The sequence below is a fragment of the Coregonus lavaretus genome (genome assembly GCF_964263955.1).
Source record: "Coregonus lavaretus genome assembly, chromosome: 10".
Lineage (NCBI taxonomy): Eukaryota > Metazoa > Chordata > Actinopteri > Salmoniformes > Salmonidae > Coregonus > Coregonus lavaretus.
In genome coordinates this window covers 34,236,077-34,308,165 of record NC_139997.1, presented here as the reverse complement: position 1 = coordinate 34,308,165, position 72,089 = coordinate 34,236,077, and the positions used below count along the sequence as shown (strand labels likewise).

General features: G+C 42.8%; 2 protein-coding genes and 1 pseudogene across 4 annotated transcripts; all 3 read right to left on the bottom strand.

Annotated features, from left to right (window-relative positions):
• Window positions 1-23,974: 23,974 nt before the first annotated feature.
• LOC311135973 (transmembrane protease serine 2-like) lies at window positions 23,975-39,664 on the bottom strand. The gene is made up of 15 exons (XM_084170017.1): window positions 39,578-39,664; window positions 37,834-37,977; window positions 37,653-37,708; window positions 34,689-34,905; window positions 31,830-31,922; window positions 31,393-31,509; window positions 31,061-31,190; window positions 30,798-30,911; window positions 30,562-30,602; window positions 27,847-28,015; window positions 26,566-26,738; window positions 26,228-26,323; window positions 25,969-26,111; window positions 25,536-25,688; window positions 23,975-25,250 (listed from the first exon to the last, which is right to left on the bottom strand). Exons 3-15 carry the CDS (start codon window positions 37,665-37,667, stop codon window positions 25,242-25,244), a joined length of 1,470 nt encoding a protein of 489 aa, XP_084026143.1. The 5' UTR covers window positions 37,668-37,708; window positions 37,834-37,977; window positions 39,578-39,664; the 3' UTR covers window positions 23,975-25,241.
• Window positions 39,665-42,203: 2,539 nt separating this feature from the next.
• On the bottom strand, window positions 42,204-45,865 carry LOC311135584 (acetyl-CoA acetyltransferase, mitochondrial-like; annotated as a pseudogene). Its single transcript has 6 exons — window positions 45,782-45,865; window positions 45,578-45,678; window positions 44,866-45,086; window positions 42,908-42,972; window positions 42,489-42,646; window positions 42,204-42,327 (listed from the first exon to the last, which is right to left on the bottom strand). The product of its transcript is annotated as an acetyl-CoA acetyltransferase, mitochondrial-like (transcript).
• Window positions 45,866-50,891: 5,026 nt separating this feature from the next.
• LOC311135942 (collagenase 3-like) lies at window positions 50,892-59,164 on the bottom strand. 2 transcript variants are annotated; one of them, XM_084169982.1, is made up of 11 exons: window positions 59,002-59,164; window positions 58,248-58,507; window positions 56,093-56,241; window positions 55,842-55,967; window positions 55,560-55,721; window positions 55,007-55,208; window positions 54,333-54,463; window positions 53,867-54,026; window positions 53,632-53,735; window positions 53,395-53,532; window positions 51,170-51,354 (listed from the first exon to the last, which is right to left on the bottom strand). In XM_084169982.1, exons 1-10 carry the CDS (start codon window positions 59,125-59,127, stop codon window positions 53,429-53,431), a joined length of 1,524 nt encoding a protein of 507 aa, XP_084026108.1. In that variant the 5' UTR covers window positions 59,128-59,164; the 3' UTR covers window positions 51,170-51,354; window positions 53,395-53,428. The 2 variants fall into 2 exon arrangements, with proteins under 2 accessions (XP_084026107.1, XP_084026108.1); XM_084169981.1 differs by having other exon boundaries at window positions 50,892-53,532.
• Window positions 59,165-72,089: the final 12,925 nt, after the last annotated feature.

The window sequence follows — 72,089 nt, the reverse complement described above, 5'->3', positions numbered from 1 at the left end:
TTATTTAATTTGCTCTTTTGCACCCCATTATCTCTATTTGCACATAATCTCTTGCACATCTAGCATTCCAGTGTTAATACTATTGTAATTATTCTGCACTATAGCCTATTTATTGCCTTACCTCCATAACTTGCTACATTTGCACACACTGTATATATATTTTCTGTTGTATCTCTGACTTTATGTTTTTTTTTTTTTTTTTTTTTTTTAATTTTTTTTTTTTTTTTTTTTTTTACCCCATATGTAACTCTGTGTTGTTTTTTGTTGCACTACTTTGCTTTGTCTTGGCCAGGTCACAGTTGTAAATGAGAACCTGTTCTCAACTGGTTTTACCTGGTTAAATAAAGGTGAAATAAAAATAAATAAAAATAAATAGGGCTCGGCTCGGAGGTGCCGGAGGGTGGAATGGACGGACCCCACTCGGGACGTCCACGGGTGGCCAGCAGAGTTTCTCTCCCTGTAGATTTTGTGGTGACGTAGTGTCCCCATGAGTGACAGAACACTGAGCCAATCACGGCGCAACTAGAGAACATTACCAACCCCTACGCTCTGTATTTTCCGCTGGCTGCCCCACCACCACAGAAAGTACCGTTCTAGGCTGAAACACATGCATTTTGGACCATGTTTGTATGTGGCTTTATTAACTCAATTATTTTTTTTACATTGTTTGCAAACTGATATGTGAAACGTACATTATTAATTATGTGACACATACAGTATTAATGCCAAAATAACACGCAAAACAGGCTACAATCAAAAATATATATTTTTATTTTTTTGTTTTATTTTAGCTAAACAGGTGGGGCTCAAAACAGGTGTGGCTCTGCCTCACCTGCCCTGAATGACGGGTTGCCACTCTGCGTGCACCATATGATGATTGAGATGTGAACGAGAGCCTTGTAGAATCATGACTCTTTCGAGTTTTCAATTCATCATTCGCCGGCAAGGGGTCCTGCGTGCTCTGGGCATTACTGATTAAAATAAACAAAATTAATTAAAAATATATATATTTTGACTGAACGGGTCGAAAAGATCATTCAATAAAAAGAGCCGAACTTCCCAACACTACACATCAGGTCTGAAAGCAGAGGTGTCATGCCCATAGAAGGCACAAGGGCACGTGCCCTCTCAGATGTCCTGTTTTAGACATTTTCAGATGCTACATTACCTACTAAACTTCATTTTTAAGCCCACGATTTATCATAATTTCTTATAAAAAGATCTGTCAGCGGAAGTTGACAGGAAGTTTCACCCTCATTCATTTTCAACGAGGGCACGCAGAGAAATGTGCGGGGGATTGTGGGAAGGTGAGCTGCGTGAACCCTGCTAGCATAGCTGTAGAAAAGGTTGAGCTCTGCTCTACTTTATGCAAATTTCAAGCGAAGTGAAGCATTGGAGCGAAGCGTTGTCAAGTGGAGGCGCCGCCTTTGGTCAAAACCCACTGACAGAGGGCTGTTTCGACATTGCAGCCGACAGTGCAGGCGACTGCCGACTGATCTACAAAGAACCTTGCATCACAAATAACTACTCATTATTATTTGTAGATCAGTCAGTCAGTCACAACTAACTGATGATACATTATGGTTTTGATCCTCTCGAACACGGTCAGAGTGTAAGAGAGACATAGACAGCTTTTGATTTGATTTTAGTTGCCAGGGATGGGCAGGACTCGCAGGAGGTATACTACATGACCAAAAGCATGTGGACACCTGCTTGTCGAACATCTCATTCCAAAATCATGGGCATTAATATGGAGTTGGTCCCCCCTTTGCTGTTATAACAGCCTCCACTCTTCTGGGAAGGCTTTCTACTAGATGTTGGAACATTGCTGCGGGGACTTGCTTACATTCAGCCACAAGAGCATTAGTGAGGTTGTGCACTGATGTTGGCCAATTAGGCCTGGCTCGCAGTCGGCATTCCAATTCATCCCAAAGGTGTTCGATGGGGTTGACGTCAGGTCTCTGTGCAGGCCAGTCAAGTTCTTCCACACTGATCTCGGCAAACCATTTCTGTATGGACCTCGCTTTGTGCACGGAGGCATTGTCATGCTGAAACGAGAAAGGGCCTTCCCCAAACTGTTGCCACAAATTTGGAAGCACAGAATTGTCTAGAATGTCATTGTATGCTGTAGCATTAATATTTCCCTTCACTGGAACTAAGAGGCCTAGCCCGAACCATGAAAAATAGCCACGGACCATTATTCCTCCTCCACCAAACTTTACAGTTGGCACTATGCATTCAGGCAGGTAGCATTCTCCTGGCAGCCGCCAAACCATCGGACTGCCAGATGGTGAAGTGGTCTCTGACAGAGAATGCGTTTCCACTGCTCCAGAGCTTTACACCACTCCAGCCGATGCTTGGCATTGCGCATGGTGATCTCAGGCTTGTGTGCAGCTGCTCGGCTATGGAAACCCATTTCATGAAGCACCCAACTAACAGTTTTTGTGCTGACGATGCTTCCAGAGGCAGTTTGGAACTCGGTAGTGAGTGTTGCAACCGAGGACAGACGATTTTTACGCGCTACTCGCTTCAGCACTCTGTGGTCCCTCTCTGTGAGCTTGTGTGGCCTACTACTTCGCAGCTGAGCCGTTGTTTCTCCTAGACGTTTCCACTTCACAATAAAAGTATTTCAGTTGACCTTGGTTAGCTCTAACTTGTGACGGTGCCACGTTGAAAGTCACTAAGCTCTTCAGTAAGGCATTTCTACTGCCAATGTTTGTCGATGGAGATTACATGGTTGTGTGCTCGATTTTATACACCTGTCAGCAACGGGTGTGGCTGAAATAGCCGAATCTACTCATTTTAAGGGGTGTCCACATACTTTAGTATATATACAGTAGTGTATGTTTGGGAATGAATTTGATAAAGTTATGTAGCCTACTGATTCCTTCTTCTATGAATTTGGCTTTAGCTACCCAGCTAGATAGGTTCCCAATCTCTAACTAGGTGATTACTTCTAGGATTACAAAATAATTATTTAGAACACCTTTGTTTTCTCAATGACATTCAAATCAGCAAAGGTGCAAATTAAAGTTTGTTCCGTCTGAGGGAGTCTGACCACAAGTCAGAGACCACTATGACACCAAATGCGTTTGATGGATCGCTGGAAAATAACAGGAATCGGCTTTTGCAGGCTACAGTTCAATTGTTGTCTTCCAATGGTGCGACTGCTGTCGGCATACAAAGATTAGCCAATACATCCAATTTCAATAAAAGCTTGAAGATAAGGACGACAGCAGTGGTGTATCCTACGGGCGAGTGTAATATATATTGCTATACCACCGGATAGGTGGGGCAAGTACTGGATTGAGCAGAGTAGCATGATGCTGCCACCACATTTGTTTGATCGGTATGGAGGTCAGGACACACCACCACTCTACACAGATATAGCAAACAATTATCTGTATTAAATACACCATTTCATAAGACAGCGTGCATGAAATGTTAGGCTAACCGACTAAATTCCTGCAGTCTCTGTAACCCAATCAGGAGGGCTGCAATGACCCCAAAGAAGGTGTAAGTGCTATTCAGTGCTATTAAGTGCAATAACGCGCTAAAAAGTGACACTACACACACTAGTGAGATATACGGTTAAGGAGAACTGAACCTGGGCATAATAGCAATGATATAATATAACTAACCCAAGATAGTTAATCTGTGTTGTTTACAGTGGGAGCAAATGAAGCACAGCGGGCAGAACAAGCAAGGAGGTGGGCAAAGCTATGCAAGAGCTAGCGAGATCCTATTGGCGCGTTGTAGCATGTATTTGCATATTTCCATAAGGGAATGCCTCCTCTGTGAAGTGCGTGTGCACAAATTCGACCTTGCACTCCTAAACAATGCAATGTTTTTAAAATCAAGTTTATAAAACGTAGTGCACTGTGTTCGTAACAGATTCTAGTTTTAGGAACAGAAACATTTATTGAGATCAGATGTTTCATTTACAGTGAGGGAAAAAGGTATTTGATCCCCTGCTGATTTTGTACGTTTGCCCACTGACAAAGAAATGATCAGTCTATAATTTTAATGATAGGTTTATTTGAACAGTGAGAGACAGAATAACAACAAAAAAATCCAGAAAAACGCATGTCAAAAATGTTATAAATTGATTTGCATTTTAATGAGGGAAATAAGTATTTGACCCCCTCTCAATCAGAAAGATTTCTGGCTCCCAGGTGTCTTTTATACAGGTAACGAGGTGAGATTAGGAGCACACTCTTAAAGGGAGTGCTCCTAATCTCAGTTTGTTACCTGTATAAAATACACCTGTCCACAGAAGCAATCAATCAATCAGATTCCAAACTCTCCACCATGGCCAAGACCAAAGAGCTCTCCAAGGATGTCAGGGACAAGATTGTAGACCTACACAAGGCTGGAATGGGCTACAAGACCATCGCCAAGCAGCTTGGTAAGAAGGTGGCAACAGTTGGTGCGATTATTCGCAAATGGAAGAAACACAAAAGAACTGTCAATCTTCCTCGGCCTGGGGCTCCATGCAAGATCTCACCTGGTGGAGTTGCAATGATCATGAGAACGGTGAGGAATCAGCCCAGAACTACACGGGAGGATCTTGTCAATGATCTCAAGGCAGCTGGGACCATAGTCACCAAGAAAACAATTGGTAACACACTACGCCGTGAAGGACTGAAATCCTGCAGTGCCCGCAAAGTCCCCCTGCTCAAGAAAGCACATATACAGGCCCGTCTGAAGTTTGCCAATGAACATCTGAATGATTCAGAGGAGAACTGGGTGAAAGTGTTGTGGTCAGATGAGACCAAAATTGAGCTCTTTGGCATCAACTCAACTCGCCATGTTTGGAGGAGGAGGAATGCTGTCTATGACCCCAAGAACACCATCCCCACCGTCAAACATGGAGGTGGAAACATTATGCTTTGGGGGTGTTTTTCTGCTAAGGGGACAGGACAACTTCACTGCATCAAAGGGACGATGGACGGGGCTATGTACCGTCAAATCTTGGGTGAGAACCTCCTTCCCTCAGCTCGGGATGGGTATTCCAGCATGACAATGACCCAAAACACACGGCCAAGGCAACAAAGGAGTGGCTCAAGAAGAAGCACATTAAGGTCCTGGAGTGGCCTAGCCAGTCTCCAGACCTTAATCCCATAGAAAATCTGTGGAGGGCGCTGAAGGTTCGAATTGCCAAACGTCAGCCTCGAAACCTTAATGACTTGGAGAAGATCTGCAAAGAGGAGTGGAACAAAATCCCTCCTGAGATGTGTGCAAACCTGGTGGCCAACTACAAGAAACGTCTGACCTCTGTGATTGCCAACAAGGGTTTTGCCACCAAGTACTAAGTCATGTTTTGCAGAGGGGTCAAATACTTATTTCCCTCATTAAAATGCAAATCAATTTATAACATTTTTGACATGCGTTTTTCTGGATTCTTTGTTTGTTATTCTGTCTCTCACTGTTCAAATAAACCTACCATTAAAATTATAGACTGATCATGTCGTTGTCAGTGGGCAAACGTAAAAAATCAGCAGGGGATCAAATACTTTTTTCCCTCACTGTATGAGAGAATTGGCAGAATGTCGGCTCAGTTTCATCTAGTTCCATCCTCTCCCACTACCCGCGACTGGACTTCCCCTCACTACCATATTTGGTGGTGAGAAAACGTTCTAAACGGATGCTTCAGCTTTATAGCCCCTGTGACGTGTCTGGGTTACCCCTTCTGTCTGTGATAATAGCCTACACACGGTCCAGAGACCCACACCTGATAATAAAGTAATCAAACCCCGACTGAGCTACGCAGTCTGCAATCCTCGTTCTGTTCGCCCCACATAACCCACGCTGTATTTTAAAAACTATACATTTTAACTATTTAACAAGACTAGGCAAACAAAAGAGAACATAAACATAACATTGAACATTTAAATTATTCTACTCAAAGCAATGAGCTCAATCAGTCCTCCATGACAACAAAATCATAAACAACAGAGAGGCTAATAAATCCTTAATTTTGGGGTTATGCTCAAGTAAAACAATTTGGCTAATCTATTTCCATATTTCCAAGTCCTATTCTCGAAGATCAAGGGGTATTCAATTAATTGCAATGACTGGAAATCTGACAGACTTTAAATATAAAGATATAGACCAATTGTATTATTATCTGTATTGAAGTGGAAAGCAATGGGTTAGAATAAGCCTACATAACCCATAAAGTAAAATGCAACATCCATTTATGGCCAGGTATGTAAACTCTAACATTGATTTGTCCTGCCATAGTTTAATTGGTAATATTCCCTTTTCTTCTTCTAATGCCTCAGAAGGGGAAAGTAACCAATAAACTCCTAAGACATTAAAGTTCTTAAATGGGCAATCTGCAGTTGCTACATCCATTTTTGGACTTATAAATGAGTGATATGTACCCATTGATTCTTGACTAATATTATTTATAAATGCCTCATGGGCTTAGTTCAACTTTCGTACCCAATCAGAACCCAAAATATAAGCTTGTTTTACTCCAATGTTAGTAAATAAAGCAAACGTCAACAAACACTTCATAGCATAAAAAACATGGTTAAAACTATACTTTTTATATCATGGGTGGTCAGTCTTTGCATCCATAGCTGTGTCTTTGAATTTGAGAGTGGTTACATTCCCCCACTTTATACTGAAACAGTAGTTGGGGGAATGCTTTGTTATTGTTATTCAACTGCTGATTGCCGCTTTAAAGGATCAATGTGCATCATTAATTAAAATGACAATTGAACAGGTAACGAGATATGCTTAGATAACCTATGCAGAAAAATATACATGTTCTTGCCATAGAATTAGGCATAATGAGTATTTCTCTAGATTGCAGGTGTTTGCAGGTGTAGGAAAGATGCAAAATTCTCCAACTTCCAGAGAATGTTGGAAGTTGTATTGTTTTGTATTAGTACAAACAATACAACAACAAAATGTATGTTTGTGTTAAAGTGGGTCTGTGTGTGCGTTGTGTTTGTGTGTGTGTCCCCTCACAGTCCCCACCGTTCCACGAAATGTTGTTTAATCTGGAGATGGAAGGGAGTTCCATGCGATAATGGCTCTGTATAATACTGTGCGTTGCCTTGAATTCGAGAAGCTTCCATTGAAGAACACTCTGTGGGTTCTATTGGATAAAGTTTCTAAAATGTATAGTTTTTAAAATACGGCGTGGGTTATGTGGGGCGAACAGAACGGGGATTGCAGACTGCGTAGCACAGTCGAGGTTCTATTATTTTTTATAACAGTCATACCCCTACCCATCTTCACAACAACTTTGTCAATATGACTTGACCATGATAATTGACCATCCAATGTTATACCTAGGAGTTTCACTTCCTCAACTTGCTCATTGGTCACACCCTTTATACACAACTCCAGCTGAGGTTTAAGTCTTAGAGAATGTTTTGAAAGAAATACAATGCTTTTAGTTTTAGATGTAGTTCATAATTAATCACCCATTCTGAAACTGATTGTAACTCCTTTTTTAGAATTTCAGTGAGCTCACTGGATTTGGGTGCTGACGTGTAGATTGTGGAATCATCCACATACATAGTCATTCTAGCTTTGTGTAAGACCAGTGGCAAATCATTTGTAAAAATAGAGAAGAGTAATGGCCCAAGGAAACTGCCCTGAGGGGCACCGCACGGTACATATCTGATGTTAGAGAAGTTTCCATTGAAGAACACTCTGTGGGTCCTATTGGATAAATAACTCTCCAACCATGTGATGGCAGGTGATGTAAGTGAGTTTCTTCAATAACAATTTATGACCAATAACATCAAAGGCTGCACTGAAATCTAACAATACAGCTCCAACTATCATCTTATTATCCATTTTAACCAATCTGTCATCAGAGTCAGTGCAGTACACGTTGAGTGCCCCTCTCTATATGCATGCTGAAAGTCAGTACTTAACTTGTTCTCTGAAAAATAGCATTGTATTTGGTCAAACACAATTCTCTCAATCAGTTTACTAAAAACAGGCAGCAAACTGATTGGGCGGTTGTTAGAGCCAGCAAAGGGTGCTTTACTATTTTTAGGCAGTGGAAATACTTTAGCTTCCTTCCACACCTGTGGGGACACACACTCCTTTAGGCTTGGTTAAAGATATAGCAAATAGGGGTAGCAATACAGTCTGCTTGTCACGTTGTATAATGATAGGAAGACAGGTGCAGGAATACGTATTAGGGGTTTTATTTCTCCACCCAACACAAGGTACGTCATAAAAAAAGACGGGGACGAAGCCCAAAACAAACACGTATATATATATATATATATATATATATATATATATATATATATATATAACACAGGGCTGTAACCCAAACAAAAAAGTGAGGTGTAAACCTCTAAATACATACACCGGACGAGACCCGTAATAACAAGAGCACAATACACGATACTCACAAAACCAACGGACATGGGACAATAATCGACAAGGACAATGGGGAACAGAGGGCACATATATACACATACTAATCAGGGGGAATGGGAACCAGGTGTTCGTAATGAGACAAGACAGTCCGGGGTTGGTGGTAATGATCCAGGTCAGTGACGCCTAGAAGGCCGGTGACGTAGACCTCCGGAGCTGGTGAACGGAATGAGCAGCAGTACCGGGGGGATCCGTGACACTGCTACTATTCTCAACAGTTTCCCATCAATATTGTCTATACCTGGTGGCTTATCATTATTGATGGATAACAATAGTTTTTCCACGTCTCCTACACAAACTTGACCTTAATTCAAAACAGCAATTGTTCTCTTTCATTATTAGATATTTTATACAAAAATATTATGGTTCACTTTTTTCACTCATTTCAGTTTTTCCACTTTACTAGTGAAATAGTCATTGAAATGATTGGCAATATCAATGGACGATGGAGATTAATTGGGTTTTCTGCCCATGATATCATTTAAGGTACTCCAAAGCCCTCATATCCCTCTTCTCATTGCATCTGTTCGGTTGAGGCTTGGCAAGGGCAGGGTGGTGGAGTTCTCCTTTTGTCTTTCTTGACTTGATTTGATTAAAACAAAAAACAAAAATTAAAGAATAGCATTTCATAAAATAGAGGGGGAGGGGTTGGGAAGAGGGAATGAACCCGTTTTTTATGATATGGGTTTAGGTTTAAGTGGTAGGGTTGGGTTGGGATTAGGATACAAACCCAGTTTAGGGTAAGGGGTTTGGGTTGGGGGAGGAGGTAAATAACTTTATTAAAATAGAAAGTGGGGGGATGGAAAAACTTGCTCTTCAGGATACTGGGGAAGGGGGTGCTTTTTGATTGTGAGTGGTTGTGGTTGTTGTTGTTGTAATGAGCTTTGTTTCCTTTGTCCAACAGGAGCGGGCAGAGAGGATTACGTACAGGTTTGGTCCTCATCAGAACAGGTAAGTATTAATGTTTAAAGGCCATACAAGGTCAGTATGTTTTTAAAAAGCCATGCATGTTTAGGAAGTCTATTCCAGGATAGACTTTGTCAGGGGTTAAAAAGGGGTATGTCCGTTTCCATTTAAAATGACCTAAAAACAGCCTTAGGCATACTTTTCCTCCATAGGAAAGTAAAAATGTTTAAAATGGATGTGAGCAAGTAAATGTCAACCTCCACCTTATTTAAAATGATGGTTAAATTGTTGGTTAAAATATAAACTTTCAGTGCAGGTAAAATGGTTGTCAATGGTTAAAAGGGGTGGCCTCCAGTGCAATGCACCACACCATAACAGGTGAGTTAAAAGGATGTTAGGATGGTTTTAAAGTTATTTGGGGGTTAAAACCATGTGTTAAAAATATTGATTGATGAGACTATATAACTCATCTTGTCACGACTTCCTCCGAAGCTGCCTCCTCTCCTTGTTCAGGCAGGCTTCGACGTTCGTCGTCACCGGCCTTCTAGTCACTGCCGCTCCTCATCTCATCTTGATGCAGGAGAGGACATTCGGCTGCACGCTGTCGTAGTGGTGGTGGATGCGTCCGAGGTAGGGATAGCTGTTGGCTGTTGTTAGAGCCCTGACTGTGTGGAGGCACTGGCTCGAGGGGGCGAAACACCCTTTCCTCGTCTGGACGGACCACCGTAACCTGGAGTACATCCGGGCAGCGAGGAGGCTGAAGGCCAGGCCAGGTGGGCCGTATTCTTTACCCGGTTTGATTTTACACTGTCTTACATCCCGGGTACGAAGAACGTGAATGCAGACACACTGTCATGGCTGTACGATACAGAGGAGAGGCCCATAGACAACACCCCCATACTCCCGGCCTCCTGCATTGTGGCGCCGGTAGTGTGAGCGATGGACACGGACATAGAGCGGGCGCTACAAACAGAGCTATCTCCACCTCAGTGCCCAGCTGGGCTGCAGTACGTGCCGTCTCTTGTCCGTGACCATCTGATCTATTGGGCACACACGTCCCCCTCCTCTGGTCACCCAGGTATCGGCCGTACAGTGCGCTGCCTGACCGAAAAATACTGGTGGCTTACCTTGGCTAAGGACGTGAGGGTGTATGTCTCCTCCTGCTCGGTGTGCGCCCAGAGTAATGCACCTAGGCACCTCCCAGCGGGTAATTTACATCCCTTACCAATTCCACAATGGCCATGGTCCCACTTGTGTATTGACTTTCTTGTTGATCTTCCACTCTCTCAGAGTAACACCACCATCCTGGTCATTGTGGACCGCTTTTCAAAAGCCTGCCGCCTCCTTCCTCTGCCCGGTCTCCCCACGGCCCTGCAGACTGCGGAGGCCATGTTTACTAACGTCTTCCGGCACTACGGGGTACCAGAGGATATAGTGTCTGACCAGGGTCCCCAGTTTACATCCAGGGTCTGGAAGGCGTTCATGGAACGTCTGGGGGTCTCGGTCAGCTTGACCTCTGGGTTTCACCCCGAGTATAATGGGCAGGTGGAACGGGTGAATCAAGATGTGGGTAGGTTCCTGCGGTCCTACTGCCAGGACCGGCCAGGGGAGTGCTCGGTGTTCTTGCCATGGGCCGAATATGCCCAGAACTCTCTCCGCCACTCCTCCACTAACCTATCGCCATTTCAATGTATTTTAGGTTATCAGCCGGTTGTGGCACCATGGTATCAGAGCCAGACCAAAGCTCCTGCAGTGGATGACTGGTTTCGGTGCGCGCAGGAGATATGGAATGCTGCTCACGTCCATCTCCAGCGCGCCGTGCATTGCCAGAAGGCCAACGCTGACCACCACCGCAGTGAGGCCCCGGTCTTTGTACCGGGTGATCGGGTCTGCCTCTCGACCTGGAATCTGCCACTCCGCCTGCCCTGCCGGAAGCTGAGCCCGCGGTTTGTGGGTCTGTTCAAAGTCCTGAGGAGAATAAACGAGGTTACCTATAGGTTACTACTCCCTCCAGATTATCGTATTAACCCCTCATTCCATGTGTCTCTCCTCAGGCCGGTGGTGGCTGGTCCGCTCCAGGAGTCTGAGGTGCAAGAGGTCCCTCCGCCCCCTCTGGACATCAAGGGGGCCCGGCGTACTCCGTCCGTTCCATCCTGGATTCGAGGCGTCGGGTGGGGGGCCTTCAGTACCTCGTGGAGTGGGAGGGGTACGGTCTGGAGGAGCGGAGCTGGGTCCTGGTGAGGGATATCCTCGATCCCTCCCTGTTGCGGGATTTCCACCGTCGCCATCCGGCTCTCCCTGCTCCGCGTCCTCCTGGGTGTCCCCGAGGCCAGTGTCGGCGCACTGCTGTAGCTGCGCGTCAAGGGGGGGCGGTACTGTCACGACTTCCTCCGAAGCTGCCCCATTTCCTTGTTCGGGCAGGCTTCGGCGTTCGTCGTCACCGGCCTTCTAGCCACTGCCGCTCCTCATCTCATCATTCCATTTGTTTTGTCTTGTTTATTACACACACCTGGTTCATATCCCCTCATCAGTACCTTTATAAGTGTTTCCTCTGCCCCCTTGTCTTTGTGTGTGATTGTTTATTGTGGAGGTTAGATTAGCTCGGTGGAGTTCCTTGTATTTTGTCTCGCAGGGATTTTTCCCCGTGTGCCTTGTTGTTTCCCAGTTTGCCTGTTTTACACACTGGAGTGTTTGACGCATTGCTGCGTACCACTGTGTTTTCGGAATAAACCCTTTTGTTCTGTGATTTACCCTCCTGCTCCTGACTCCTTCAAAATCACTCACCACAAATCTAAACTGGAACAACCATTTCAGTAACGGGTACAATAAGTCCAACTGCTAACATATTGGATTAGAAGAAGAACGATATTTACATGGCTCAAAGAGAAGCAATATTATATCTATTGTATACAGGAAACTCATTCAACAATTCGAGAGGAAGTTGCGTGGAAAAAGGAATGGTGGGGGGGGGAATATACTTCTCCCATGGGCAAAGAAATTCAAAAGGGGTGATGATATTAATTAATAGTAATTTCGATCCGAATGTGCAAATTGTCCAAATAGATACGCAAGGTAGATGGATTATTTTAAATATGTTATTGGACCATAAACAGATATGGCTCATGAACCTTTACGGACCAAATAATGATGATCCACACTTCTTTGACAATATATATAATAAATTATCAACCCTGCAAGCAATTCAGGACAATGTTATTATGGTGGGGGATTATAATACTGTTTTAAATAGCTCAATGGACCGTAAAGGAAATCACACCACAAACAATCACCCACATGCTCTTAAGGAAATTGTGAATGTCATGGATACATTAGAACTAGTAGATATATGGAGGTTTAAATATACTGATCTAGTGAGATATACAGTGGGGGAAAAAAGTATTTAGTCAGCCACCAATTGTGCAAGTTCTCCCACTTAAAAACATGAGAGAGGCCTGTAATTTTCATCATAGGTACATGTCAACTATGACAGACAAAATGAAAAGAAAACAAATCCAGAAAATCACATTGTAGGATTTTTTATGAATTTATTTGCAAATTATGGTGGAAAATAAGTATTTGGTCAATAACAAACGTTTCTCAATACTTTGTTATATACCCTTTGTTGGCAATGACACAGGTCAAACGTTTTCTGTAAGTCTTCACAAGGTTTTCACACACTGTTGCTGGTATTTTGGCCCATTCCTCCATGCAGATCTCCTCTAGAGCAGTGATGTTTTGGGGCTGTCGCTGGGCAACACAGACTTTCAACTCCCTCCAAAGATGTTCTATGGGGTTGAGATCTGGAGACTGGCTAGGCCACTCCAGGACCTTGAAATGCTTCTTACGAAGCCACTCCTTTGTTGCCCGGGCGGTGTGTTTGGGATCATTGTCATGCTGAAAGACCCAGACACGTTTCATCTTCAATGCCCTTGCTGATGGAAGGAGGTTTTCACTCAAAATCTCACGATACATGGCCCCATTCATTCTTTCCTTTACACGGATCAGTCGTCCTGGTCCCTTTGCAGAAAAACAGCCCCAAAGCATGATGTTTCCACCCCCATGCTTCACAATAGGTATGGTGTTCTTTGGATGCAACTCAGCATTCTTTGTCCTCCAAACACGACGAGTTGAGTTTTTACCAAAAATAAATATTTTGGTTTCATATGACATTCTCCCAAACCTCTTCTGGATCATCCAAATGCACTCTAGCAAACTTCAGACGGGCCTGGACATGTACTGGCTTAAGCAGGGGGACACGTCTGCACTGCAGGATTTGAGTCCCTGGCGGCGTAGTGTGTTACTGATGGTAGGCTTTGTTACTTTGGTCCCAGCTCTCTGCAGGTCATTCACTAGGTCCCCCCGTGTGGTTCTGGGATTTTTGCTCACCGTTCTTGTAATCATTTTGACCCCACGGGGTGAGATCTTGCGTGGAGTCCCAGATCGAGGGAGATTATCAGTGGTCTTTTATGTCTTCCATTTCCTAATAATTGCTCCCACAGTTGATTTCTTCAAACCAAGCTGCTTACCTATTGCAGATTCAGTCTCCCCAGCCTGGTGCAGGTCTACAATTTTGTTTCTGGTGTCCTTTGACAGCTCTTTGGTCTTGGCCATAGTGGAGTTTGGAGTGTGACTGTTTGAGGTTGTGGACAGGTGTATTTTATACTGATAACAAGTTCAAACAGGTGCCATTAATACAGGTAACGAGTGGAGGACAGAGGAGCCTCTTAAAGAAGAAGTTACAGGTCTGTGAGAGCCAGAAATCTTGCTTGTTTGTAGGTGACCAAATACTTATTTTCCACCATAATTTGCAAATAAATTCATTAAAAATCCTACAATGTGATTTTCTGGATTTTTTTTCCTCAATTTGTCTGTCATAGTTGACGTGTACCTATGATGAAATTTACAGGCCTCTCTCATATTTTTAAGTGGGAGAACTTGCACAATTGGTGGCTGACTAAATACTTTTTTTCCCCACTGTACATGGCGGAGACTCAATCAAGCTAGTCGTCTTGACTTCTTTCTTATCTCATTCTCGTTGGCACCAAAAGTTTAAAAAGTGTTGATAGGGGACAGAATGCGGTCAAACCATCATATAATTGGCATATACATTACTCTTTCCACGTGGGCGAGGATATTGGAAATGTAATCAAAGCCTATTGGATGATAATTTATTTATAATTAGAACAAAGGAATTTATAACAGACTTTTTCCGACATAACATAGGTACAGCAAATCCCCTTATTGTATGGGACACCTTTAAATGTGCCTTTAGAGGCCATGTGTCACGGTTTCGGCCGAGGCTGCTCCTCCTCCTTGTTCGGGCAGGTTTCGGCGGTCGTCGTCCCCGGAGTACTAGCTGCCATCTATGTTTCATGTTCGTTTGGTTTTGTCTTGATGTTGTACACCTGTGTCTAGTTAGTCCTCATTAGTGTCCTATTTAGTTCTCGTTGTGTCTGTTTGGTGTTGTGTGTGATTGCTCCTCTGTTTGGTGTTCTGAGCTACATATCTTCCCTCCGTTGTTTGGAGAGGTTTTCGCACATGTTAGTGCGCCTTTTGTTTGACGCCTGTGTGCGCCTTTATTTCGCCTCCGGGCTTATTGTTCTTGTGTACTACGTGAATAATTCACTAAAGTCTTTTGGACTTAGCTTCTGCGTCCTGCGCTTGATTCCTGCACCACACCCACCTTCAGCATCCCTGACAGAATCACACACCTTAATGAATGGAATCAGCAGGAGCAACAGTCACGCCTGAGTCGCTGGAGGAGCATGTCCGCGGCCAGGATGACCAGATCCGACAACTGGGGACCGCTCTACAGGACGTCATCAACACCCTGCACCGATGGGAGTCCAGAGGGGTACCCACACCTCCACCTACCCTGCCACCCCCATCGGCCGGTCCACCAGTCCCAGGTCCGGAACCCAGTGGGATTCGGCTCGCGCTCCCGAGGGCGTATGACGGAACAGCTGCCGGGTGTCAGGGGTTCCTCCTGCAGGTGGAGCTCTACCTGGCCACTGTACACCCGGTGCCCTCGGGACACGAGAGCGTTTCCGCCCTCATCTCCTGTCTCACGGGCAAGGCGTTGGAATGGGCCAACGCCGAGTGGAGGAGGATGGACGCCACCACCATCTCCTACGCTGAGTTCTCCTGTCGCTTCAAGGCCGTGTTCGACCATCCACCTGAGGGCAAAGCGGCGGGGGAGCATCTATTCCACCTGAGACAGGGGAGGGGGAGCGCACAGGCGTTCGCGCTGGAGTTCCGGACTCTAGCGGCAGACGCAGGGTGGAATGAACGGGCCCTCATCGACCATTTTCGATGTAGCCTACGGGAGGACGTTCAACGTGAGTTGGCCTGCAGGGACACCAATTTCACTTTCGACCAGTTGGTCGATATGTCCATCCGTCTGGACACCCTGCTGGCCACCCGTGGACGTCCCGAGTGGGGTCCGTCCATTCCACCCTCCGGCACCTCCGAGCCGAGCCCTATGGAGCTCGGGGGTGCTGGCGCTAGAGAAAGGAGGAGGAGGAGCCCGAGGGGGCCTGTCCCCTGCACCAAGTGCGGTCGTGGAGGGCACACTGCGGCCAGGTGCTGGGGAGGGTTCCCAGAGGGAGGAGACAACAGGCCACGCACTGGGGAGCCTTCCCAGGTGAGTAGACGCCCCACTTACCCAGAGCTCTCTGTTGCGCACTTTTGTATACCTGTTTGTTTTCCACAGGTTGCACCTCATTCCCAGCATAAGGCGCTAGTAGATTCAGGCGCAGCTGGGAATTTTGTTGATCGGAAGTTTTGTTTAGATTTAGGGATCCCTCTCCTACCTGTTGACAAGCCTTTTCCCGTTCATGCTTTAGATAGCCGCCCGTTGGGGTCGGGGTTGATTAGGGAAGTCACAGCGCCACTTAGGATGTGTGCGCAGGGGGGTCATGAAGAGACTATACAGTTGTATCTGATCGACTCTCCTGCGTACCCGGTGGTGCTGGGAATTCCCTGGTTAAGCACCCATAACCCTGCTATTTCGTGGCAACAGAGGGCTCTTAATGGGTGGTCTGCTCAGTGCGAGGGGCGATGTCTGGGTGTTTCCGTAGGGGCAACTTTGGTGGAAAGTCCAAACCAAGTGCCCGCACTGCACATTCCACCTGAATATGGGGATTTGGCTCTCGTGTTTAGTAAAGCTAGGGCGACGCAGTTGCCTCCTCATAGACAGGGGGATTGTGCGATTGATCTCCAGGCAGGAGCAGCGCTCCCACGGAGCCACATGTATCCTTTGTCTCAAGAGGAGAGAAAAGCTATGGAAACTTACATAGCCGAATCTTTGAGACAGGGATACATACGGCCCTCCACTTCTCCCGCCTCCTCAAGCTTCTTTTTTGTGAAGAAAAAAGATGGAGGGTTGCGCCCGTGCATCGATTACCGTGGTCTCAATCAGATTACTGTGAAATACAGTTATCCACTCCCACTGATTGCGACCATGACGGAGTCATTGCATGGAGCGCGGTTTTTCACAAAACTGGATCTCAGGAGCGCGTATAACTTGGTGCGCATTAGGGAGGGCGACGAATGGAAAACAGCGTTTAGTACCACGTCAGGTCATTTCGAGTATCTCGTCATGCCATATGGGTTGATGAATGCTCCATCAGTCTTCCAATCCTTCGTAGATGACATTTTCCGGGATATGCAGGGGCAAGGGGTGGTCGTGTACATTGATGACATTCTAGTGTACTCCACTACTAACCTAACCCCCTTCCAATGTGTGTTAGGTTACCAGCCGGTTCTGGCACCTTGGCAGCAGAGCCAGATCGATGCCCCTGCGGTGGATGATTGGATGAGGCGCTCGGAGGAGACGTGGAACGCTGCACACGTCCACCTGCAGCGGGCCATCCGTCGTCACAAGGCGAGCGCCGATCTCCACCGCAGTGAGGGGCCGGTGTACACACCCGGAGATCGAGTCTGGCTCTCTACCAGAAACCTACCCCTCCGCCTGCCCTGCCGGAAGCTGGGTCGGCGGTTTGTGGGGCCTTTCAAAGTCCTGAGAAGATTGAACGAGGTGTGTTATAGGTTACATCTGCCTGTGGAATATAAGAATATTAACCCCTCGTTCCATGTGTCTCTTCTCAGGCCGGTGGTAGCTGGTCCACTCCAGGAAGGTGAGATAGGAGAGACTCCTCCGCCCCCACTGGACATCGAGGGGGCTCCGGCGTACACCGTTCGGTCCATCTTGGACTCAAGACGCCGGATGGGGGGTCTCCAGTATCTCGTGGAGTGGGAGGGGTACGGCCCGGAGGAGCGGTGCTGGGTGCCGCGGAGGGACATCCTAGACCCATCTCTCCTGTCGGAGTTCCACCGGGACCATCACGCGCGCCCTGCTCCTCGCCCTCCTGGTCGTCCCCGAGGCCGGGGTCGGCGCACGGCTGGAGCCGCGCGTCAAGGGGGGGGGGGTACTGTCACGGTTTCGGCCGAGGCTGCTCCTCCTCCTTGTTCGGGCAGGTTTCGGCGGTCGTCGTCCCCGGAGTACTAGCTGCCACCGATCAATGTTTCATGTTCGTTTGGTTTTGTCTTGATGTTGTACACCTGTGTCTAGTTAGTCCTCATTAGTGTCCTATTTAGTTCTCGTTGTGTCTGTTTGGTGTTGTGTGTGATTGCTCCTCTGTTTGGTGTTCTGAGCTACGTATCTTCCCTCCGTTGTTTGGAGAGGTTTTCGCACATGTTAGTGCGCCTTTTGTTTGACGCCTGTGTGCGCCTTTATTTCGCCTCCGGGCTTATTGTTCTCGTGTACTACGTGAATAATTCACTAAAGTCTTTTGGACTTAGCTTCTGCGTCCTGCGCTTGATTCCTGCACCACACCCACCTTCAGCATCCCTGACACCATGCAATTCAGTACTCATCTCGAAAACAAAAGCAATTTAGGTCAAAAGAGTTTATACTAACAAAGGAAACAGAAAGTCTAACAGAACAGATAGATGGCAATAAAAACTGTAACATAGAGGCTCAGAATAAATTAGAGGAAAAACTAAAAGAAATGGAGAAACTTATTCAAGAAAGATCAAGTGTAATATATTATAAAAAATAAAGCAAACTGGATGGAATATGGGGAAAAATGCACAAAATTATTTTTTAATCTTCAACATAGGAATGCTACCAAAAAGAACTTAATCAAACTTGTTACAATTGACGGAGTCACCCATGATTCACCAAATGATATTTTGAAGGAGGAAACAAAGTACTTTAAGCATATGTTTTCTTTTCAGTCGCCTCCATCTCCTCTAACTGAAGCTAATTGTAGAGATTTTTTTCTATTGATAATGTAAAATTAACAGCCATACAGAAAGACTCATGTGAAGGTGAAATTACAGAGGAGGAACTTCTGGATGCAATTAAAGACTTTAAGTCCAGGCAAACTCCAGGGTTGGATGGCATACCAGTCGAGGTATACCAAACCTTTTTTGATATACTAAGAGGACCGTTATTAGCATGTTTTAACCACTCCTATGTAAATGGTAGATTGTCTGACACTCAAGAAGAAGATCTCATTATTACTGAAACAGGATACAAGTGGAAAATATAAAGATCCAGTCCATTAAAAAAATTGGAGGCCCCTTACACTTCAGTGTTGTGATGCAAAAATTCGAGCAAATTGTATAGCGCATAGAATTAAAAAGGTATTGTCGGATATTATTCATTCTAATCAGACAGGTTTTTTACATGGAAGATACATTGGAGATAATATAAGGCAAGTATTGGAAACAATAGAACACTATGGAAAATATGGGAAACCAGGCCTGCTATTCATAGCAGACTTCGAAAAGGCATTTGATAAAGTATGACTGGGGTTTATATATAAATGCCTGGAGCATTTCAATTTTGGAGAATCTCTTATAAAATGGGTCAAAATCATGTATAGTAACCCTAGGTGTAAAATAGTAAATAATGGCTATTTCTCAGAAAGTTTTAAACTGTCAAGAGGAGTGAAACAAGTTTGTCCACTATCGGCATATCTATTTATTGTGGCCATCGAGATGTTAGCTATTAAAATCAGATCCAATAATAATATCAGAGGATTAGAAATCCAGGGCTTAAAAACAAAGGTGTCATTGTACGCTGATGATTCATCTTTTCTTTTAAATCCACAACTAGAATCCCTCCACAGTCTCATAGAGGATCTAGATACATTTTCTAACCTCTCTGGATTACAACCAAATTATGACAAATGTACTATACTACGTATTGGATCACTAAAAAATACAATTTTTACATTACCATGTAGTTTACCAATAAAATGGTCTGATGGTGATGTGGATATACTCGGAATACATATCCCAAAGGAAATAAATGATCTCACTTCAATACATTTTAATAGAAAGTTAGCAAAAATAGATAAGATCTTGCTACCATGGAAAGGTAAATACCTGTCAATTTGTGGAAAAATCACCCTGATTAACTCTTTAGTATTATCCCAGTTTACCTATTTGCTTATGGTCTTGCCTACGCCTACCGAACAGTTTTTTAAATTATATGAGAAGAAAATATTCAATTTCATTTGGAATGGCAAGCCAGACAAAATTAAAAGGGCCTATTTATATAATGAATATGAATTTGGAGGACAGAAATTATTAAATATTAAAGCATTAGACCTATCACTAAAGGCTTCAGTCATACAAAAGTTATACTTAAATCCGAACTGGTTCTCAAGCAAATTAGTAAGATTGTCTCACCCAATGTTCTAGAAGGGCCTTTTTCCCTTTATTCAGATTACAACCACTCATTTTCAGTTATTTGAAAAGGAAATCATCTCCCAAATATCACTATTTCTAAAACAAGCCATAGAAAGTTGGTTGCAATTTCCATTTAATCCTCCAGAAACGACAGAACAAATAATGCAACAAATATTGTGGTTAAATTCAAATATACTAATTGACAAAAAACCTTGATTTTTGACAGAATGTTTAAAAAAGGTATAATCTTCGTAAATGATATCATCGGTATAACTGGTGGAGTAATGTCGCACATACAGCTAACAAAAACATATGGAAATGTCTGCTCTACCCAAAATTACAACCAAATAATTGCAGCCTTACCGCAAAAGTGGAAGAGGAAAGTGGAAGGGGGAGAAAGTAAGGAACTTGTCTGTCGGCCTTGCATTAAAGAACATAATTGGTTAAGGAAAACTGTGATAAATAAAAAAGTATATCAGTTTCACTTAAGGACCAAAGGATTGACAGCCGTCACATATAGATTGCAAAATAGTTGGGAAGAGATTTTTGACGTACCGATCCCATGGCATAGTGTTTATGAACTGACACGCAAAACGACACCGGATTCAAAAATTAGAATCTTTCAATTTAAATTATTATATGAAATTCTTGCTACCAATAGAACGTTATTTATATGGGGGATACAATCTTCCCAGCTCTGCAGATTTTGCTGTGAAGAGACAGAATCATTAGATCATTTGTTTTGGTTCTGTCCATTTGTAGCTTGTTTTTGGACACAGGTCCAGGAATGGCTAAAGGATTGCAATATTTACCTGGAGCTAACCTTGCAGATAGCATTACTGGGTGATCTGAAAAGTCATAGTCAATCAATCAATAATATAATAATACTTTTAGCAAAAATGTTTATTTTCAATTCACAATCTGTAGAAGCAATGAGAATAGAAAGGTTCAGAACTTTTGTAAAACATCACAGTACGGTTGAAATATATATGGCAAATAGAAATCCTATATGGATGGTGTTAAGAGATAGATGGGAGGTGTTGAATGGAGTTGAAGGATGGGACTAATAGCAAATAACAACAAATAATAACAAGATAACAAGCACACTGTGTCCATAATAAGTATATAGGTTGTATGTTGGGAGCTTTTGGGAAAGAGCACAGTTAAAAAGATATGGCATATAGAAGCAAACTGGATGGACATCATGAAAATGATCGGAGAGGTTGAGAGTAGAAGAAGTTCAGGAGCAAAAACAAAATAAAATATAATTATTGTAAAATTGACTGTGTCCATAAGGTGTAGATAGTAAGTATAGGCCGGAAGTAGAGGCCTGGGCATTGTTGTTCACTAATTTACCCCAAGTAGGGAAAGGATGGCGGGGTTGAAAAGTGATAAAGGGTAGTATATATATAAAAAACATGGGGGATTGGAAGTGATGCAGACAATTACATTGATGGAAGTTACAATCTATCTGCAATATTAAGCTGATCTACCCCCAAAGAAAGAAAAAAAACAAAAAAAAAAAACATATTGGATTTGTTTAGAAACATTTATTTATTTATCTTTGTGTAGCAAAAGATGAATCAACCAATCATGGTACATGCAAAACACAGATATTAAAACAAACCATTCTGAAATCAACCTGCAATAGAGCATGCTGGGAAATATGATAATGATTTTGATTGAGTGTTTTAGTCTACACATAGTAAAAATGACACAATCACAATCAACTCTGTTATTAACACCAACACTAGGGTTATTTTACACAACTAAGTGTTAAGTTAATTTAATCAACACCAGAAAATACAATATGCTTCTGATTCACCCATACCTTCTATTCTCCTACTCTCTGCTCAATCAAATCACAGAAAATACAAATATTTCCATATACTGTAGGTACAGCTTAAAACATTCTCATTTTTAAACGTATCAGATTACTCAAACTCCTGATGTTAAAGTTAAAAAGATACTGAGGTAAACACTAATGCTCAAGCACTATTTAAAAGAAAGACAGATAACATTTAAAAAGCTTATTCAGATTCAGAAGGGTTCTGAATCCCTTCTTGCCTTCCAAATCAGAATCAGATTCAGAATCACCTTTATTCGCCAAATTCATTCGCATGTACAGGAATTTGACTTGGTGGAATGGTGCTGCCACAATAAACAGAGTATACAGACAAACGATAAATAGTATATACAGTAGTAATGAGACGTTCGGCTCTTTTTACTGATTCAGATTTTTCAATTCGTTCAGTCAAAATAACTAATCTTTCAACTAATTTTGTTCATTTGAGTCAGTAATGCCCAGAGCACGCAGGACCCCCCTACCGGCGAACTGAAACATTTAAGAGTCATGATTCTATCTACCTATCCAAACTAACTATACAACCCCTTATCTAACTTGCCAGTCACCTCTTACTCAGTGACAGTGACTATCACAGAACAAGGAGAGGGCACATTTAGCTCATTGCTGAGCGTTTGTTTGTCAACACACCAGGGTTTCCCTTCCTTGCCTTCCCACGGCTCGTTAAAGAGAGAGAGAGAGGCAGCAAAAATAGCACATACTGTAGATAAAAGCCGGGCCGGTGGTCCCCCGGCTGGGATGATGCAGTGCCAACGAGGGCCCTCATGCTAAACAGGCGGCCATTCAAATTAGTGTCTAATTGCAGCATCTGTTAACCCATTGAAGAGGTGTCAGTGCTGTGTCATGGGTCTGTTAATTGGTACAAACAGGTAGCAGATGCAGCCTCTGTGACTGAGCATCTTCCAATTAGCAAGCCAGCCTCAATGAGCTGTGATTGGACAGCCATGCTGATGGGGAGAGCGGAGAGGGGAGAAAGAAGAGGAGAGAGGAGGGGAGGATAGAAAGTAGAGAGAGGGAGAAAGAAGAGAGAGGAGGGGAGGAGAGAAAGTAGAGATGAGAGAGGGGAGAGGAGACAAAGTAGAGAGGAGAGAGGGGAGAGGAGAGAGAAAGAGGAGGGGAGGGGGAGAGAAGAGAGACGGAGGAAAAAGAGAGAAATAAATATTTAAGTCAACAGAACACAATATATGGCTCGGGGGTTGACTAGGTGGTATGCACTGCAAAAATAAAATGTTGTTTCTGAGTGTAGATGTTGGAGCACCACCCTGAGGTGAGATCAGGTAATGTAGGCCTATATCTATTGCTATTTTATCCAATCCTCCAGGGCCCGTATTCATAAACCATCTCAGCGTAGGTGCTGCTCTAGGATCAGTTTTGCCTAATTATAATGAATAAGATTACATGGACAGGGGGGACCTGCTCATAGCACTCTCCGTACGGTCCAATCCCTGGTGTGTGTACTATGTCCTATTGATAAACATACCAATAAAATGTATAATATTACAGCTAGAAGAGGGTTTCCCAAACTCGGTCCTGGGGACCCCAAGGGGTGCCCCCTAGCATTACACAGCTGATTCAAATAACCAACTAATCATTTTTTGGGGGGTTCCAGGACCGAGTTTGAGAAACGCTGAGTTAGAGGCTGGCTACAGCTGTATGTTCAATAAATGTTTTCCAAAAAGACACATTCAGGACTTTTACCCTTCAACAGGTGAAAATAAAAGCACTTCCAAAACAATGGTCTGAGAGGGAGGTATCACAAACCTAAGCTGAGTCACTCTTAGTCTACATCTTGGCACATAAGCACATAAGGAAGCAGTCATGTTTGAGTTTCTTGCTGTCTTTGTGTCCCATACAGAAACAGCTCCAGGAAATGAATTCACAGAAAACAGACACTCCCTTATTAATCACAGATATAAACAGTTGCTAGCATTTTTAAAATGTGTATAATATGTATATGAATAGTTTATACAGTGTAAGACTTAACTTAAACAAGAAGTGTGGATTATTATTGATTTACATGCAAATGAACGATAATTAAAATGAACTATCATGAACTATCCTATTTTCTTTTCCTGCACACTATGGGCAGCGGGGTGCATATTGTGGTTGACAATGGTAAGGATTGTCCTGATTGTCAGTTTATGACATCTTTATTGTAACTTTATACTGTTATGACGTGAACGTCATCAGGAAAGATCATTCCGCTGCGTTTGATCTGGGGTGACAAGGTAGGCCAGTCAGACTCAGAAATATTTTGACATTTTCTTTCGAAATCACATGTATCATCTGTGAACTGCAATGGAGGATAATTGCCATTCTCTGTGGTTGTATTACTATGATGACTATCATGTTATGAAAGATCTCATTTAACCCTCATAAGAGTCATGTGACACAATAACAAACACAGCCACTACTGCATTGTAACTTATGAGTGGAGAGGGGTTGTCAAAAACAACTAATCTTAGAAAGGGAAGGACAGACTTCCAGGTCTGAAGCATGCATGTTATCAGCATGAACGATCCTCCATCATAGTTCATCACACATTAACTATGGAGCCCTGTTGGCTTATGGCACCCCCCTCAAAGTAGCTCCCATTCAAAATCCATTATGCATACCATCATAACAACATACTGTACATGTATTCATTGTTTTAACCTGGGCTGGCTGTATTGAATGTGCAAGTGTAAACCTGTATCAGTGTCTGACTCACACCCAACAAAACACTGCAAAAAAAGAAATCTATTTTTTTTGTAAATAAATACTTTATATTCTCATACCCAGGTTCATAAAAATGAGAAAAGGCTGTGATCATGTAAAACAAAAAAGTATATGACCAAAACATTGATTTATGTGTGTACAAGAATGCAGAGTGTACGGGATGGTCACACTTTATTTGTATAGTCCGGATAGTACATCTGTAGATGCTCTACAGATGGTCATACTGTCAACAAACTATCTGTTGATAAACAAGTGCTTGCTAAGGTTACAGTTAGGGTTAGGTTTAGAATAAGGGTTAGTGTTAGGTTTACGGTTAGGATAAGGGTTAGAGTTAGTAGATAGTTTGTGGAGCATCTACAGATGGACTATCCAAATAAAGTGTTACTTACACTTAGACTCCCTGTCAAAATGACAATTCCTGCATACCTTCCCTCACCATGATAAAAATATATATAACAATGTATTAATAAAAAAATGGCAAATGGACATTCCCTGAGAACCTAAATATTCAAGTCAACAGGCACCAAAAATCTTCTCTGAAAGCAGTGTACGTGTAATGTATTCAGAAGCCACATTTCAGACAGGTGAATTTGATTAGCGAAAGGGGCCGTCATCATTGGTATCTCCGTCAATTTCTCTGCAAGGAAATTCAATATGGATAAAATATGTTAAAAGGTAATAATGTTTTATTGGATCCACATACATACTTCACTGATTGGTGACTCCATGGTTTATCATTTGTTAATGTTTATTTTTGTATATAATTTGCATAGTCCCTTGCCTTCTACATTTATTTATGTATTATGTCCTGTATAGAGTTACGCAAAACAGATGAATGTGAAAAGAGACAATAAAATGCTATCTTTTCTTATCTTACAATAAATCAATTTCTGTTATCATTTGTCCTACTGTTAGTACTTACCTGCATTTGTTCATATATCCAGGGGAGGAAGTGGGAGACATTGGCGTAGATTCCTGGCTTGTTATTCAGAGCACAACCTATACCCCAGCTAGTGTCCCCTACCAGCCACCATAATGAACCCTCCTTGGCCACCATGGGTCCTCCACTGTCCCCCTGCAAGACACAAAAGTGAACCCCTAAGTTAGCATTACCTCATGGGATCATAACTTTATACCTTCCAGAGCATGTTTATTTCTTCACTATACCAAGATCCGCTCTATCATAACACAATAAGAAAACAACAAATCATAAGATGAGATCAAATAAGAAAGAATACATGTAGCATCAAGTAGGATGTAAAAAGAACTTCCCATAAATATCTATTTAAAAAGATTAGATAGCCTACAGTATGTGCCGCACATGTACAGTATGTGGTTTTATGTGTGAATCTGACCTGACATGAGTCCACTCCTCCTGCCAGTGTCCCAGCACAGATCATAGAGGCGGTGACAAGTCCATTGTACACCAACGGTGCGTTACATGTCTGTCTGCTGTACATGGTGATCTGGGCCTGATGCAGGTTTTCTGACACCGGCCCTGGAGTCATCAAAATTATTGTCAATCATAAAGATTTAATACAACAAATAGATTTTATTCTGATGACCTGTGTTTAATAATGACAGTCATTGGTCCTGTAATAAAAGTTGTCTTACCACCGCTCCTAATGGATCCCCATCCAGAGATCCAGGCTTCTCGCTGGGGAGTCAGATTCACTCCGACGTTGGGCAGACACACTGGTCCCACCTTATCTACAACCCAAAACATTTAAGACTGGCTTGGAGTGTTGTACTCCAATATGACTTCCAAAACATTGACACGTTAAAAAAATATATATTATAAATAATATTAACTATGTTAGGGTTCCTTCACAAAATTGAAAAGGTTGAATGCAACTTTACTATGCATTTGTGACAATTCACATCATACTGTTCTTTTTCCAAACCCCAAGGTAATTTGTCATTAAAATGTTTGAAATAGACCAGTAACTTACCTGACATAGTGAGGGGTGTGTTCAGTTTCATAAGAGCGATGTCATTATCCTTAGTCTGCTTATCATATTTTTTGTGAGAGATGATGCGTCCCACTGAATTGCCAGTGCCAGAAGCCATCTGTATCAGGGTCAAATAGCCAGCATACACCGTCCACTGACTGGGCCGTGATAGCCTACCATACACAATGACAGAGGGGTTGTTCCATATGATTTCAATCATTTTCTGACTGCACTCCTTTTAGTTTGAATGAAACCTTTGCCAATGGTAAAAGTGATCAGAAAGTGACTTTTTGGACCTGAATGCAGAAATATTCAGGAGATAGAGGTGCTCAAAGTTTACCCATTTTGCATACCCCACCCTACCATGAGACATCCATGTGTTCATCACATAATTTTTTTAACGATTGGGTATGATACAATTTGAAAGCTTACAAACAGGGTTGTCAAACTGTTTTATGATTTATTGAAGAATTTATTTTATATATGTATATATATATATATATATATATTTATCTTTAACATTATCTATAAAAAGCTTCAACTCCCACCCTGTATTCAAGAGTATGCTATGTCTCAACCGATGACGGGCACAACACAAACAACTCAGTTTATGTAAAATAGGGTCTAAGCTACAACATTTGTGAATTATTTATTTTTTAAATCAGAATTTACAAGTTTTTAAATAATTGACGTTAAAGGTTAGAATTTTTTAATGTTATTTTAAAAAGACATCATAGAATAGTTGGACAACCCTGTTTGTAAGCTTTCAAATGACATCAAACTCAACCGTTTATCTTTTTCAGTGATTTTGAAAAATGGGTCACTTTGACCACCTCTATTTTCTGAATGTTTTTGCCATTCCGGTCCAAAAAGTCACTTTCTGACCACTTCTACCATGGGCAAACATGTATGGAAGGTTTTGTTTAAATGAAAAGGGGTGCAGTCAGAAAGTGATTGAATTCATATTGAAGGACCCAGAGGAAACAGACAATAGTAAGTCCTGAGGTTATCTCTCTGCTGGTTTCATGGTTGCAGTGCTCCCACCACAAAATCATGCTGTAGTTTAGTTTAATTTACAAGGATGATTTTTTAAAATAGTTTTTATTTTGTATGTTTATTCATTAAAATGTTGAGGAGTATAATCTTTCTATACCTCCCTTGAGGAATCTCCTCTGAGAGGAACAGATGAATGAGTCTAGTCTCGTTCACCAGCCAGCTCTCTGTCTTTAGTAGTAAGTATTAAATTAGCCTTGGTATGAGGTTAGATTGAGTCACACCCACGTTTCTACACAGTGGGCTGCAGTGACGATCCACTCAGGGCTGATGATGGAGCCTCCACACTGGTGCTGGTAGTTGGAGTGCAGACTGACCTGCCAGGGCCAAGCCCCGCTCACCGCTAAGTCGCCTCCTACAATACGGCTCCTAGGGGCCGCGACCCTCACACCACAGTCTGGAAGCAAGACAACAACACACAGAATCCAACCCAACTTTCTCATTTCCAAGATTAACTGTAAAGTAATCTGGGCACCCAGAGCCAAATCTCAGCTAGTCTTTCAGGCTTTCACAAGATACTGTAGGGCAAAGAGGGGTAGCCAGTCTGGTTTTAACTTAACAAAACAGGGATCACTTCTCTGATGGATAAAGAGGCTTTAACCCTAACAGCGCCAACATATTTATAACCCTAAAGTGACAACTGCTGTCATTTTTTTTTTATTGGTAATGATTGCAAAGAGACTGTCAAGCAGTAATACAAAAATTGATGTTTTTATATATTTTTCATGTTTTGATCAATTTCATCCATAGCAATTTATCATGAAAATGTTTCTGTTATTCATTCAAAGTGTTATGTTTCTGTGATACTTAGAGGTTGAGAAATTGTTGATTAAGCTATGACAAACCTTTAGGACCTAAGATGGCCGCCGATATGGGCGACATGACATTTCAGACATTTCACTCGAACTTTGGAATGCTATGGGCTATCAACTCAGTTCCAATTGCTTTTTTTTTTGTTATTGTTGCTTCAATCCTAGAAGTTTGTGCTCACGTCAAAATGAGGGGCGTTGTACAAAACAAATCAATCAGCGACTAGATCGTCTCTAACCAATTACAGTATCAAAGCCAATGATAGCTCTGGCCCTGGCTCTGGTCCAACCAGAATGGTCAGAATGTGTTTGCATTCTATAAGATGTCAGGGAAGAAACGCAAATCCAGAGTCATCATGAAGAAGAAACGCTAGTGGGCGTGTCGTTTTGGCCGGCGCGATGTGGATGGGTAGACAGGCTACATACAGTGCCTTCGGAAAGTATTCAGACCCCTTGACTCCACATTTTGTTACATTACAGCCTTATTCTACAATTGATTCAATTCAATTTCTTTCCTCATCAATCTACACACAATACCCTATCATGACAAAATGAAAACAGGTTTTTAGATTTTTTTTCAGACCTTTTGCAATGAGACTCGAAATTGAGCTCTGGTCCATCCTGTTTCCACTGATCATCCTTGAGATGTTTCTACAACTTGATTGAAGTCCACCGGTGGTAAATCCAATTGATTGGACATGATTTGGAAAGGCACACACCTGCCTATGTAAGGTCCCACAGTTGACAGTGCATGTCAGCGCAAAAACCAAGCCGAAGGAGGTCGAAGGAATTGTCCGTAGAGCTCCGAGACAGGATTGTGTCGAGGCACAGATCTGGGGAAGGGTACCAAAACATTTCTGCAGCATTGAAGGTCCCCAAAAACACAGTGGCCTCCATTATTCTTAAATGGAAGAAGTTCAGAACCACGAAGACTCTTCCTAGAGCTTGCCGCCCGGCCAAACTGAGCAATCGGGGGAGAAGGGCCTTGGTCAGGGAGGTGACCAAGAACCCGATGGTCACTCTGACAGAGCTCCAGAGTTCCTCTGTGGAGATGGGAGAACCTTCCAGAAGGACAACCATCTGTGCAGTACTCCACCAATCAGACCTTAATGGTAGAGTGGCCAGATGGAAGCCACTCCTCAGTAAAAGGCACATGACAGCCCACATGGAGTTTGCCAAAAGGCACCTAAAGACTCTCAGACCATGAGAAACAAGATTCTCTGGTCTGATGAAACCAAGATTGAACTCTTTGGCCTGAATGCCAAGCATCACGTCTGGAGGAAACCTGGCACCATCCCTACGGTGAAGCATGGTGGTGGCAGCATCATGCTGTGGGGATGTTTTTCAGCGGCAGGGACTGGGAGTCTAGTCAGGATCGAGGGAAAGATGAACAGAGCAAAGTACAGAGAGATCCTTGATGAAAACATGCTCCAGAGCGCTCAGGACCTCAGACTGGGGCGAACGGACACCTTCCAACACGACAACGACCCTAAGCACACAGCCAAGACAACGCAGGAGTGGCTTCGGGACAAGTCTCTGAATGTCCTTGAGTGGCCCAGCCAGAGTCCGGACTTGAACCCGATTGAACTTCTCTGGAGAGACCTGAAAATAGCTGTGTAGCAACGCTCCCCATCCAACCTGACAGAGCTTGAGAGGATCTGCAGAGAAGAATGGGAGAAACTCCCCAAATACAGGTGTGCCAAGCTTGTAGCGTCATACCCAAGAAGACTCGAGGCAGTAATCGCTGCCAAAGGTGCTTCAACAAAGTACTGAGTAAAGGGTCTGAATACTTATGTAAATGTGATATTTCATATTTTGTTGAGGGGGTCAAATTGCCCCCAGTTGGTACTTTTAGGGTTAAAGTGTTTTTACTTCAGTTTGGTTCTCTAGTTTGGTACTAGAGCATCTTCATGTTTCCATAGCCAACCCAAAGTCCCTGGTCAAGACATAGACCAGAGTAGTAAACCAGTTACATATATCACAGATCATCTAAATGTCAAGGTTGTCAATCTCCTGTCAATAACTCCTTCTGTTGAGTTCCCATTCCTGACTGTGTTTCTATAAGCTCTGTCCTAACCTGAAGGTCAGCTGTGTCTGTGCATATAATCAGTGTTAGGATAAAGTAATGACTTACCAATACACTGCAGGGAGACTGCTTGTGCTGAGCAGTAGGGACTGCAGGAGGAAATTACACCATGAGAGTCATATAAATGTTTACGGAAGCAATTCTGTACATAAAAAAAAAAGCAATTCCATACATGAAGTACATTTTTGATTTATTCCCCACAACTCAGAAAAGGTATATTCTGTATTTTTAAATGTTGGTATATTTACTCAGTAAAAAAAGGTTGGATTGAATGTTCTCGTCACCTGCTGGTTAGCTGCCCCTGTAGAAGGGAATGAGGGTCAAAGCCAGACAGCTTCATATAGCCCTCAAAGGCCAAGGAGCCTGGGTTTCTTTGTGAGAACCGAACATAGGACCCACTTGGAAAAAGAGATAGGTATGGTCAGCCCCTCAAATATCACTTATGTTATGTACATAATGTACAGCACAGAATATATAAGTGAAAGTGATCACAGTTGATACTCTATGACATGTACAGTATGTGATCCTATTTCTCCTGGTGACCCACCTGCTGTATCCAATCTGCTGACAGGTGGCCCTGCCAATGTTGTCATTCCAGTCATCAGCACACACTGGCTTCCACGTCTGACTGTCTGACGAGTAACTCTGCAGCACAGAACCAGACCCATGGAGGCGTACTGGAAAGTAGAGATTGATGTTAGAACAGCGTTCAATTCAGGGAGAAAAGCATGAAAACAAAAATCATATAATTAACCATACTGTAGCAAAGTGTGAACAACCCCCATATCTACATTTATTTTAACAGTGTGTTCCTGAACACAGCATTGGTCAACAGCATACTCTAAGTGTAATGATAAACATGATTAAGTGGACACATACGGCACTGTGACTCATCCTCTCCTCCTGGACAGTCTCTGATGCCATCACACCACTGAGAGGCACTCAGACACACACCTCCCTCGCTACAGGACCTCCCCAACACACACTGGTAGGACACTGTGGACACACACACACACACAAGACAGGGCATCACAGCTCTGACCATGACTATAAGCTTACTCTTCTTGGCCTTTTCAATGATTGAATAAGAACTACATGGTCATTTTCCTTTGCTTCCAGATACACCTATAAACTACATAGGCAAACGCGTCTTTGGATAGCAAGATGAATTCGCAAGCTGAATTTGCTTATGTCAACTAGTCTTTCATAGAAAGCATTTAAATAATGGCAACATTATTAATATTATGTCAGCTTATGTCAAGAGCATCAATGGAGATACTGATACTGTATGAGAGGAGACTGTGTAATGTACGTACAGAAATACCAAACCAACGCGCCGGCTGCCCCAAGGAGAACTAAGACACTGAGGATTAAGGCCACAATACATTTACAGGGACTTTTCTTCACCACTGAAAGAGATAAGAAACAAAACTTAAAATACACTAAAAATACGAACAATAAGAGGCTCTCTTGTTCTACCTTTTAACGTAGAACTCTCAACCCTAGACCAAAATATTTACATATCATTTGACCATTGGTTCCTTGTTTATCACCCTGAAACCATGGAAAGGCTTGTTTTGCATTTAAGTGTAGCATCAGATGTTGACTGCTACTAAGTGAAAACAGTGCTACTTAACACGCTATACAGTACCTTCAGAAAGTATTCATAACCCTTGACTTTTTCCACATTTTGTTGTGTTACAGCCTGAATTCCAAATTGATTAAATTGTTGTTTTTTCTCACCCATATACACACAATACCCCATAATGACAAAGTGAAAACATGTTTTTAGACATTTTTGCAAATTTATTGAAAATGAAATACAAAAATATATCAATTACATGAGTATTCACACCCCTTAGTCAATACATATTATAATCAACTTTGGCAGCGATTACAGCTGTGAGTCTTTCCCGGTAAGTCTCAAAGTGTCACGATCGTCGTAAGCAACGGACCAAGGCGCAGCGTGATATGCGTACATCTTTTAATGAGTACTTTAAACAACAATTTACAAAACAACAAAACGATACGTGAAGTCCTAAGGTTAACAAACACAAACCTCACCGGAACAAGATCCCACAAATGACAAGTGCAAAACAGCCTGCCTAAGTATGGTTCCCAATCAGAGACAACAAGCCACAGCTGCCTTTGATTGGGAACCACCCCGGCCAACATAGAAACAAATGAACTAGAACATGAACATAGAACACAAAACATAGAAACTAACACCCTGGCTCAACATATAAGAGTCCCCAGAGCCAGGGCGTGACACAAAGACAGGGTTTCCCAAACTCGGTCCTCGGGACCCCAAGGTGTGCACATTTTGGTTTTTGCCCTAGCACTACACAGCTGATTCAAATAATCAACTAAACATCAAGTTTTGATAATTTGAGTCAGCTGTGTAGTGTTACGGGAAAAAACAAAATGTGCACCCCTTGGGGTCCCGAGGACCGAGTTTGGGAAACACTGCTCTTAGAGCTTTGCACACCTGGATTGTACAATATTTGCACATTATTATTAAAAAAATTCTTCAAGCTCTGTCAAGTTGGTTATTGATCATGGCTAGACTGGCATTTTCAAGTCTTGACATAGATTTTCAAGCCGATTTAAGTCAAAACTGTAACTAGGCCACTCAAGAACATTCAATGTCATCTTGGTAAGCAATTTGTGTTTTAGGTTATTGTCCTGCTGAAAGGTGAATTTGTCTCCCAGTGTCTGTTGGAAAGCTGACTGAACTAGGTTTTTCTCTAGGATTTTGCGGTGCTTAGCACTATTCCGTTTCTTTTTATCCTAAAAAAAACTCCCTAGTCATTGCCGATGACAAGCATACCCTAAACAATGCTTAACTATATGAAGAGTTGTACTCAGTAATGTGTTGTGTTGGATTTGCCCCAAACATAACTCTTTGTATTTAGGACATAAAGTTAATTTCTTTGCACATATTTTGCAGATTTACTTTAGTGTCTTATTTCAAACAGGATCCATGTTTTGGGAATATTTTTCTTCTGTACAGGCTTCCTTCTTTTCACTCTGTCATTTAGGTTAGTATTGTTGAGTAACTACAATGTTGTTGATCCATCCTTAGGTTTCTCCTATCACAGCCATTAAACTCATGGTGAAAGCCCTGAGCGGTTTCCTTCCTCTCCGGCAACTGAGTTAGGAAGGATGCCTGTATCTTTGTAGTGACTGATACGCCATCCAAAGTGTAATTAATAACTTCACAATGCTCAAAGGGATATTTGTACCCATCTACCAACAGGTGCCCTTCTTCGCAAGGCATTGGAAAACCTTGATGGTCTTTGTGGTTGAATCTGTGTTTGAAATTCACTGCTCGACTGACGGACCATACACTCTTAGAAAAAAGGGTTCCAAAAGGGTTATTTGGCTGTCCCCATAGGATAACCATTTTTGGTTCCAGTTAGAACTCTTTTAGGTTCCAGGTAGAACTCTTTTGGGTTCTATGTAGAACCCTCTGTGTAATGGGTTCTACATGGAAACCAAAATAGATCTACTTTGAACCAAAATGGTTCTACCTGTAACCAAAAATGGTTCTTCAAAGGGTTATCCTATGGGGACAGCCGTAGAACCCTTATTGGTTTTAGATAGCACCTTTTTTTCTAAGAGTGTACAGATAATTGTATGTGTGGGGTACAGAGATGAGGTCGTCATTCAAAAGTCCATGCAACTTATTATGTGACTTGTTAAGTAAATGTTTACTCCTGATTTGATTTGAACTTATTTAGGCTTGCCATAACAAAAGGGGTTGAATACGTTTTGACTCAAGACATTTCAGCTTTTAATTTTTGATTAATTTGTAAACATTTCTAAAAACATAATTCCACTTTATGGGGTATTGTGTGTAGGCCAGTGATACAAAATCTCATTTTATTAAATTCAGGCTGTAGCACAACAAAATGTGGAAAAAGTCAAGGGGTGTGAATACTTTCTGAAGCCACTGTAAACCTTATAATAGCCTATGACAAAACAGAGATTAAGACAAGACATCCCATGGCAAAACAGACGTGAAGACCAAATGGGACACCTCAAAGCTGCTCAGACAACGTTTTATAATAAACAATAGAAGGCAAAAAATGACGGTGTATGAAAAGTATACTGCAGATATATTGACATTGTTTATCAACTGAGGAATATCAGTAGAAGGGTAAATACTGTACCTTTTCGTACTGGGACAAGGTGTGGTAGTCCAGGGGTGACCGTGTTGTGGGTCTTGATGGTCTGAGGGGTGTACTGGGGGTTGTACTGGGGGGTGTACTGAGGGTAAATAGAGGGGGGGACGTTGGGCATCTGCGGGGCGGAGGCATATGCAGGGGGTCTTCCCTCAGTTCCCTCCCCCTCTTGAAATCCATAGTTCACATACTGGGGACCTGGTGACTGGGGAAAGCGGAGAGAAGGGAGAGAAATCCGTACAGTATTTGATACATTGGAGCACTTTTCCATGGTATGATGAACATACAGTACACATTACAACAGTAGTGTCATGTTTATCATGTAATTACCACTAAACTTCAATGGCTGTTATGATTGGTATTGCAATGTATTGTATGTAGCTGCCCATTTCCCATAGCTAAAACAAAATTTGAATCAGACAGATACAGTTGAAGTCGGAAGTTTACATACACCTTAGCCAAATACATTTAAACTCAGTTTTTCACAATTCCTGACATTTAATCCTAGTAAAAACTCCCTGTCTTAGGTCAGTTAGGATCCCAACTTTATTTTAAGAATGTGAAATGTCAGAATAATAGTAGAGAGAATGATTTATTTAAACTTTTATTTCTTTCATCACATTCCCAGTGGGTCAGAAGTTTACATACACTCAATTAGTATTTGGTAGCATTGCCTTTAAATTGTTTAACTTGCACAAGTTTCCCACAATAAGTTGGGTGAATTTTGGCCCATTCCTCCTGACAGAGCTGGTGTAACTGAGTCAGGTTTGTAGGCCTCCTTGCTCGCACACGCCTTTTCAGTTCTGCCCACACATTTTCTATAGGATTGAGGTCAGGGCTTTGTGATGGCCACTCCAATACCTTGACTTTGTTGTCCTTAAGCCATTTTGCCTCAACTTTGGAAGTATGCTTGGGGTCATTGTCCACTTGGAAGACCCATTTGCGACCAAGCTTTAACTTCCTGACTGATGTCTTGCTTCAATACATCCACATAATTTTCCTTCCTCATGAAGCCATCTATTTTGTGAAGTGCACCAGTCCCTCCTGCAGCAAAGCACCCCCACAGCATGATGCTGCCACCCCCGTGCTTCACGGTTGGGATGGTGTGCTTCGGCTTGCAAGTCCCCCCTTTTTCCTCCAAACATAACGATGGTCATTATGGCCAAACAGTTCTATTTTTGTTTCCTCAGACCAGAGGACATTTCTCAAAAAAGTAAGATCTTTGTCCCCATGTGCAGTTGCAAACCGTAGTCTGGCTTTTTTATGGTGGATCTGGAGCAGTGGCTTCTTCCTTGCTGAGCGGCCTTTCAGGTTATGTCGATATACAGTGGGGAAAAAAAGTATTTAGTCAGCCACCAATTGTGCATGTTCTCCCACTTAAAAAGATGAGAGAGGCCTGTAATATTATTCATAGGTACACGTCAACTATGACAGACAAAATGAGGGGGAAAAATCCAGAAAATCACATTGTAGGATTTTTTATGAATTTATTTGCAAATTATGGTGGAAAATAAGTATTTGGTCAATAACAAAAGTTTCTCAATACTTTGTTATATACCCTTTGTTGGCAATGACACAGGTCAAACGTTTTCTGTAAGTCTTCACAAGGTTTTCACACACTGTTGCTGGTATTTTGGCCCATTCCTCCATGCAGATCTCCTCTAGAGCAGTGATGTTTTGGGGCTGTCGCTGGGCAACACAGACTTTCAACTCCCTCCAAAGATTTTCTATGGGGTTGAGATCTGGAGACTGGCTAGGCCACTCCAGGACCTTGAAATGCTTCTTACGAAGCCACTCCTTCGTTGCCCGGGCGGTGTGTTTGGGTTCATTGTCATGCTGAAAGACCCAGCCACGTTTCATCTTTAATGCCCTTGCTGATGGAAGGTGGTTTTCACTCAAAATCTCACGATACATGGCCCCATTCATTCTTTCCTTTACACGGATCAGTCGTCCTAGTCCCTTTGCAGAAAAACAAAGCATGATGTTTCCACCCCCATGCTTCACAGTAGGTATGGTGTTCTTTGGATGCAACTCACCATTCTTTGTCCTCCAAACACAACGAGTTGAGTTTTTACCAAAATGTTCTATTTTGATTTCATCTATCCATATGACATTCTCCCAATCCTCTTCTGGATCATCCAAATGCACTCTAGCAAACTTCAGACGGGCCTGGACATGTACTGTCTTAAGCAGGGGGACACGTCTCGCACTGCAGGATTTGAGTCCCTGGCGGCGTAGTGTGTTACTGATGGTAGGCTTTGTTATTTTGGTCCCAGTTCTCTGCAGGTCATTCACTAGGTCCCCCCGTGTGGTTCTGGGATTTTTGCTCACCGTTCTTGTGATCATTTTGACCCCACGGGGTGAGATCTTGCGTGGAGCCCCAGATCAAGGGAGATTATCAGTGGTCTTGTATGTCTTCCATTTCCTAATAATTGCTCCCACAGTTAATTTCTTCAAACCAAGCTGCTTACCTATTGCAGATTCAGTCTTCCCAGCCTGGTGCAGGTCTACAATTTTGTTTCTGGTCTTGGCTAATTTCTTTTGATTTTCACATGATGTCAATCAAAGAGGCACTGAGTTTAAAGGTAGGCCTTGAAATACATCCACAGGTACACCTCCAATTGAGTCAAATTATGTCAATTAGCCTATCAGAAGCTTCTAAAGCCATGACATCATTTTCTGGAATTTACCAAGCTGTTTAAAGGCACAGTCAACTTAGTGAAATTCTGACCCACTGGAATTGTGATACAGTGAATTATAAGTGAAATAATCTGTCTGTAAACAATTGTTTGAAAAATGACTTGTGTCATGCACAAAGTAGATGTCCTAACCGACTTGCAAAACTATAGTTTGTTAACAAGACATTTGTGGAGTGGTTGAAAAACGAGTTTTAATGACTCCAACCTAAGTGTATGTAAACTTCTGACTTCAACTGTATATAACTGAAGTTACCTGGTTATTGTTCATGTTGACACCACTTTCAATGTTCCGATAAGATATTATCAAATCTGAAAAAGGTTGAAGAAACTTCTGATTTTAGCCACAGTATAACATTTATTTATTAAGTTAATACAACAACAAAGTTATACAAATGTACAGTAGATCAATTTCAGGTAGTGATTTCCAGACTTACCTTGGATTAGTTCAAATGTTGCTTTTGAACACTGATTTGGCGTCTTTTCTTCTTATTCTCTCTCCCTCTAACTCAGTCCATTCTCCTTTTACTCTTGGTAATAAACAGCCATGACCACACCTTAGCTTGTGTGAACAGCCTGACCTGTAGGGCGGTCCACGTTTTTAAGCTGTAACACTAACATGGGCAAATAACATTGTGATTTCCTGGTCCAGACCTAGACTGCCATCATCTGTAGGCCTAGCCTACTCTTACTTTTCGATAAGTCTCAGCTACTTTAAGGAGAGCTATATGAAATCCCAGGAAATAAATACATGTTGACAAAAAAAATCCTGAGAATAGAAGTTCAAATACTGAGATGTAAAACAAAACAAATAAATCCTTTACATGTAATGATTAGCCTATGAGTCACTATTTAGTGATGTGTTACTGTATTTCTGACCATTCGTACAGTACACCTACTGTAATCTACACAATGCATAGCACTTTACCTTCCTTTAAAAAAACATATCTTTACAAAGGATTTGTGACATCACTAAACGTGAGCCATGGAAAACATGACTTATGCACATCTGCTTTTAGGAGTAGGTTTTATTATATGATCACTTCTGTGAGATTGAAACACACAGTATACGGTATTGTGGCTAACTCTGAGAAGTGAGTATCTATGAAAACAGAAACATTTTATAACCATGTTGTTCCTCTCTTTATAGGCTGTTCGGACTCTTATTGCATGGCAATCTCCCCTAACAATCTAGTTGTCATCTCTGCCAGGTCATGAGGGAATAATAACTAGACAACCAACCAAAACAGCTGTGAAACCTGCACACTTAAAGAGACAATGACCAACCTTTAAAAATCAAAAAACATTGTGACGATAATGCATACAAAAATATTGAACTGGGCAGTAGCCTAGAGTATATCTGTGTGCTTTTGTAGATTTTGTAGGTTGAATTGCCAGAATCTTCCACCCTCACACCTGCTCCAATTCATTTACATTACCATATATACTTTTAAGTGTGATTATCCAAAATCGAAACAATTACAGGCATACATGTTTGGTATATTACAAACTCTACAAGTAAGTTCATTACATTGTATGTTAAATTCATCTCATTTATTGGACAGACTCCATAGTGACCAAAGAAAATGACAAGAGACCTCTAAGCTTCTGACCAAAGAAAACAATAGCACTAACACACTGTTGTCTTGGACCGGAAGTAGACGGTCACCTGTCACCCCTATGACTATACATGGGCCTTTTCTCAATTGCACACTCCTCGCGTCCTCTCTCCTCATCTCCTCAAAACCAATTGGATGAGAAAGCCAGAGGTCCCTCCCCTCTGACCTTCTCCTACAATGGGTTTTGAGAAGGAGATGAGGAGAGTGGAAGCGAGGAGTATGCTATTGACAAAAGGCTGTTTGAATGTATAAAATCATGTGCAATATATTTCAAGCATTGTTTACACTTTAACTGTGTAAAAAATAAAATAAAAAAAAGTATACAATTATTATATACCTAAAAACCTCTCCTTCTTTGATTACATTTTTGTCATTTAGCAGACGTTCTTATCCAGAGCGACTTACTGTAGTAAGTGCTTACATTTTTTACACTTTTTTCATACTGGTCCCAATGGGAATTGAATTCACAATCCTGGCTTAGCAACTGAGCCACATGGGACCGTAATTACCTAAATGCAATCAATAGAATGACGTGAAAAGATGGCAAAATAGTTGTTCTTACTGTGTATACAATGGCCCCTGGTTCTCTGGCCATGTTAAGTCTTTCTTCTTGGCTGTTAATCAATAACCAGGCAAGGCGGTATGACCAGGTTCTTGAGAGGATAGCGACACACAACAGGCCCTTGAAATGTCTACACACTGAAACTCTATGGCCTCAGGACTTTGATACACTAAGTACTCAGTCAATATTTAACATGCCATATGACTAAGTTCTCTGCCTGGAAAGAAGGGAAAACAATATATAGGCCTAATGGGACAGAACAACTTGACTGTTTTTTGGCATTGGTGGGCTGAACTTTTGCTTTCTTCTTTCAGTTAAATCAAGTGGTTGTTTTATTTAATGAAACCATGGATGAGAGGGGACAGCAAGTCAGTTCCTATGTTCCCTATGACATGATGGCCACGTATGAAACTGAAACCTAAAAAAGAAACACTGGGCTACTTATCTCGCTTCCATCCTTCCAAAACTTGTCTCATTGACTCAATTATTGGAAAGTGAGAAGCTTGGGCTTTCGAGGCGATCTTGATAACAACAGACAGATTTTCTTTAGATTATTTGGAGGGAAGTGGTGGTCAAATGTTACAGTAGCTGTCATCCAGTGGAAGCTCCTCAGAGGAGGAAGGGGAGGACCATCCTCCTCAGTGAATTTCATACAAATTAAAATGTTAAAACATTAAAAGAGTTATCCTTTTTAGATAAATTGCCACCGGGGCCCACCGGTGTAACTGCTAAACTGCTTACTGACTATACACTGTAAGGCTACTGCATGATTGTAGCAGGTTTACAAACACATTAGTTGTATTAGCTGTGTTGACTATGACGTTACTTTAGCTAATATGGTGACAACGATGTATGCTGTATGTAGCGGTTATGATATGGTTAGGCTTGGAAAGTTTTTTTCGCCTGGTCACATACAGCTGATGTGTTGTGCTTTGAAGTCCACAAATGAAAGGAAAAGGTGAGAGAGCGCATAGATGCGAGAAGGAATACAACGTGGCTGCTATGAAAGTGAACTGTGTTAACGCGTAATTGGGTGTATTCATTCTGCCGATTCTGTTGAAAAACCTTTCTCAAACAGAAGCAAACGGAACGAAATGGGGATAAACATACCTGAATTTGTCCAATAGAGAAACTCTCGTTTGCGTCTGTTGGACAAATGATTACACCCTAGATCAGCTAGATGCAAGCAAGAGTGTGCAAGGCGGTATTGAATGTGTCACTGTCTGTCCATGTGTCACTGTCTGTCACCTAAACATTTTATCTCGACCTGTGTGCACCTACGTTGTAAACTTTAAGTTATAGGCTAGGTTGTAGCAACCTCATGATGGGTATAGGGAAAATTTGAGTATCATGTAGTAGCCTAAACCTATCGATGTTACATTGAACTGTGTGAATGGAATATGAATGACAGTCATCCAATATGCTGTAATAGAAGGCCATGCTCATGAAAAAAAAAAGTCCTCCCTCATGATAAACGGCACTGACCGCCACTGTTGTCATCATCCATACATCCTATTGGTGTTGACGGATGTCTGAGATAAAATCATCTTTACCACAATAAACAGTATAATACTGACAATAGAAACATACATTGAATTGCACATCCAAGGCCTATAACCTCACCAACCACTGCCTTAGTGTTCAGAAGGCTAAGCCAAAGACAATTAATTACATTACGCATTTAAAAACTCTGTGGCTAAGCCCTCTGACTATTAAAGAGGCAGACAGACCACTACATCCCTTTGTGGACAAACCCAACAACAGCAGGACAAACATACCAACAACAGCAGGACAAACATTTTACATTCTAAAATAATTCACACTACACTGTCCTATTGAAAAGTAAAAAGAATGAAAATGTTACCACTTACTTGACTTAACAGCTGTTTTTATACTGCTCATCTAATCATGAAAAGCTCTTTCCAAACCCCCCTCGAAATGGTCATTGTTTAGTGGCTACACAGTAATAGTCCATGAGCCACACACCCACATTTGGGCAGTCGGGCTCACTTGGGGTGACTTGGGGTAACAGTATAACAGTAAGGATAGGACTTATGTATAACAGTGAACACCGGCGGACTTACCATTAGGCAGAAGAGGCAATTGCCTTAGGCCTCACATCATCATTGAAGCCCCCCCATGCTCCGCTCGAGGCATAATAAATCATTTAAAAAAATCCCCATCAAAGTCTGTCTGTTTAAGCTAGAGTTATAGTATCTGTTTTTTTAGAATGAGCTGCATCTAAATCTGAGGACTGAGGAGGCGGGGGCCACTAAGTCCGCCCCTGAAAGTGAAGACAAGAAAGCAAGGATATAATGCTATTATTTTCATAATAAACTATTTATTCACCTTTACAGTTGAAAAGTTAAATATAAAATTGCCTTTGCAACAAACGTTCATCGGGAGTGACTTAAACATGGGAGTCATATCAGTTAACGTGTACAGTACGTTAGTTGACCAGTAAGGCTGCCCGCATGGAGGTCATTCATTTCAGACACATTCTAGAGTGATACAGTATGGTCATCTAAACCATGTACAGTACATACAACAGTGGTTTAACAGCTCCGTTCAGGCAGTTTATATGCTTGTCTGATAACCCATTTAAGGGAAAGAGAAAATATAAAGATTCCTATAACTTCTGGATGATGATAGAGGAGGCTCCACCACCACCATTGCAGATCCCAGCCAGGCCGTACTGGCCAGACTTCAGAGCATGTACCATGTGTCCCACGATTCTCACCCCTGACATCCTGAGAGAGAATGACAGAAAGTAAGTATCACAAACATCTGGCTTTTCTTTCCTTATCATCAGGCATTTCTTTCTTTATCATCAGGCTTTTTTGGTCTAGCACCAGTTGAGAAATGTAGGATGTGCATTTCACCTATATCTCTCTCTGTCCATGCTGCTAACCCAATGGGGTGTCCCAGGGAGACAGCTTCTCCATTGACATTGACTTTGCTGGGGTCGATGTCCAGCATCTTCACGTTGGCCAGAACCACAACACTGAAGGCTTCGTTGATCTCCCACCTGGCAATGTCCTCCTTCTTCAGCCCCGCAGCCACCATAACCTGAGAACAATAATAATTTCCCAAATAATTGGATTCAACTCTTATTTTACCAGGTAAGTTGACTGAGAATGTATTCTCATTTACAGCAAGTATGTGCTGTCATTCAATTAAATTGAACAAAGACAGATGCTTTTTTTGCAAGGCGAGTCATGTTGTTGTCCCCATCTCTGATAACCTGTATTATCTATGTGCAGTGATGATAACCACAAGCTACTTGAAAAAAACCACTACAGCAGTCATTCTGTTAACACTCAGACTCACCTTTGGTATGGCAAAGGCAGGAGCAATGGGAAAATCAATGGGGGATGTAGCTGCATCAGCAAAAGCTAGAAGAAACAAAAATATGTCCTGAAAGTCAACAAGCGACACATATAATTGACAACAAAAAAAAATATTCTGAAATGCAACATTCTATTTTAGCCATATTTTTTATTTCTTCATGGTTCTCTGAATGACTCTGCTTAGAAACACCTCAAATGGCTTAGCAATGCTTCTTACCTTATCATAATAATAAAAAACATCTGTTGCAAGGACGTGAAGAAGTTTTGCATTTATATTGCTTTTGTTATTATTGTCAACCTCGTGAACGAGACTCAATCGTAATACAGGAAGTTGTACACACAACAACAGCCGGACCGGTTAATCCTGGAAAAAGATCATTAGCAGCGCCACGCGGCATTCTAAAAAGTATGTTTTACTCTTGTAGATTTCTATTATTTTGTTTCTACTAGTATGTAATTGACGTATGGGGCTAGTTGCAGGTAGAAATATTACATGTATAACACTTAAAACTATACTGAACAAAAATATAAATGCAACATGTAAATTGTTGGTCCCAGAAATTTGCCCATACACACAAAAAGCTTATTTCTCTCAAATTTTGTCCACAAATTTGTTTACATTCCTGTTAGTGAGCATTTCTCCTTTGCCAAGACAATCCATCCACCTGACAGGTGTGGCATATCAAGAAGCTGATTAAACAGCATGATCATTACACATGTGCACCTTGTGCTGGGGACAATAAAAGGCCACTCTAAAATGTGCAGTTTTGTGTCACAGCACAATGCCACAGATGTCTGAAGTTTTGAGGGAGCGTGCAATTGGCATGCTGACTGCAGGAATGTCCACCAGAGCTGTTGCCAGAGAATTGAATGTTAATTTCTCTACCATAAGCCACCTCCAACGTCGTTTTAGAGAATTTGGCAGTATGTCCAACCGGCCTCACAACTGCAGACCACATGTAACCACGCCAGCCCAGGACCTCCAAATCCGGCTTCTTCACCTGCAGGATCGTCTGAGACCAGCCAACCGGACAGCTGATGAAACTAAGGAGTATTTGTGTCTGTAATAAAGCCCTTTTGTGGGGAAGAACTCATTCTGATTGGCTGGGTCTGGCTCCCCAATGGGTGGGCCTAGCTCCCAGGCCCACCCATGGCTGCACTCCTGCCCAGTCATGTGAAATCAATAGATTAGGGCCTAATGAATTTATTTAAATTGACTGATTTCCTTATGAACTGTAACTCAGTAAAATTGTTGCATGGTGCGTTTATATTTTTGTTCAGTATATATCAAAACTGTCCTACAAGTCAACAACCTACATCAAACAGACTCTTAATACAACTTATCACTTGTCAACGTTATTAAGGTGAAAATTCAGGATGTTCCTGGGAATCCTCCTGCACTGTTATCCTACAAACTCAACACTGTGAGCCACAGTATGGCTGAACCTGAGTGGCGCAGCGGTCTAAGAAACTGCATCACAGTGCTAGAGGCGTCACTACAGACACAGGCTTGATCCTGGGCTGTATCACAACCGGCCATGATCGGGATCCCATAGGGCGGTGCACAATTGGCCCAGCGTCGTCCGGGTTAGGGGAGGGTTTGGCCGGGGTAGGCCGTCATTGTAAATAAGAATTTGTTCTTAACTGACTTGCCTAGTTAAATAAAGGTTAAAAATAAATAAAAAGTGCATAACTCAAATCAAATCAAATCAAATTTTATTGGTCACATGCGCCGAATACAACAGGTGCAGACTTTAAAGTGAAATGCTTACTTACAGCCCTTAACCAACAGTTCATTTATTTTTAACGAAAAAATAAAACAATAACAAAAAAAGTGTTGAGAAAAAAAAGAGCAGAAGTAAAATAAAATAACAGTAGGGAGGCTATATATACAGTATGGGTCGCGTATGGGTCGCGTGTTAGAGGTAGGAGTTTTACAGACGATCCTGGCCAATGGGGTGACATTGAGTCTCTTTGCTGCGTCGGCCGTCATAAGGACCAAATATTTAATATACCATGTGGAATTTGTTGTAGACGTCAGTGAGGCCATCCTTCACTAAGAGGTCCTCCATCCTCACGCCTCCATAGGACGGCGTGTCCCTGGTCATCACGTAGGGAACGTTAGACATGCTCTCCATACCGCCCGCCACCATCACATCCTGACACACAGTCACAGCCAGTGGGAGAAACAATAACTACTGAATACAACTGGATTCATTACTCAGGTAAAATATGATTTTTTTTGGGGGGGGGAGTTTTTTCCACGGTTACAAGAAGCAACACTTTCCATGGAAAAAATACTGTGTTATATTAAATAAAGAATAACAACATTGGACATCTGTTATCTGTGAGCAAAACGCCACCTGGGTCGTAATCTTATTTACCTCATAAAGTCCAGTATGCTTCCATGTTTTGGCAAACAGAGTGTGTTAGTATTGCACTGTTAGACATTTACTGCACTGCAGGAGCTAGAAACACAAGCATTTTGCTGCACCTGTTTGAACATTTGCTAATCTGTGTATGCGACAAATAACCTTTGATTTGATTTTGAACACAGTGATACTGCACATGAACAGACCAGGGGTAATAGCAGCTAAGCCTGGTGTCATGTTCTGTAGTGGTAATACAGTGAGCTGCTTTGTCACTGTACCTGGTGTCCACACATCAGACTCTGGGCAGCCAGCATGATAGATCTCATCCCAGAGGCACACACTTTGTTGATGGTTGTTGCGGGAGTGGAGAGGGACAGTCCTGGGGGAAAAGCAAAGTGTATGAGCACACCTATCATTGATAACGGCATAATTATGGCCATACATAGATAATACACAGTGAGTGAGTGTGCGTCTGAACATACCTGCTCCAAGTTGGGCTTGTCTGGTACGGGCCCAGCCTGCAGTAAATTTCCCATGTAGACTTCCTTCACCTCCTCAACTGGGATACCTGGCCACAGTCACACAATATACATCATAACCCTGCACTTCAATTTAGACATTGTTTCTAGCCTTGTATTACTAACTACAATATCGTCACATTCATGTAATTGTCCCTCATTTTACTGTGAATGTAGCTAATGATCACTTTAATATTTTGTCTATATAAAGTCTTTATTCTTCATAATCATAATCAGTCCCATACCAATTTGGTTGCTGTCCCTCTGAAGGACCCCATTGGGGTGTTGACAGCACTGACGATGACCACTTCCTGTAATGACCCATCAAAGTTTGGCAAAACCCTGTAGTTTACTACAATCTCATTTTCATTCACTCAGTTCAATGCGTCAAATTAGCAGCAAATACGTCATCACATAATTGGCATAATTGGCCATGTGCATGTAATTGTGATGGACGCTGTAGGAGAGGAATAACGTTGTGGGAGAGACAAAAAGTGAGTAAAAAACACCCTACATTTACAGGGCGGGATCAGCCAGCGGCTCCTTCCCGCATGCGCGATTCATTTGCAGTCTGGACATGGAGGGGTGAACATCCCCTGCTCTGACTGCAGCTGGGAGGGACTGCTGCGCGAGGACTGGGCCGCCTGTGAGTGCTTGGGGACGGGGACGGGGACCACACACGGCAGCACCCGCTGCTCGTTGAGAAGAGTAAGAACGATACGTTCTTTCACGTCTCCAATAACACCAGAAAAGGTCGCTAGATTTATCGCTAGTCACTTTTTTGAAAATGTGTCGCTAGAGGGGTCTGAAAACTCGCTAAATATAGCGACAAAGTCGCTAAGTTGGCAACGCTGCACCCACTTACCAAACGCTTGCAAAATTGTTAAACTGCAACGGAGGACTCTTTCGCACAGTTCTACCTATGATTTCACCTTCAGCCGACCAGTGTGTTGTGAACAACATTAGCGTCAGCAACAATAGTTGAATCGGCGGTTGAGCCTTTAAAATAAAAGTCCCCCATTGAAACTGATGCAAACGGTTAAAAATAGTGAAAACATGCCACAATTGCACTTGATAATGATAAACAATCAGTTCAAATCGCACTGTGGATGTATTTGAATTCAGAATTGCATTGTGGGTTTACTTACATCCACTGTACAGCCTAACCTATGGATTGTGCACCCATGAAATGGGAGCCTACTCAGTGACACCCACAGAACACAACTGTTTAGAGTTTACACATATATTAGCATCTTAGCTCTTATTATAGGACTTTGACTGTTGGAAATCACCATCCCAGTCAGTCTATTGGGTGTATTGGACATTCACATTGCACTGTACAGCCTGAGTTATGGATTATGCATACATGAAAGTCCTGCAATAAGAGCTAAGACACTAATATTTGTGTAAACTCTACATAGTTGTGTTCTGTGTGTCACTGAGTAGGCTGATACCCCATTCCATGGGTGCACAATCCTTAGGTCAGGCTGTAGATTGCAACATGAATGTTCAATACACCTAGGATGACTGGTGAGCTTAATGCTGCTAATTTCACAGTGGTTTCAGAGTCCTACAATGCTAATATTTGTGTAAACTCATCACAGTTGAGTTCTGGGAGTGTCACTGAGTAGGCTGATACCCCCATTTCATGGGTGCACAATCCATAGGTCAGGCTGTACAGTGCAATATGAATGTCAATACGCACAATAGGCTGAATAGTGAGATGATAAATTCCCACTGTCAAAGTCCTGCAATAAGAGCTAAAACTCTAATATTTGCCAAAACTCTACATACAGATTTCATGGGTGCACAATCCATAGGTTAGGCTGTAGTGCAAATAAGTATTCAAATACATCCACAGTTTGATTTCTACTGATTTGTCAAATTATCTAATAATTGTATTTTGTTTAATTTATATAACAACATTCCAACCTTATTTAGCATTATCTAGTCCAATTGTGGCATGTTTTCAAAAAATGTTTTCCTTTTGCATCAGTTTCAATGGGGCCTTTTATTTTGAAGGCAAACCTCCGATTCCACTGTTATTGCTCACGTTAATATTGTGCACAACACACTGGTACAGGCCTCGACCAAGAAGAGCCAATCCAATGGACCAATGAGGGCGTGGTTTGTGTGTGGAAAATGTGTTAAGTCAATGTGCATTGTGGTCATTGTAGTCAAAGATGTTGTAGACAAAATATGATTGTAGACTTGTAGTTCTAGAAACGTCCCACGTTAAGAAAAGCGCTCTCTTTTAGACCTTCGAAGTAAACAAGACTGGACATGATTCATGAACATTATTCCTTTGCCATTCAATCAATGGATTTTGAAAAAAGTCTCTCCTGACTTTTACTTATCATTAATATAATAATATTATTTGTCTGTGCCAGTGGTTATTTTAGCATGTAAATCTTGGTGGGGCAAACTCAAGAAAAAAGTTTTACATGCATGCCAGCGAAGCCACAACACAACACAAACTAAACAATATATTAATTGCACTATAACGGTGACAAAAGGTGCCCACAAACTGTTAGGACCTACATAAAGCTGTCCCAACAACAGAGCTTTCTTTTCAGCACCATGGAGTGAATCCTTACCACTTCTACACCTGGCTATCAGTGGAGCCTTGTCTGGCAGCGAAACAGTTCATTCAGCCTCATTTACTACCTTTTAAAAAAACATAGCTGATATTGCTGACTTGATTAAAGAAATGTGGTTTCTACTGACAATTGAGATGTAGAAATTATGGCATAAGGGGATGACGAGCGGATAAGAGGCAATCTAATTTCGATTAAGACATTAATGAGCGAGCTAGGACAGACGTGTCAATACAACTATTTGTTCAGCACTTTTGAAATGTACAGCGACAGAATTGAGAACATGGGCCGTTCTTACAGTATTCTTCCTGTACACCAAATCATAACCGTAGGATAAATAAAGGGGACATATAAGCAGACAATGAAAGCTCTTACAATATTCGATGATGACATTTCTCTAAAACAGGCTATAGGCTACATGTGCACCACCAAGTCAGAACGGTAGGCTAAGTTATGAGGGGGAAAGGGACCAAATTATTAGGGTGATGCACATGGGCTACTAACAGCTTACTACACAACATACACTTTGTGTTACTTTCTTAGCTACAGTATACATATCTTCCTGGAATATTACATCATTTATGCAGCAGCATACAATACATTTTTTCACTCACCTTGTTGTGCTCTGCTCACTTGAACAGAAAGGTGACGCGACAGTCCTTGTTGGCATATTTTGTCATCAAACTTTGTCCTCAAAGTCTGCCATTCTTTGGATTTATGGTGCTTTCAAGAAAATACTTTTTAAAGGCTCAACAAGGTCGAATCATGACGACAGTGATCTTCAGGTCGGAGCTCTAGAAAGAGGCCAGAGTTCCCGACTTGGAATTCCGAGTTGGATGACCGTTCAAAACGTATTTTCCCAGTCGGAGCTAGTTTTTTTTCAGAGTTCCCAGTTGTCTTGAACTCACTGAAGTCTGAGATTTCCCAGTTCCGAGTTGCCAGTTGTTTTGAATGCGGGAGAAGTCATGCTGGATTGACATCATGGCCAATGTATTCAACCTTTTCTGACCCATGGTGTTGAATGTTTATCCTTTTAAGCTTGGAAAAGAGACCCTTAAACCCAGACTTGGACCACACACCCACTCCACGGAATAGCAGGCTAGCGATTGCTTTGCAATGCTTGCAGTTAGCCGCTGATTCCTTCCAAACCACTCATTGTTGAATTTGCAATTTCCAACTTGTGTAATGTTTATGTCCAATGGCCGATGAGTACAGATACGTTATATATTGCCAGTATATTGTCAACTTGATTCATGATGATGACTGCATGTCTAGCTTGCTAGCTAAGATTTTGAAAGTATGATGTTGACATGATCAGTCCAATCAAAGTTACGATAGATATAACGTGATTTGACGTAATTTTATCTTGGCCAATGACCTTGAGCCTTCTTGGATGGGCACTTCTAACGTAAATATATGGCAGCACCCAAGGGGCTTGAACTTTCTTGCTCTCCCTGTAGATTTTGCGGTGACGTAGTGTGTCCCCATGAGTGACAGAACACTGAGCCAATTATGGCGCAACTAGAGAACATTACCAACTCCTACGCTCTGTATTTTCCGCTGGCTGGCCCACCACCACAGAGAGCACTGAGCTAGGCTGAAACACTTGCATTTTGGAGCTGCCTTACTCAAGAAAGCAAAACAGAAACCATGTTTGTATGCGGTTTTATTAACTCAATTATTTTTTTTACATTGTTTGCAAACTGATATGTGACACGTATTAATGCCAAAATAACATGCAAAACAGGCAACAACAAAAAATCTAAACACAACTTTTTCTATAGGTGGGGCTCAAAACAGAAGCCCTGAATAACAGGTCGCCACTGATCCGTGCAGAGTTATGGACAATTCACAGCTCCTTGGCCCCCGAGAGAGATGATCTTGAACCTACCACTCCACTCAAAGAGTTACAACCCTCATCAGAATGTTTATCAAAAGCTATCAAAAGTTATTCCCAACCACAGACAGTAGTGACGAGAATTCAGCATCTCGAGGACAGTGGAAGTAGGGCCTAGATAAAACTGTTTTCTTCATTGTTAGGCTATCAACACCTTTGGGCCCTCATCAGGGTTTACAACAGACACATGAAGGATGTTACAAAAATCTGGGCAATGGGTTTTTGGACTGACCAATAGATTGTTCTCTCTGCTACTGCACGGCAAGTGCCAAGTCTAGGTCCAAATGGCTTCTTAACAGCTTCTACCCCCAAGCCATAAGTCTCCTGAACAGCTAATCATGGCTACCCAGACTATTTTCATTGTCCCCCCCACCCACCCCCTCTTTTACGCTGCTGCTACTCTCTGTTTATTATCTATGCATAGTCACTCTACCCACATGTACATATTACCTCAATTACCTCGACTAACCTGTGCCCCCGCACATTTGACTCTGTACCGGTACCCCCTGTCTATAGCCTCCCTACTATTATTTTATTGCTGCTCTTTAATTATTTTTTATTTTATCTATTTTTTACTTAACACTTATTTTTCTTAAAACTGCATTGTTGGTTAAAGGCTTGTAAGTAAGCATTTCACTGTAAGGTCTACACCTGTTGTATTTGGCTTATGTGGCAAATAATATTTGAATTAATTTGATTTGATTGGCAATATTGCGATTGGTCCCATTTTGAAAACATATAAAATTCTCCTTCATAGATCAGTCTGTAAAGACCCTTAGGAAGGCCAAGGGCCGGTTGGACAAAACTTGTTGGTTTTACTTGTAACAATAAAGAAGCAATAAAGAGTTGCTAAATGTTCTATTCATGTCAGTTTGCTCCACAAGTCAAGCACATTTATTATATTTCTATGGGTTGGAGAGCGAGGAAGTGCCGTAGACAGAAATTCTTGTTCGAATGCGTCCACCATTTTACTTAGGAACAGTGCGGATAAACTAGCTCAAACTTTGTAGTTTCAAACTGGTGTAGATTCCCTGCCTGATATCCTAGAAGAAAACGAAAAACATCTACTTGTTTACATCAGTATCTTTCAGTAATAAATACATTATAGTTTTAATGACGTAGTGACGTCATTAAAACTTGTTTTTCAACCACTCCACAAATTTCTTGTTAACAAACTATAGTTTTGGCAAGTCGGTTAGGACATCTACTTTGTGCATGACACAAGTAATTTTTCCAACAATTGTTTACAGACAGATTATTTCACTTATAATTCACTATCACAATTCCAGTGTGTCAGAAGTTTACATACACTAAGTTGACTGTGCCTTTTAAACAGCTTGGAAAATTCCAGAAAATGTCATGGCTTTAGATGCTCTGATAGGCTAATTGACATAATTTTAGTCAATTGGAGGTGTACCTGTGGATGTATTTCAAGGCATACCTTCAAACTCAGTGCCTATTTGCTTGAGATCATGGGAAAATCTAAAGAAATCATCCAAGACCTCAGAAAAATAATTGTAGACCTCCCACAAGTCTGGTTCATCCTTGGGAGCAATTTCCAAATGCCTGAAGGTACCACGTTCATCTGTACAAACAATAGTACGCAAGTATAAACACCATGGGACCACGCAGCCGTCATACCGCTCAGGAAGGAGACGCATTCTGTCTCCTAGAGATGAACGTACTTTGGTGCGAATCAATCCCAGAACAACAGCAAAGGACCTTGTGAAGATGCTGGAGGAAACCGGTACACAAGTATCTATATCCACAGTAAAACGAGTCCTATATCGACATAACCTAAAAGGCTGCTCAGCAAGGAAGAAGCCACTGCTCCAAAACCGCCATAAAAAAGCCAGACTACGGCTTGCAACTGCACATGGGGACAAAGATCATACTTTTTGGAGAAATGTCCTCTGGTCTGATGAAACAAAAATAGAACTGTTTGGCCATAATGCCCATCGTTATGTTTGGAGGAAAAAGGGGGTTGCTTGCAAGCCGAAGAACACCATCCCAACCATGAAGCACAGGGGTGGCAGCATCATGCTGTGGGAGTGCTTTGCTGCAGGAGGGACTGGTGCACTACACAAAATAGATGGCATCATGAGGAAGGAAAATTATGTGGATATATTGAAGCAACATCTCAAGACATCAGTCAGGAAGTTAAAGCTTGGTCGCAAATGGGTCTTCTAAATGGACAATGACCACAAGCATACTTCCAAAGTTGTGGCAAAATGGCTTAAGGACAACAAAGTCAAGGTATTGGAGTGGCCATCACAAAGCCCTGACCTCAATCCTATAGAACATTTGTGGGCAGAACTGAAAAAGCGTGTGCGTGCAAGGAGGCCTACAAACCTGACTCAGTTACACCAGCTCTGTCAGGAAGAATGGGCCAACATTCACCCAACTTATTGTGGGAAGCTTGTGGAAGGCTACCCAAAACGTTTGACCCAAGTTAAACAATTTAAAGGCAATGCTACCAAATACTAATTGAGTGTATGTAAACTTCTGACCCACTGGGAATGTGATGAAATAAATAAAAGCTGAAATAAATCATTCTCTGTACTATTATTCTGACATTTCACATTCTTGAAATAAAGTGGTGATCCTAACTGACCTAAGACAGGGAATTTTTACTAGGATTAAATGTCAGGAATTGTGAAAAACTGAGTTGAAATGTATTTGGCTAAGGTGTATGTAAACTTCCGACTTCAACTGTAGTTTTAATTCATGTGAAAAGTGGGGTGTTCTATATCTAGGCTTCCCTCACCCATTCAAATTCTCGGCAAAGAAGGATAGTAATTTTCCATAATTTCCTATAATAATTTTTCATAGCAAATGCACTATGGATATATGAAATATACTGTTTGTGTGTGCAACATCAGGGCTGTCACAGATTCCTCAAATTCCATGCACTCCCAAGTTGTAGAATAATACTTTCAACAAATTTCAATACATTTGATCAAATTGAACACTTGTTCCAAAACAGGTATCAGTAAAGTCATCTTTGAAAATGCATATATCTAGAAAAAGACTATATTGCCAATTGGGTATAGTCACAGCTCCTGAGATGGCAACATAAATACTTTGTACAGCTGAAAATGATGAATCCTTCTCTTTTTAGTAGCAGTCCAGCCATCCATAGTTCAACAAGACACGGTTCACCCTCTTTGATTGATAGTGGTATTCGGTTTGCCTGGGGCCATCCGAAAAGTACAGGTAACCTGAAGGAGCAAACACAGAAGATGATGTATTAGCAACATGTCAAGGCTTGAGGTAGGTTGATGGTTGTATTGTGAGTCTTCAGTGTCACCACCACCTACCATGGTTTTCAAAAGCAGCATCAACCTTCCTGCCGATACCATGGAAATCCTGGGAGATGCGTCTGGGGTAGCCACGGTCCATTGTGCCCATCCTTTCATTGAAGCTGTGGTATAGGTCAGAACACATTTAGGATACTGCAGTACATTTGGTTTCAAGATGAATATGAATACAACAAGAGACCGTTAGTTAATAAGATATTTAGACATATTTAGTGTCTGTCTGACTGTCACGCACCTCCAGTATTTGTTTCTCACAAAGAATAGGGTTTTCCCTGTGGATGCCACATGAACTGCAGAGTCTATCTTGGTTACGTATGAGGGGAAGCCAAAGTTGTAGATGGATTTGGGATAACCTAATAGGACGGTAAGGCCTCTGGTGCCCCAGTACTGTCTTCCTGTGAGAGGAAATGTTGGAGAAAAGATTAGGATTGTTAAACACTGAGTATACTAAACATTAAGGGAGGGGGGTGCAACTCAATATTAGGAAGGTGTTCCTAATGTTTGGTATACTCAGTGTATACTCCAGATATGGGAGAGAGCAGGTTCTCTACCCATCCAACTCAAACAAGTGGCTGAAAATTGAGTAGTTAGGCTATCTAAGCACTGCTATTACTAAAGCAAGATAATGAACTGTGCCCTTGCTGGATTACTGGGTTGGGCAATTTAGGCTGGGCTTAGCCTGGCATAGGCTAATACTGTACCTTCAAATAGTAAGGCGATGTCTCGATCCTTGTATTCATATGCAGCATCAACATGGTTAATGCTAGGCCAGGTTCCCTTCACTGTCTTCATCATTACTCCATTCCAATAGCCACTCTTCTTCCAGTAATACCTGATAGACAAACCGATTATGACAATACTTTGCTTGCTTGCATTGTAACAATAGGAAGATCCCTTGCACATTTTATGATATATACAACAGCACTTTCTATGAAGCATCTACATTTCAAAATAAATTGTGCTTACAACATGATTAAAATAAATGATAAAACTATATTTAAAAAATGCGTTGGTTCTACTTTTTGTAATAAATACGCTTTTTTATTTAATTCCATTGTCCTCCAAGTATTCCTGAATCTCCTTTTTACCTTAGGTTTTTATTTTTATTTCATTTATTTTTTTGACCATTTTAAAGACAATACAACCACACGTGGATACCGTACAATGCCATTTAATTAATTGAGGATGACACAAAAAAACTTTTTTAAACGTATTTCCATTGTGGTCCTCTTAAACAAAATATACACAAGATTATAACATGAAAACAAAGTTTGCTCCTCAATTCATGCACCTTGGTTGGAAAGCAAGGTAGCAGCAATGTACCCTTCCCTTTGAAAACGTATTGAAAGAATGTTAGTGTGTGCTCGTGTCTCACCCATCTTTGAAGAAGTATAGCTCACTCCGAATGGTACTGGCAGCATCAAACACAAGGTTCCTGTTGCATCTTTCTGGAGGGTTTGGTCTGGGTTCTGGTCTAGGCTCAGGTTTAGGATCAGGCTTAGGTTCTGGTTTGGGCTCGGGCTCAGGTTTAGGCTTGGGTCTTGTTGGTTCCGGCCGACCTGGTGTTGTCCGGACACCTTACAAAGGGAAGAGTCATGCTAGTAATGGAAATATTTCAATAACCACATGAAATATTAGGTCATGAAAATAGATATTCTGTTGTTAATACAGTATGCTATGTGGAAGTCAGTCACAATTCAGTACCATTTTCCCTAGTACTGTGAGGATCAGGGCCCATATTCACAAAGTGTCTCAGAGTAGAAGAGCTGTTATAGGATCAGTTTTCCCTTTAAGAATGAATAAGAGGGGGGGACCAGATCCTAGATCTGCACTCCTACTCTGAGACGCTTTATGAATACGGGCCCTGATGTAGCTGTTTAATGTTTAGTTGTTGCCACCTTCTCACAGTGGGCTGAACATTCACTCACCATACAAGGCCTGTACTCCCCACCTGTCGTCTGCAGGTAGCCTGTATCCCTTTGTGTTCACGTAGTGATATGTGGGGTACATCAGAGCTGAGTGGTCTCGTGAGTGGTCCAATCCAAGAGCATGGCCAAACTCATGGGCCGCCACCAGAAGCAGGTTTATCCCTGTAGAGTGCCAGAGAGAAATGTTTAGGTAAAAACTATGACAGTACTGTAAGAATTGATTTGAAGTATTTTGGTACAGCAACTGTAGGGTTTATTGGTGTTGTTTCTGTGATCCTGTACCTCTCTGGCTCAGAGTCCAAGACTCATCTTCATCAAAGTGTGTGTCACCACCTTGGCCTTCTCCTGGAGAGTTTGCATGGGCCAAGACACCTTTCGGCCCATCGAAGGGGTAGAAGTCACCGTGGTCTGGTTTCAAAAGGGGAGGAACAGTATTCTTAATACAATTGCTCTTAAATGAAGAAATACAAAACACGCTTGTGATTCAACATATCAACTCTATCTAAGAATGGGAGTGACTGAACGGAACTCACATTTGGCTCCAAACAGGATCATGATGTCAGCGGTGCCACTGTAGATCTGCTTGAAGTCCAGTGGGATGACGTCGCTGTAGAGCTTGAAGGCCTGGGCGATGGTGGAGTCCACCTCACGCCGACTCAGGTCATCCGTGTACTCAGTTATTCTTGGAAAATAAATAGGAGAAACTATTGTATTATATATTGGTTACCCGAATGCCCATCATGTACTTGTTGTGGATTTTAATCATCCTGTGTGTTAGCCATGTGTCATAACTTGCAAATCCAATTATGTTTGCTATGTTTTGAAAATCTTTAACTCTGACACGCTTCTGTTTGGTAGTGTAGGAATATACCCATCCCCATTTTCAAGACCAATATCTATAGGTGGATTTGACCGCGTGGAAACAGTTTTTTCCAATTCCACCGGTGCTCATATGTCTTTTCTATTTATACTGAACAAAAATATAAACGCAGCATGTAAAGTGTTGGTCCCATGTTTCATGAGCTGAAATAAGATCCCAGAAATTTTCCATATGCACAAAAAGCTTATTTCTCTCAAATTTTGTGCACACATTTGTTTACATCCCTGTTAGTGAGCATTTCTCCTTTCCCAAGATAATCCATTCACCTGACAAGTGTGGCATATCAAGAAGCTGATTAAACAGCATAATCATTACACAGGTGCACCTTGTGCTGGGGACAATAAAAGGCCACTCTAAAATGTGCAGTTTTGTCACACAACACAATGCCACAGATGTCTCAAGTTTTGAGGGAGCGTGCAGTTGGCATGCTGACTGCAGGAATGTCCACCAGAGCTGTTGCCAGAGAATTTAATGTTCATTTCTCTACCATAAGCTGCCTCCAAATCGTTTTAGAGAATTTGGCAGTACGTCCAACCGGCCTCACAGCCGCAGGCCAAGTGTATGGCGTTGTGTTGGCGAGCGGTTTGCTGATGTCAACGCCCCATGGTGGCGGAGGGGTTATGGTATGGGCAGGCATAAGCTACGGACAACGAACACAATTGTATTTTATCGATGGCAATTTGAATGCACAGAGATACCATGACGAGATCCTGAGGCCCATTGTCTTGTCATTCATCCGCCGCCATCACCTTATGTTTCATCATGATAATGCATGGCCCCATGTCGCAAGGATCTGTACACAATTCCTGGAAGCTGAAAATGTCCCAGTTCTTCTATGGCCTGCATACTCACCAGACATGTCACCCATTGAGCCAGTTTGGGATGCTCTGGATCGACGTGCACGACAGCGTGTTCCAGTTCCGCCAATATCCAGCAACTTCGCACAGCCATTGAAGAAGAGTGGGACAACATTCCACAGGTCACAATCAACAGTTTGATCAACTCTATGCAAAGGACATGTGTCGCGCTGCATGAGGCAAATGGTGGTCACACCAGATACTGACGGGTTTTCTAATCCACACCCCTACTTTTAGTTAAGGTATCTGTGACCATCAGATGCATATAATATAATATAATAATATGCCATTTAGCAGACGCTTTTATCCAAAGCGACTTACAGTCATGCGTGCATACATTTTTTTGTGTATGGGTGGTCCCGGGGATCGAACCCACTACCTTGGCGTTACAAGCGCCGTGCTCTACCAGCTGAGCTACAGAGGACCACTCTGTTTTCCCAGTCATGTGAAATCCATAGATTAGGACCTAATTTATTTATTTCAATTTACTGATTTCCTTATATGAACTGTAACTCAGTAAGATATTTGTATATAAGTATATATATCTCCTCTCGAAATGGACTAGGGTTTAATGTGTGAGGTCTCTGTAAGTATACCTACTCGTTTAAGATAGTACGCTAGATAGAATTTACCCACTGGTCACAGACGTAATTTCAACGTCTAGTTTTAATTTACATTTCATTAAGTTGTCAACTAACATGAATTCAACCTGAAATCAACAAACATTTGAACCATGTTTGATTTAGGTTAAAAGTTAGGTGAAAAAATAAAAATTTCCAGAAATGTCTTTACATTCCTGACTTTTTGAAAATCCAGTCAGTTTTCCATGTTGATTCAACGTCATCACGATCACATCGATTTTTATTTTTTTATGATGTGGAAACAATGTTGATTCAAGTAGTTTGTGCTCAGTGGGTAATATCTGGAGTCTCTGTCCAGTATCTAGGCTACCTGTAAGTGACAACGCTCTGCTTCCAGCGAGGCTTGCCCTGGAAGTGTCCGTAGCGGGCCACGTCTGTGACCCCACAGCGGGGCTTGGCCATCACCTCCAGGGTGTTAGAGTCCAGCCTGCCTGTCACCTCCAGCCCAAAGAAGTCCTGCATGCTCCTCAGGTCTCTCTCAAATGAGTCCACTGGAGTGTCCATCATCACCCGCCTGGACATGGGGGAGTTGGTGGAGCCAGCAACTGAGTAAAACTGGGATAGATAGGCCTGAAATACAGTACAGAGAGCTCACTGTCAATCTTTTAAAATCAATAGTTAGTGAAAATTAGATCAACCAAATAGTCCGTGGTCGAGTACAGTTTAGTTGATGCACAATTGTCCATCAACCAAACCGTGGTTAGATCAATCATGATCAATATTTTTTTAGCAGATGCTCTTATCCAGAGCGACTTACAGGCGCAATTAGGGTTAAGTGCCTTGCTCAAGGGCACATCAACAGATTTTTCACCTAGACTGCTCGGGGATTAGAACCAGCGACCTTTCGGTTACTGGCACAACGCTCTTAACCACTAAGCTACCTGCCGCCCTAGTTAGTTTATCTCTGTACTGTTTGTTTCAATTGGTACATTCCATTACACAAAAAAAAAGCATGTTGTGTTGTCAAAGAAACAACGTAACATTTAATGATAAATATGTACACTATACGTAAATATTAAATTATACACACACATATAGAACTACAGTAATTAGCAATACTTTACCTTAGCTCTTGCCTGCAGGTCATCTGAAGACAGAGTGACATCTTGACTTGTAGTAGGGGCTTTGGTTGCTTTACAAATTGCCAAAGCAGCCACTGTCAGTAACACGGTAAACACTGCTCTTTCCATGAATGTAACCTTCTACTGCAGAGGAGAAAGTCTGACTGCCCTAAGCCCTCTGTGCCTCTCCTTATATAGCCCAGATCCCAGGTACCACACATTAGAATAGGTATGATGATAGATTGTTTGTCATTTCCCAGAAATTGCGTAGGATATCCGAAGGGCCCTGGCACTGAATGCATGATTGAGCACTACAGCATTCCAGACTCTGTCTGAGCAGGTCCTATTCAGGAAACGAGGGATTGTTATCAATGACGTGGGAGGAGAAGGAGGGGGAGGACAGGGCAGGTGCTGTAGATTTGGGGGAAGATTTGGATGGGCTTTGTTAATGTAAGGTAGAGAGAGTACGCAAACATGGGGCTTCTCCTTGTGAGGCTGTCATATCTGGTTTGTGATGCCTCACTGATTGTCAGGCCACAAATGGCACATCAGCTACTTTATTGAAACACACATACAAAATCTATACTCTGATTAACTGCATCCTAAATAAATATGGCGTCTGAAAAGAAAGTATTCTTTATTGAATACAATTCTTTGTTTTGCGAAAGAGATGCTTTGCAATGATCATAATATGCATATTATGCAGAACTCTCATTTAAGTGATAATGCCCAAGAAGCCGGAGTTTGGAGGATATATTGGCATGGGTGTTTTTCGTCTCAGGCCGGCAAACCGTGCCAATATATCCTCCAAACACTGGCTTTGAGGGCATTATCACCTTTATACAACAGGTTACCAACATATTCAAATAATGATTGACACATTTTCATTAAAGACTTTACTTTCATAAATGTATTAATATTATTTCATCCTTCCACGAGATATACACTACATGGCCAAACGTATGTGGACCCTTCAAATTAGTGGATTCGGCTATTTCAGTCACACCCGTTGCTGACAGGTGTATAAAATTGAGCACACAGCCATACAATCTCCATAGATAAACATTGGCAGTAGAATGGCCCGTACTGAAGAGCTCAGTGACTTTCAACATGGCACACGTCATAGGATGCCACCTTTCCAACAGTTTCTGCCCTGCTAGAGCTGCCCCGGTCAACTGTAAGTGCTGTTATTGTGAAGTGGAAACGTCTAGGAGCAACAACGGCTCAGCCACGAAGTGGTAGGCCACACAAGCTCACAGAATGGTACCGCCGAGTGCTGAAGCCCGTAGCGCGTAAAAATCGCCTGTCCTCAGTTGAAAAATTCACTACCGAGTTCCAAACTGCCTCTGGAAGCAACATCACCACAAGAACCGTTTGTTGGGAGCTTCATGAAATGGGTTTCCATGGCCTAGCAGCCACACACAAGCCTAAGATCACCATGCGCAATGCCAAGCGTCGGCTGGAGTGGTGTAAAGCTCGCCGCCATTGGACTCTGGAGCAGTGGAAATGCGTTCTCTGTAGTGATGAATCACGCTTTACCATCTGGCAGTCCGATGGATGAATCTGGGTTTGGCGGTAGCCAGGAGGGCGCTACCTGCCCAAATGCATTGTCGCCAACTGTAAAGTTTGGTGGTGGAGGAGGAATAATGGTCTGGGGCTGTTTTTCATGGTTCGGGCGAGGCCCCTTAGTTCCAGTGAAGGGAAATCTTAACGGTTCAACATACAATGACATTCTAGTCGATTCTGTGCTTCCAACTTTGTGGCAACAGTTTGGGGAAGGCCCTTTCCTGTTTCAGCATGACAATGCCCCAGTGCACAAAGCGAGGTCCATACAGAAATGGTTTGTTGAGATCAGTGTGGAAGAACATGACTGGCCTGCACAGAGCCCTGACCTCAACCCCATCGAACACCTTTGGGATGAATTGGAACACCGACTGCGAGCCAGGTCTAATTGCCCAAAATCAGTGCCCAACATCACTAATCAGAACCAAGAGGGGCCTAGCATTGCCCTTCATGACTGGGAAAGGCCTTGATTCTAGGCCGTAGAAAATCCTACATCCATCTCATTAGATCAGAACAGGATGGATCAACATATTACTGGTTTGTATCCTAAAAAAAGGATAGTTGTGTTTTGCTGCATAACACACTTACATTATTTGTCTTCCCATATGATGTGGATCATTGTCAGGTTATTTTATATATAAGCTTCAGTAACAAAAGAACACCATGGTTGTAATAACACTTTAAATAGGTAGTTTGTAAATGTGTAGAATGTGTTTGTTTTGGGTCCACACTGGTAAGGTAACTTAGTGAGGGGAAAAAAGTATTTGATCCCCTGCTGATTTTGTACGTTTGTCCACTGACAAAGAAATGATCAGTCTATAATTTTAATGGTAGGTTTTTCAATGCCCTGGCTGAGGGAAGGAGGTTCTCACCCAAGATTTGACGGTACATGGCCCCATCCATCGTCCCTTTGATGCAGTGAAGTTGTCCTGTCCCCTTAGCAGAAAAATAGCATAATGTTTCCACCTCCATGTTTGACGGTGGGGATGGTGTTCTTGGGGTCATAGGCAGCATTCCTCCTCCTCCAAACACGGCGAGTTGAGTTGATGCCAAAGAGCTCGATTTTGGTCTCATCTGACCACAACACTTTCACCCAGTTCTCCTCTGAATCATTCAGATGTTCATTGGCAAACTTCAGATGGCCCTGTATATGTGCTTTCTTGAGCAGGGGGACCTTGTGGGCGCTGCAGGATTTCAGTCCTTCACGGCGTAGTGTGTTACCAATTGTTTTCTTGGTGACTATGGTCCCAGCTGCCTTGAGATCATTGAAAATGGGTCGTGGATGGGTATTCCAGCATGACAATGACCCAAAACACACGGCCAAGGCAACAAAGGAGTGGCTCAAGAAGAAGCACATTAAGGTCCTGGAGTGGCCTAGCCAGTCTCCAGACCTTTAATCCCATAGAAAATCTGTGGAGGGAGCTGAAGGTTCGAGTTGCCAAACGTCAGCCTCGAAACCTTAATGACTTGGAGAAGATCTGCAAAGAGGAGTGGGACAAAATCCCTCCTGAGATGTGTGCAAACCTGGTGGCCAACTACAAGAATCGTCTGACCTCTGTGATTGCCAACAAGGGTTTTGCCACCAAGTACTAAGTCATGTTTTGCAGAGGGGTCAAATACGTATTTCCCTCATTAAAATGCAAATCAATTTATAACAATTTTTACGTGTCTTTCTGGATTTTTATTGTTGTTATTTTGTCTCTCACTGTTCAAATAAACCTACCATTAAAATGATAGACTGATCATTTATTTGTCAGTGGACAAACGTACAAAATCAGCAGGGGATCAAATACTTTTTTCCCTCACTGTATATGTTTTCAGTTTAAAAACGATACCAGTAGACAATGTCTGAGGCTAATCATTATGCTATATTTTGTACATGCCTTGTTCTGACATGAAATTGTTTAGTGCAAATCCAACCCTTGTAATCTAGGTGGTGAAATGCCTGGAAGCAGGAGATGATGAAATCCTTAGCTTAAAACATACATCTACTACTACTACCAAGTTCAATGCCAGATCATTTTCTCCCAGAAGGTCTGAGTGGCACTTGCAGGTGCCACTGTGATAATGAAGATGGTTTGCCTAAGACTACCACACAAATTACATTGTCTATGATAAATATGTTTAAATTGTTTAAAAAAAGACAATAGTTGGGCTATAAGAAATACTTTTTATTCAATGGGGCTAGGAGAGATGACAGAATACTTTTCATTTAACCCATACAACAATATAGCCTATTATTAAAGTACAGTATGTTTACAATATCTTTTACACGTTCCAAATTACATTATATATATTCATACAGTTTAAGGGGGCACTTTTTGTCATGAAAACAAGGTGAAGGTGCTCTCTACTTAAATGGCACAACAGAATCATTCACATTGTCCAAAGCACAGCATATGACAACCATGTTGTATAACTGAGGGATGTCTCCTTCATATCTGGAAAAGGACAAAGTAGAAGTAGAAACTGATGCTGCTGCAGCATTGCTCATCTTCATAGTGGGAATCCAGTCGACATGGGTGTCTTGATATAGGTCAGCTGGTGAACCTACAGTACATAAACAATGTTAGAATATCACTTCTTCAGGTCACCTATACCATCAGGGCTCTTAAGTGTTTGGTTGTGTTTAATTCATTCAGGTGTTTTAGTGTTATATAAAGATTAAATTTATTGTTGGGCTTGAACAACCAATAGTCAACACATCAGGTTGTCCTATCCCATTGAGGCAATACATTTTCCCTCCACTTATGAATAGTTATCAAATTATCATTGGGTTATCATATGAATAGATATATATGATAACCCGTTTTTTTGGACAATAATGTCCTCCAGGCTTGTTACATTACAGCCTTATTCTAAAATTTACATAAGTATTCAGACCCTTTACTCAGTACTTTGGCAGCGATTACAGCCTCGAGTCTTCTTGGGTATGACGCTAAAAGCTTCGCACACCTGTATTTGGGGAGTTTCTCCCATTCTTTTCTGCAGGTCCTCTCAAGCTCTGTCAGGTTGGATGGGGAGCATCGCTGCACAACTATTTTCAGGTCTCTCCAGAGATGTTCGATCGGGTTCAAGTCCGGGCTCTGGCTGGGCCACTCAAGGACATTCAGAGACTTGTCCCGAAGCCTCTCCTGCGTTGTCTTGGTTGTGTGCTTAGGTTCGTTGTCCTGTTGGAAGTAGAACCTTCGCCCTAGTCTGAGGTCCTGAGTGCTTTGGAGCAGCTTTTCATCAAGGACTTCTCTGTACTTTGCTCCGTTCATCTTTCCCTCGATCCTGACTAGTCTCCCAGTCCCTGCCGCTGAAAAACATCGCCACAGCATGATGCTGCCAACACAATGCTTCACGGTAGGGATGGTGCCAGATTTCCTCCAGATGTGACGCTTGGCATTCAGGCCAAATAAATCAATCTTGGTTTCATCAGACCAGAGAATGTTGTTTCTCATGGTCTGAGTCCTTTAGGTGCCTTTTTGCAAACTCCAAGAGGGCTGTCATGTGCCTTTTACTGAGGAGTGGCTTCCGTCTGGCCACTCTACCATAAAGGCCTGATTGGTGGAGTGCTGCAGAGATGGTTGTCCTTCTGGAAGGTTCTCCCATCTCCACAGAGGAACTCTGGAGCTCTGTCAGAGTGACCATCGGGTCCTTGGTCACCTCTCTGATCAAGGCCCTTCTCCCCCGATTGCTCAGTCTGGCCGGGCAGCCAGCTCTAGGAAGAGTCTGGGTGGTTCCAAACTTCTTCCATTTAAGAATGATGGAGGCCACTGTGTTCTTGGGGACCTTCAGTGCTGCAGAAATGTTTTTTTACCCTTCCCCAGATCTGTGCCTCGACACAATCCTGTCTCGGAGTTCTACGGACAATTCCTTCGACCTCATGGCTTGGTTTTTGCTCTGACATGCAATGTCAACTGTGGGACCTTATATATAGACAAATAATGTCCAATCAATTAAATGTATCATAGGTGGACTCCAATCAAGTTGTAGAAACATCTCAAGGATGACCAATGGAAACAGGATGCACCTGAGCTCAATATCAAGTCTCATATACTGAATACTTATGTAAATTGGGTTTTTCTGTTGTTTTTATTTTATAAATGTGCTAAAATTTCAAAAAACCTGTTTTCGCTTTGCCGTTATGGGGTATTGTGTGTAGATTGATGATGAAAATGTTTTATTTAATCCATTTTAGAATAAGGCTGTAACGTAACAAAATGTGGAAAAAGTCAAGGGGTCTGAATACTTTCCGAATGCAATGTATATGGACATCATATTGTACAATTTGCTTCTCACCTTTTCATGGTCATGGCTAGAAGGGACTCAGCTTTTGTCAAATTAACGTAATATTTGACATTTAGATTAGGATAATTTAAGCAGCAGGTTAGGATAATTAGGTTAAGGTTAGGAAAAAAGTTAGGGTTAGCTAAAATGCAAAAATATAACTTTTGATACGTTAATTTGACAAAAACTGGATCCCTTTTAGCCAGGACCCCTTTTCGGCCTAGATTACATGGTTGCTTTCAAGACTTTTTTTTTTTTTTTATTGATCTGTTGTCAGTGTCAGTATAGTAGGCCTATCCTACCATCGTATTAACCTCTTAAGGATCGGACCCTTTTTTTCAATTTTCGCCTAAAATGACATAACCAAATCTAACTGCCTGTAGCTCAGGACCTGAAGCAAGGATATACATATTCTTGATACCATTGGAAAGGAAACACTTTGAAGTTTGTGGAAATGTGAAATTAATGTAGAAGAATATAACACATTAGATCTGGTAAAAGATAATACAAACAAAAAAACATGCGTTTTCTGTTTCTTTTTTTGTTCCATCATCTTTGAAATGCAAGAGAAAGGCCACAATATAATATTGCAGTTCAGGCACAATTTAGATTTTGGCCACTAGATTTCGGCAAATCTGACCACTACTTAATATTGCTCCTCCCTTCCTATAGGCAGAAACTCAAACAGGAAGTACCCGTGCTAAGGACTATTCAACGCTGGTCTGACCAATCGGACTCCACTCTTCAAGATTGTTTTGATCACGTGGGCTGGGATATGTTCCCGGGAATCTTCAGAGAATAATATCGACGTATATACTGAAACGGTGACTGAGGTAATCAGGAAGTGTATAGGAGATGTTGTACCCACTGTGACTATTAAAACCTACCCTAACCAGAAACCGTGGATAGATGGCAGCATTTGCGCAAAACTGAAAGCGCACACCATCGCATTTAACCATGGCAAGGTGACTGGGAATATGGCAGAATACAAACAGTGTAGTTATTCCTTCCGCAAGGCAATCAAACAGACAAAACGTCAGTATAGGGACAAAGTGGAGTCGTAATTCAACGGCTCAGACACGACACGTACACTACCAGTCAAAAGTTTGGACACACCTACTCATTCAAGGATTTTTCTTTATTTTTACAGTTTTTTACATTGTAAAATAATAGTGAAGACATCAAAATATGAAATAACACATATGGAATCATGTAGTAACCAAAAAAGTGTTAAACAAATCAAAATATATTTTATATTTGAGATTCTTCAAACATCCACCCTTTGCCTTGATGACAGCTTTGCACACTCTTGGCATTCTTTCAACCAGCTTCATGAGGTAGTCACCTGGAATGCATTTCAATTAACAGGTGTGCCTTGTTAAACGGTTTATTTCCGTCTTAATGCGTTTGAGACAATCAGTTGTGTTGTGACAAGGTAGGGGGGGTATACAGAAGATAGCCCTATTTGGTAAAAGACCAAGTCCATATTATGGCAAAAACAGCTCAAATAAGCAAAGAGAAACGACAGTCCATCATTACTTTAAGACATGAAGGTCAGTCAATACGGAACATTTCAAGAACTTTGAAAGTTTCTTCAAGTGCAGTTGCAAAAACCATCAGGCGCTATGATGAAACTGGCTCTCATGAGGGCCGCCACAGGAATAGAAGACCCAGAGTTACCTCTGCTGCAGAGGATAAGTCCATTAGAGTTACCAGCCTCAGAAATTGCAGCCCAAATAAATGCTTCACAGAGTTCAAGTAACAGACACATCTCAACATCAACTGCTCAGAGGGGACTGTGTGAATCAGGCCTTCATGGTCGAATTGCTGCAAAGAAACCACTACTAAAGGACACCAATTAGAAGAAGAGACCTGCTATCATTTGTTTTTCAACAGGACAATGACCCAACACACCTCCAGGCTGTGTAAGGGCTATTTGACCAAGAAGGAGAGTGATGGAGTGGTGCATCAGATGACCTAGCCTCCACAATCCTCCGACCTCAACCCAATTGAGATGGTTAAGGATAAGTCGGACGGCAGAGTGAAGGAAAAGCAGCCAACAAGTGCTCAGCCAATGTGGGAACTCCTTCAAGACTGTTGTAAAAGCATTCTAGGTGAAGCTGGTTGAGAGAATGCCAAGAGTGTGCAAAGCTGTCATCAAGGCAAAGGGTGGCTATTTGAAGAACCTCAAATATAAAATATTTTGATTTGTTTAACACTTTTTTGGTTACTACATGATTCCATATGTGATATTTCATAGTTTTGATGTCTTCACTATTATTCTACAATAGTAAAAATAAAGAAAACCCCTTGAATCACGGACTACAAAAGGAAAACTAGCCGACGTCTTGCTTCCGGACAAGCTAAACACGTTCTTTGCCCGCTTTGTGGACAATACAGTGCCACCAACACGGCCCGCTTCCAAGGACTGTGGGCTCTCCTTCTCCGTGGCAGACTTGAGTAAGACGTTTAAGCGTGTTAACCCTCGCAAGGCTGCCGGCCCAGATGGAATCCCTAGCTGCGTCCTCAGAGTATGCGCAGACCAGCTGGCTGGCGTGTTTACGGACATAGTCAATCTCTCCCTATCCCAGTCTGCTGTCCCCACATGCTTCAAGATGGCCACCATTGTCCCTGTACCCAAGAAAGCAAAGGTAACTGAACTAAATGACTATCACCCCGTAGCACTCACTTTTGTCATCATGAAGTGCTTTTACATTGACATTTTAGTAATTTAGCAGACGCTCTTATCCAGAGCGACTTACAGTTAGTGAGTGCTTACATTATTATTATTTTTTTCATACTGGCCCCCCGTGCTTTGAGAGACTAGTGAAGGATCATAACCCTCTACCTTACCTGCCACCCTAGACCCACTTAAATTTGCTTACCGCCCCAATAGATCCACAGACGATGCAATCGCCATCACACTGCACACTGCCCTATCCCATCTGGTCAAGAGGAATACCCATGTAAGAATGCTGTTCATTGACTATAGCTCAGCATTCAACACCATAGTACCCTCCAAGCTCATCATTAAGCTCGATGGCCCTGGGTCTGAACCCCGCCCTGTGCAACTGGGTCCTGGACTTCCTGACGGGCCGCCCCCAGGTGGTGAAGGTAGGAAACAACACCTCCACTACGCTGATCCTCAACACAGGGGCCCCACAAGGGTGCGTGCTCAGCCCCCTCCTGTGCTCCCTGTTCACCCATGACTGCGTGGCCAAGCACGCCTCCAACTCAATCATCAAGTTTGTAGACAACACAACAGTAGTAGGCTTGATTACCAACAATGACGAGACAGCCTACAGGGAGGAGGTGAGGGCTCTGGGAGTGTGGTGCCAGGAAAACGGTCTGCCCAACACATCACCGGGGTCAAACTACCAGCCCTCCAGGACACCTACAGCACCCGATGTCACAGGAAGGCCAAAAAGATCATCAAGGACAACAACCACCCAAGCCACTGACTGTTCACCCCGCTATCATCCAGAAGGTGAGGTCAGTACAGGTGCATCAAAGCTGGGACCGAGAGACTGAAAAACAGCTTCTATCTCAAGGCCATCAGACTGTTAAATAGCCTTCACTAGCACATTAGAGGCTGCTGCCTTAATACATAGATTAGAAATCACTGGCCACTTTAATAAATGGAACACTAGTCACTTTAATAATGTTTACATATCTTGCATTACTCATCTGTCACGGTTTCGGCCGAGGCTGCTCCTCCTCCTGGTTCGGGCAGGCTTCGGCGGTCGTCGTCCCCGGAGTACTAGCTGCCACCGATCTATGTTTCATGTTCGATTGGTTTTGTCTGGATGTTGTACACCTGTGTCTTGTTAGTCCTCGTTAGTGCCCTATTTAGTTCTCGTTGTGTGTGCTTGTCATTGTGTGTGATTGTACTACTGTTTCGTGTTTTGGAGCTACATTTTCCCTCCAGTGTTTGAGAGGGTTATTTGCACATGTTTGTGCGTCATTCGTTTTGTCGCCTGTGTGCGTCGTGCATTTTGCCTTCGGGCTTATTTTGCTTCGGTTGGATATATATTTATTGCACTAAAGCCTTTGGACTGAGCCTCTGTGTCCTGCGCATGATTCCTACACCACACCCACCTTCAGCACGCCTTGACAGAATCACACACCGTTATAATGGAATCAGCAGGATCGGCAGTGACGCCTGTGTCGCTCGAGGAGCATCTCCGTGGGCAAGAGGACCAGATCCGACACCTGGAGACCGCTCTACAGGAGGTAATCAACATCATGCACCGATGGGAGGCCAGCAGTGTACCCACACCTCCACCTACCCTGTCCATCCCATCGGTCGGTCCACCAGTCCCAGGTTCGGAACCCAGGGGGATTCGGCTCTCGCTCCCGAGGGCGTATGACGGAACAGCTGCCGGGTGTCAGGGGTTCCTCCTGCAGGTAGAGCTCTACCTGGCCACTGTACACCCGGTGCCCTCGGGATACGAGAGCGTTTCCGCCCTCATCTCCTGTCTCACGGGCAAGGCGTTGGAGTGGGCTAACGCCGAGTGGAGGAAGATGGACGCCAACACCATTACCTACGCCGAGTTCTCCCGCGGGGGAGCGTCTGGTCCATTTGAGACAGGGGAGGAGGAGCGCTCAGGTGTTCGCTCTAGAGTACCGGACTCTAACGGCGGATGCAGGGTGGGATGAACTGGCTCTCATCGACCATTTTCGATGTAGCCTACGAGAGGACGTTCAACGTGAGTTGGCCTGCAGGGATACCCATCTTACCTTCGACCAGTTGGTCGATATGTCTATCCGTCTGGACACCCTGCTGGCCACCCGTGGACGTCCCGAGGGGAGTCCGTCCATTCCGCCCTCCGGCACCTCCGAGCCGAGCCCTATGGAGCTCGGGGGTGCCGGCGCTAGAGAACGGAGTAGGAAGAGCCCGAGGGGGCCAGTCTCCTGCACCAAGTGCGGTCGTGGAGGGCACACTACGGCCAGGTGCTGGGGAGGGTTCTCCGGGAGTAACGACAACAGGTCACGCACTGGGGGGGCCTCCCAGGTGAGTAGACGTCCCACTTACCCAGAGCTTTCTGTTGCACACTTTTGTATACCTGTTTGTTTTCCACAGGTTGCACCTCATTCCCAGCATAAGGCGCTAGTAGATTCAGGCGCAGCTGGGAATTTTGTTGATCGTAAGTTTTGTTTTGAGTTAGGGATCCCTCTCTTACCTGTTGACCAACCTTTTCCCGTTCATGCCTTAGACAGCCGTCCGTTGGGGTCGGGGTTGATCAGGGAGATCACAGCGCCACTTCGGATGTGTGCGCAAGGGGGGTCATGAGGAGACTATACAGTTGTATCTGATCGACTCTCCTGCGTACCCAGTGGTGCTGGGGATTCCCTGGTTAAGCACCCATAACCCTGCTATTTCGTGGCAACAGAGGGCTCTCGATGGGTGGTCTGCTCAGTGCGAGGGGCGATGTCTGGGTGTTTCCGTGGGGGCGACTTCGGTGGAAAGTCCAAACCAAGTGCCCGCACTGCACATTCCGCCTGAATATGGGGATTTAGCACTCGTGTTTAGTAAAACTAGGGCGACGCAGTTGCCTCCTCATAGACTGGGGGATTGTGCGATTGATCTCCAGGCAGGAGCAGCGCTCCCACGGAGCCATGTGTATCCTTTGTCTCAAGAGGAGAGGAAAGCTATGGAGACTTATATAGCCGAATCTTTGAGACAGGGATACATTCGGCCCTCCATTTCTCCCGCCTCCTCGAGCTTCTTTTTTGTGAAAAAGAGAGATGGAGGGTTGCGCCCGTGCATTGATTACCGTGGTCTCAATCAGATTACTGTGAAATATAGTTATCCACTCCCTCTGATTGCGACCATGACGGAGTCATTGCATGGAGCGCGGTTTTTCACAAAACTGGATCTCAGGAGCGCGTATAACTTGGTGCGCATTAGGGAGGGTGACGAATGGAAGACAGCGTTTAGTACCACGTCTGGTCATTTCGAATATCTCGTCATGCCATATGGGTTGATGAATGCTCCATCAGTCTTCCAATCCTTCGTAGATAACATTTTCCGGGATATGCAGGGACAAGGGGTGGTCGTATACATTGATGACATTCTGGTGTACTCGTCTACCCGAGCCGAGCATATAACCCTGGTGCGGTGTGTATTGAGGAGGCTGTTGGAGCACGACCTATATGTCAAGGCAGAGAAATGTCTGTTTTTCCAGGAGTCGGTCTCCTTTTTGGGTTATCGGTTGTCCGCGTCAGGGGTGAGAATGGAGGTGGATCGTGTGTCCGCTGTGCGTAATTGGCAAACCCCAACTACTGTAAAAGAGGTGCAGCAGTTTTTGGGCTTTGCGAATTACTACCGGAGGTTTATCCGGGGTTTTGGACAGGTGGCAGCTCCCATCACGTCCCTTCTGAAGGGGGGTCCGGTGCGCCTGCAGTGGTCAGCCGATGCGGACAGGGCCTTTAGGAGACTGAAGGACCTGTTTACGTCGGCTCCGGTGCTAGCGCATCCGGATCCCGCATTACCCTTTCAGGTCGAGGTAGACGCGTCTGAGGCTGGTATAGGGGCCGTTCTCTCTCAACGGTCCGGCACGCCACCTAAACTCCGCCCCTGTGCCTTTTACAGTAAGAAGCTCAGCCCGGCGGAGCGTAACTATGACGTTGGGGACAGGGAGCTGTTAGCTGTAGTTCAAGCCCTTAAGGTGTGGAGGCATTGGCTTGAGGGGGGCTCAACACCCTTTCCTCATTTTGACTGACCATCGGAACCTGGAGTACATCCGGGCAGCGAGGAGACTGAACCCTCGCCAGGCTCGATGGAGTATGTTTCTCACCAGGTTCGTATTTAAAATCACGTACATCCCTGGGTCCCAGAATGGTAAGGCAGATGCGCTGTCCCGGCGGTATGACACGGAGGAGAGGTCCGTTGAGCCCACTCCCATACTACCGGAGTCTTGCCTAGTGGCACCGGTGGTGTGGGAGGTCGATGCCGAGATCGAGCGAGCGTTGCGTACCGACCCCAGCCCTCCACAGTGTCCTGAGGGTCGGAAGTACGTTCCGCGCGAGATTCGGGATCGACTCATTTACTGGGCTCACACGTCACCCTCCTCTGGACATCCGGGTATCGGCCGGACGGTGCATTGCCTCAGCACTAAATACTGGTGGCCCACTTTGGCTAGGGATGTGAGGGTTTATGTCTCCTCCTGCTCGGTGTGTGCCCAGTGTAAGGCGCCCCGACATCTGCCCAGGGGTAAGTTACAACCCCTGCCCGTTCCACAACGACCATG

What these genes read in the sequence shown, in the direction of transcription:
- LOC311135973 (XM_084170017.1), bottom strand. An exon ending in CGCGTTGGTTTGGTATTTCT is followed by an intron (nt 31,510 to 31,829) that starts GTACGTACATTA and finishes GTGTGTCCACAG; the next exon opens with TGTCCTACCAGTGTGTGTTG. An exon ending in CAGCAGATTGGATACAGCAG is followed by an intron (nt 30,912 to 31,060) that starts GTGGGTCACCAG and finishes TCTTTTTCCAAG; the next exon opens with TGGGTCCTATGTTCGGTTCT.
- LOC311135942 (XM_084169981.1), bottom strand. Translation starts at nt 59,127, where the DNA reads ATGGAAAGAGCAGTGTTTACCGTGTTACTGACAGTGGCTGCTTTGGCA. An exon ending in CATCGCCTTACTATTTGAAG is followed by an intron (nt 54,027 to 54,332) that starts GTACAGTATTAG and finishes TTCCTCTCACAG; the next exon opens with GAAGACAGTACTGGGGCACC. An exon ending in GTGAGAAACAAATACTGGAG is followed by an intron (nt 53,736 to 53,866) that starts GTGCGTGACAGT and finishes CCTATACCACAG; the next exon opens with CTTCAATGAAAGGATGGGCA.